Source organism: Salmo trutta, chromosome 12, assembly GCF_901001165.1.
Source record: "Salmo trutta chromosome 12, fSalTru1.1, whole genome shotgun sequence".
Taxonomy (NCBI): Eukaryota; Metazoa; Chordata; class Actinopteri; order Salmoniformes; family Salmonidae; genus Salmo; species Salmo trutta.
This window is the reverse complement of record NC_042968.1, coordinates 86,817,054-86,878,001: the sequence shown is the minus strand read 5'-3', so window position 1 is coordinate 86,878,001 and position 60,948 is coordinate 86,817,054. Positions and strand designations below refer to the sequence as shown.

Below are 60,948 nucleotides of genomic sequence, written 5' to 3'. Positions count from 1 at the left end.
TAACCTGAAAGGCCACTCAGCAAGGAAGAAGCCACTGCTCCAAAACCGCCATAAAGAAGCCAGACTACAGTTTGCAACTGTACATGGGGACAAAAATGTTATTTTCTGGAGAAATGTCCTCTGGTCTGATGAAACAAAAATAGAACTGTTTGGCCATAATGACCATCGTTATGTTTGGAGGAAAAAGGGGGACGCTTGCAAGCCGAAGAACACCATCCCAACCGTGAAGCACAGGGGTGGCAGCATCATGTTGTGAGGGTGCTTTGCTGCAGGAGGGACTGGTGTACTTCACAAAATAAATAGCATTATGAGGCAGGAAAATTATGTGGATATATTGAAGCAACATCTCAAGACATCAGTCAGGAAGTTAAAGCTAGGTCGCAAATGGGTCTTCCAAATGGACAATGACCCCAAGCATACTTCCAAAGTTGTGGCAAAATGGCTTAAGGACAACAAAGTCAGTGGCCATCACAAAGCCCTGACCTCAATCCTATAGAACATTTGTGGGCAGAATTGAAAAAGTGTGTGCAAGCAAGGAGGCCTACAAACCTGACTCAGTTACACCAGCTCTGTCAGGAGGAATGGGCCAAAATTCACCCCACTTATTGTGGGAAGATTGTGGAAGGCTACCCAAAACGTTTGACCCAAGTTAAACAATTTAAAGGCAATGCTACCAAATACTAATTGAGTGTATGTAAACTTATGACCCACTGGGAATGCGATGAGAGAAATAAAAGCTGAAATAAATACTTTTTTACTAGGATTAAATGTCAGGAATTGTGAAAAACGGAGTTTAAATGTATTTGGCTAAGGTGTATGTAAACTTCCGACTTCAACTGTAACTGTGGAGAGCAAGGAAGGAATGAAGCAACACAGGAGGTAATATGCACGTCGCACAACATTAGGGGAAATATTATGAAAGGCATGCTAATAACATTAGGGGAAATATTATGAAAGGCATGCTAATAACATTAGGGGAAATATTATGAAAGGCATGCTAATAACATTAGGGGAAATATTATGAAAGGCATGCTAATAACATTAGGGGAAATATTATGAAAGGCATGCTAATAACATTAGGGGAAATATTATGAAAGATAGGCTAATGCATCAGCCTACTAATTATAAAAATGTAAAATATGCCCTATTATATATATTTTTTTATATCAAATTGTAGGCTGTGTGTCCTGCACCAGCATCACATCTTCTCTCCCAGCTTCATAGTCTGAACGAGGTGCTTAATATTTCCAGTTCATATAATACAGTATAATACAATACTGTAATACAGCTCCCAGCCAAAAATATTACTGGAGCTTGTTTCATTTATTTACCCAAGAGAGAATAATTGTATGTTTTTCTTTGGTGCCGTAGCCTATGATACTGTATGTATTGGATAACGGCACAATCATTTGGGCTTTTTTGGGATTGGGCTCATAAAATGTCTATTTTTTTCCAAAATTCTCAATACTGCCCCCTAGATTAAACAGGTTTTAATGTAGGGCTCATAAAAATGTCTTTAATGTAGGGAGTGATTTATTCTCAGGATGGAACATTTGTAAAACACAGGGAAAACATGACATACAAAATAAAAGCAGCTCCATGACACAAGAAAAGGAAAAGGTTAGTCCAACCAGTTTAAAAAAAAAAGATTGTTTTAATTGATGTCATCACGTGTCCCATGTATAATCACTTACAGAACACACTAAAGTCTTCGTACATTTGATTTTTTTTCACAAATGTGGGTATTTTTTAAAACCTTTTTTCCCCCAAACTTTTTTGCTTTATCGCACTATTTACATTTTGAGAAGGTTGACTGAGATCCACGGATGGTTATTACTGAGGGTTGGTCGGTGATGGAGGGATGGGGACAGTGCGTGTATTTGTGTAGCCTATGATACTGTTTGTATTGGATAACGACACAATCATTTTAGCTTTTTTGGGCTTGGGCTCATAAAATGTCTTTAATGTAGTGTGTGTGTGTGTGTGTGTGTGTGTGTGTGTGTGTGTGTGTGTGTGTGTGTGTGTGTGTGTGTGTGTGTGTGTGTGTGTGTGTGTGTGTGTGTGTGTGTGTGTGTGTGTGTGTGTGTGTGCGATCCAATTTCCAGACGCACCTAGAGAGAGAGATCTTTCGGTAAAACCACAGGAACTCCTTCAACCAGACCTATAGGAATATTTAATACAAACTCACAACTAGGTTTTCAAAATTCCAGTAACTTTCACAAAATGTGAAAGTTTTCCAGAAATCCTACTAACAAGTCACTCTCTCACAACCCGACTCAAACATTATTTTTAACTGACACTCTTTCTCTCTCTAGGTACTGAGCATTGGTTGGGGGAGTGTGTGTGTGTGTGTGTGTGTGTGTGTGTGTGTGTGTGTGTGTGTGTGTGTGTGTGTGTGTGTGTGTGTGTGTGTGTGTGTGTGTGTGTGTGTGTGTGTGTGTGTGTGTGTGTTTGTGAGTACATGTGTGTGTGTGTTTGGGGGGTGGGGGTTATATGTGTTTGAAGTTAGGGGTTATTGGGGTTTCTAGAGTGGAATTTACTCAAAGGCAGGTTGCAGAGCTGCGAACTACACGAACGACAATGCGCCTTTTAAAAGACAATTTCACAGTTGTTCACGGAGATCACATTCATGGTATACACCCGCGGATTTCAGCTCAATCGTAAATTACCTTTAAAAGTCAAGTGCAATGTGCTTGTTGCTAACAGCTTTGATTGAATGTTGGCCTGGCTGTGTATGTAAGGCAGTAAGGCTATTGTGTAGGGGTGTGGCGGTGTATGTGGATAGTGGAATTGTGTGTGTGTGGACTGTTACAGAGTGTTGTCGTGGTGTATGTGTGTGTGTGTGTGAAGGATGTGTGTGTGTGTATTAGGCTGTGCCGTTGGTGTATTTGGAGAGTTTATTCTCCAGGTCACAGATTCTCTTCTCCTGAGACAGAACTGTTGCCTTGAGATTCTGAACTTCTTCCAACAACCGCTCTACCAACTGAGGCTGGAGAGAGGGAAGGAGGGAGAGGTAGGGAGGGAGGGTAAGGGAGGGGCAGAGTGGGGAAAGAGGAAGGCAGGAAGGGAAAGAAGGAAGGGGAGAAAAAGGTAGGAGACGGAAAGGAAGAAAAAAGGAAAAAGATGAAAGATAGGTCAGGGACAGGCAGCTACAGGAGAAAAACTGGAAAACAACAGGCAGCTACAGGAAAAAAACAGGAAAACAACAGGAAAACAACAGGAAAACAACAGGCAGCTAGAAGAAAACAACATGCAGCTAGAGGAAAACAACAGGAAAACAACAGGCAGAGAGAGGAAAACAACAGGAAAACAACAGGCAGCTGTAGGGAAAAAAAACAGGAAACAACAGGCAGCTGTAGGAAAACAACAGGAAAACAACAGGCAGCTACAGGAAAACAACAGGAAAACAACAGGCAATTAAAGGAAAACAACAGGAAAACAACAGGAAAACAACAGGCAGCTACAGGAAAACAACAGGAAAACAACAGGCAATTAAAGGAAAACAACAGGAAAACAACAGGCAGTTATAGGAAAACAACAGTTAGTTACAGGAAAACAACAGGAAAACAACGGGAAAACAACAGGCAGCTACAGGAAAACAACAGGAAAACAGCAGGCAGATACAGGAAAACAACAAGCAATTATATGAAAACAACAGGAAAACAACAGTTAGTTACAGGAAAACAACAGGAAGACAAAAGGCAGCTACAGAAAAACAACAGGAAAATAACAGGCAGTTAAAGAAAAACAACAGGAAAACAACAGGCAGCTAGAGGAAAACAACAGGAAAACAACAGGCAGTTATAGGAAAACAACAGGAAAACAACAGGCAGTTATAGGAAAACAATAGTTAGTTACAGGAAAACAACAGGAAAACAACAGGCAGCTACAGGAAAACAACAGGAAAACAGCAGGCAGCTAGAGGAAAACAACAGGAAAACAGCAGGCAGCTACAGGACAACAACAGGCAATTATAGGAAAACAACAGGAAAACAACAGGCAGTTATAGGAAAACAACAGTTAGTTACAGGAAAACAACAGGAAGACAAAAGGCAGCTACAGGAAAACAACAGGAAAATAACAGGCAGTTAAAGAAAAACAACAGACAGTTAGAGGAAAACAACAGGAAAACAACAGGCAATTATAGGAAAACAACAGGAAAACAACAGGCAGTTATAGGAAAACAACAGTTAGTTACAGGAAAACAACAGGAAGACAAAAGGCAGCTACAGGAAAACAACAGGAAAATAACAGGCAGTTAAAGAAAAACAACAGACAGTTATAGGAAAACAACAGGAAAACAACAGGCAGCTATAGGAAAACAACAGGAAAACAACAGGCAGCTACAGGAAAACAACAGGAAAACAACATGCAGCTAGAGGAAAACAACAGGAAAACAGCAGGCAGCTACAGGAAAACAACAGGCAATTATAGGAAAACAACAGGAAAACAACAGGCAGTTATAGGAAAACAACAGTTAGTTACAGGAAAACAACAGGAAGACAAAAGGCAGCTACAGGAAAACTACAGGCAGCTACAGGAAAACAACAGGCAGCTACAGGAAAACAGGAAAACAACAGGCAGCTACAGGAAAACAACAGGAATCAACAGGCAGTTAGAGGAAAACAACAGTAAAACAACAGGCAGCTACAGGAAAACAACAGGCAGCTACAGGAAAACAACAGGAAAACAACATGCAGCTATTCGAAAACAACAGGCAGCTACAGGAAAACAACAGGAAAACAACATGCAGCTACAGGAAAACAACAGGAAAACAACAGGCAGCTACAGGAAAACAAGAGTAAAACAACAGGTAGCTACAGGAAAACAACAGTAAAACAACAGACAGCAATTGGAAAACAACAGGAAAACAACAGGAAGCTATAGGAAAACAACAGGAAACCAACAGGTAGCTACAGGAAAACAACAGGCAGCTACAGGAAAACAACAGGAAACCAACAGGCAGCTATAGGAAAACAACAGGAAAACAACAGGCAGCTATAGGAAAACAACAGGCAGCTACAGGAAAACAACAGGCAGCTACAGGAAAACAGGAAAACTACAGGCAGCTACAGGAAAACAACAGGAATCAACAGGCAGTTAGAGGAAAACAACAGTAAAACAACAGGCAGCTACAGGAAAACAACAGGCAGCTACAGGAAAACAACAGGAAAACAACATGCAGCTATTCGAAAACAACAGGCAGCTACAGGAAAACAACAGGAAAACAACATGCAGCTACAGGAAAACAACAGGAAAACAACAGGCAGCTACAGGAAAACAAGAGTAAAACAACAGGTAGCTACAGGAAAACAACAGTAAAACAACAGACAGCAATTGGAAAACAACAGGAAAACAACAGGAAGCTATAGGAAAACAACAGGAAACCAACAGGTAGCTACAGGAAAACAACAGGCAGCTACAGGAAAACAACAGGAAACCAACAGGCAGCTATAGGAAAACAACAGGAAACCAACAGGTAGCTACAGGAAAACAACAGGCAGCTACACGAAAACAACAGACAGCTAGAGGAAAACAGGAAAACTACAGGCAGCTACAGGAAAACAACAGGAAAACAACAGTAGTCAGAATTTCTAAAGATCAGAATAAGGCCTAATGATAGAGAGAGAGAGAGAGAGAGAGAGAGAGGAGAAATTAGAGGGAGAGGAGACATTGGAAAATGAGGGTTGATAAAGGGGTGATTATATACATAGTGACTCACAGGCAGGTTGGTGGTTAGGGACAGACAGACAGACAGACAGACAGACAGACAGACAGACAGACAGACAGACAGACAGACAGACAGACAGACAGAGTGTGACTCACAGGCAGGTTGGCTGAGCCGTCGCAGGAGGACATGCTGCGTCTGGTGGTGGGTCTGGAGTCCAGAACGTTCTTCTTGGCCACTTTGAGCTCGCGGCTCTTAGGGGGAACGTAGCCATCTCTCAAGGACTGGAGGATGGGGTCCTCGTCTCGCCCCTCCAGCCACTCCTCTGGCTCCAGAGCCGGGTCTGAACCCGCCGTGTCTGGGTACAGGTCATCCTGAAACAGGTCTGACTGGAGGGAGGAGGAGAGGGTGGAGGGGGAGAGAGAGGGAAGGTAAGGATGGAGGGGGGAGAGAGAGAGGGAGAGCAAGGGAGGAGAGAGGGAAGGGAGAGAGAGGGAGGAGAGAGAGGGGGGTAGGGTTAGGAGTGTGAGAGAGAGAGAGTGATGTGGAGGAGAGGGGGAAGAGAGGAAGGGAAAGTTTTAACAAGCTGTAAATATAGGGAGGGAGAGAGGGAGAGGAGGAGAGGGAACGAGATAGAGGCTTACCTTTCTAGGTACTGTCATGGCGATGGGCTCACACTTCTTGTCATGAAGCTTATATAACCTGGAGAACAGGGTTGGAGTCAGAGAACAGCCACAACAAATACTCTCACATTACCCTGCTCAGCTAAGCCTACGCATTTTGGTATTTGTATATATTATGGATCTCCATTCGTTCTTGCCAAGGCAGCAGCTACTCTTCCTGGGGTCCAGCAAAATTAAGGCAGTTATACAATTAAAAAAACTCATTGTACAGTGTATGAGAATATATCACTATGTTGCCAAAAACGTTCAAGACTGTTATTTGTTCCCTTCAATAAAATGCATTCAAAACTACTTTCTGCACATTTCTGCTACTTTATTAGGCTATACAAGTGCTATCTCTTACTAATTTTTTTTTATGTTTACACCTATGCAGTACTAATAATAATAATAATAATAATAAACCTCTACTTCAGTAAAGAAAATAATTCTGACAGGTGTGTTGTAATAAAAATGAGTGGTGTCCACTGATTAAATGCAGTCTTTCTGCATTGTGAAGAGGGAAAACCCAGATATACACAAAGTTTGTGATGAATGACAGGTTGTTTCTTCATGCAAAATAGATTTGGGGTTTAAAGTTCAATTAAGCTGCTTTATTTTAGGGGTTTAGTGAAGGCGGGTAATTTCTTACCCTTAGGACAAGGGGACTATACAGAACTGCTTGCATCAGTTACTTGATGTGGAATAGTTCCATGTAATTATGGCTCTATGTAGTACTGTGTGCCTCCCATAGTCTGTTCTGGACTTGGGGACTGTGAAGAGACCTCTGGTGGCATGTCTTGTGGGGTATGCATGGGTGTCTGAGATGTGGACCAGTAGTTCAAACAGACAGCTCGGTGCATTCAGCAAGTCAATACTTCTTACAAAAACAAGTAGTGATGAAGTCACTCTCCTCCACTTTGAGCCAGGAGAGATTGACATGCATATTACTAATGTTAGCTCTCTGTGTACATCCAAGGGCCAGCCGTGCTGCCCTGTTCTGAGCCAATTGCAATTTTCCTAAGTCCCTTTTTGTGTGACCACATGAATGAACAGTAGTCCAGGTACAACAAAACTAGTGCCTGTAGGACCTGCCTTGTTAATAGTGTTGTTAAGAATGCAGAGCAGCACTTAATTATAGACAGGCTTCTCCCAATCTTACCTACTGTCGTATCAATATGTTTTGACCATGACAGTTTACAATCCAGGGTTAGTCCAAGCAGTTTAGTCATCTCAACTTGCTCAATTTCCACATTATTTATTACAAGATTTAGTTGAGGTTTAGGGTTTAGTGAATGTTTTGTCCCAAATACAATGCTTTTAGTTTTAGACATTTTTAGGACTTATTCCTTGCCACCCACTCTGAAACTAACTTCAGCTTTTACCTCTACAGGATCGGTGGGACGGTTGAGCTAACGTAGGCTAATGCGATTAGCATGAGGTTGTAAGTAACAAGAACATTTCCCAGGACATAGACATATCTGAAATTGACAGAAAGCTTAAATTCTTGTTCATCTAACTGCACTGTCTAATTTACAGTAGCTATTACAGTGAAAGAATACCATGCTATTGTTTGAGGAGAGTGCACAGTTATGAACTTGAAAATGTATTAATTAACCAATTAGGCACATTTGGGAAGTCTTGATACAATATTTTTTACAGAAATGCATTGGTTCATTGGATCAGTCTAAAAACTTTGCCCATACACTGCTGCCATCTAGTGGCCAAAATCTAAATTGTGCCTGGGCTGGAATAATACATTATGGCCTTTCGCTTGCATTTCAAAACGCATGTTTTTTTCTTTGTATTATCTTTTACCAGATCTAATGTGTTATATTCTCCTACATTCATTTCACATTTCCACAAACTTCAGTGTTTCCTTTCAAATGGTAACAAGAATATGCATATCCTTGCTTCAGGTCCTGAGCTACAGGCAGTTAGATTTGGGTGTCTAATTTTAGGCAAAAATTGAAAAAAAGCGGGTTCGATCCTTAAGAGGTTTTAAGTCTTGCAGTCATTTCAGTCTCTATAGTAGCTGACGTGTATAGTGTTGAGTCATCCACATACATAGACACATTGGCTTTACTCAAAGCTGTGTTCTGTTAGACAAATAACTCTTTATCCACAATATAACAGGGGGTGTAAAGCCATAACACATATGTTTTTCCAGCAGCGGACTATGATGGATAATGTCAAAAGCTGCACTGAAGTCTAACAAAACAGCCCCCACAATCTTTTTTTATCATCAGTATCTCTCAGCCAGTCATCAGTCATTTGTGTAAGTGCTGTGCTTGTTGAATGTCCTTGCTGAAAGTCTGTAAAATAGCATTGTATCTGGTCAAACACCATTTTTTCCAAAAGTTTACTAAGGGTTGGTAACAGGCTGATTGGTTGGCTATTTGAGCCAGTAAAGGGGGCTTTACTATTCTTGGGTAGCGGAATGACTTTAGCTTCCCTCCAGGCCTGAGGGCACATACTTTCTATCAGGCTTAAATTGAAGATGTGGCAAATAGGAGAGGCAATATCGTCCTCTATTATCCTCAGTAGTTTTCCATCCAAGTTGTCAGACCCCGGTGGCTTGTCATTGTTGGTATACAACAAAACATTTTCACCTCTTCCACACTCACTTTACAGAATTTAAAATTACAATGCTTGTCTTTCATAATTTGGTCAGATATACTTGGATGTGTAGTGTCAGCGTTTGTTGCTGGCATTTCATGCCTAATCTTGCCAATGAAAAAATATCAATATCAGTGGGTTTTGTGAGGAATGAGCCATCTGATTAAATGAATGATGGAGCTGAGTTTGACTATTTCCCCAAAATGTCATTGAAGGTGCTCCAAAGCTTTTTACTATCATTCTTTGTTTCATAGTGTAGTTTCTTCTTTTTACTCAGCCACATCATTTCTGAACACATTTGCCAATCAGTTGTGCAGCCAGACTTATTTGCCATTCCTTTTGCCTCATCCCTCTCAAACATACAATTATTCAATTCCTCATCAATCCACTGGGATTTACCTGTTTTTACAGTATTTTTTACCTTTATTTAACTAGGCAAGTCAGTTAAGAACAAATTCTTATTTTCAATGACGGCCTAGGAACAGTGGGTTAACTGCCTTGTTCAGGGGCAGAACGACAGATTTTTACCTTGTCTGCTCGGGGATTCAATCTTGCAACCTTTCGGTTACTAGTCCAACGCTCTAACCACTAGGCTACCTGCCGCCCACAATGGGTGCATGCTTATTAGTAACTTGAATAAGCAATTTCATAAATGTATCAAGTGCAGCGTCTGTTTGCTCCTCATTACACACCACGGACCAGCAAATATTCTTTACATCAACAACATAGTTTTCACTACAAAACTTCTTGTATGACCTCTTATACACAATATTAGGCCTAGTCTGTGGAACTTTGGTTTTCCTAGATGTGGCTACTATATTGTGATCACTACATCCGATGGATCTGGATACTTCTTGCAAGCTAATTTCTGTAGCATTAGTAAAGATGTGATCAGTACATGTTGATCATTTCATTCCTGTGCTGTTTGTAACAACCCTGGTAGGTTGACTGATAACCTGAACCAGGTTGCAGACACTGGTTACAGTTTGAAGCTTTTTCTTTAGTGGGCAGCCAGTCAATATTTAAATCACCCAGAAAATATACCTCTCTGTTGATATCACATACATTATCAAGCATTTCACACATTATCCAGATACTGACTGTTAGCACTTGGTGGTCGAAAGCAGTTTCCCATGAGATCCTCTTTAAGCTTTACAGGAATGTAGTTCTGAATATAAACAGTAACACCTCCACCATTGGCATTTCTGTCTTTTCTGTAAATGTTATAACCTTGTATTGCTACCACTGTATCATCAAAGGTATTATCTAAGTGAGGCTCCGAGATAGAATATGAATGTCACCTAGCAAATGATTGATTTCATGAACCTTGCTTCTTAAGCTACATATGTTAACGTGGGCAATTTTGAGCACTTTTCTTCTGGGTTGCTTGATTGTTTTCATTGCTTTACTGGGAAGCTTATCAGTAGATATTCTCATGATATTTATGTTAGTGCAGGGTGAGCTGCACACAGTGGACTTCCTACTAGGGCACACCACCTCAGTGCTAACAGTATAACTCTGGTTCATTGGCATATGATTACTGTATACATTTACATTACATTTACATTTTAGTAATTTAGCAGACGCTCTTATCCAGAGCGACTTACAGTAGTGAATGCATACATTTCATTTCATACATTTCATACAACCCTGGCGTTGCAAACACCATGCTGGCGTTGCAAACACCATACTCTACCAACTGAGCCACAGGGAAGGCTATATATACAATAGCTGTAGGATCAGCAGAAGCATTCAGGGCAGCAAGAGGGACATGAATTAGGTTACTTACATTGTGTCTACCAGCACCTCTGTGATAATGTACATTTGCTGAAGCATTATGACAACTCAGCAACACAATGGTAGAGATTAACTGAGCTGGGCTTGGGTCATTGATAAGTCATTGTCTCAACACAGCCTTATAATGCTGTGAAAGGATCCAGGAACCCAAATGATTTGGGTGGATCCCATCTTCCTTATAAAACTTGTTTTGTTTTGTTTTGTTTCCAGGTATCGAAATTGCATTGCATATACCTGTGCGTAACGTCCATCCCTGATTGGGAGTGTGTGTGCGTGCGTCCGTGTGTGTCTGTGCAGTTTCCTACCTGGCGATCTCACACTTGCTGACATCCACCCCTCTCTTAGGCATGAAGCCCATCCCCCTCTGAGGCTCCTTGCTGCTGAAGGTACTGAGGTAGTGGACATAGGGAGGCTCCTCTGTTATCTCAAAGTACCGGATACTACTGTCCCCCTGGAGAGGAGGGGAGGAGTGAGTAGAAGAGAGGGGAGGAGAGGGGAGGGAAGAAGAGGAAAGGAGAGGGGAGAAGAAGGGAGGGGAGAGGAGGAAAGGAGAGGGGGAGAGGAGGAAAAGAGAGGGGGGGAGAAGGGAGGGGAGAGGAGGGAAGAGGGGGGGAGAGAGAGGGGAGGAGGGGAGGAGAGGGGGGAGGAGGAAAGGAGAGGGGGAGGGGGAGAAGGGAGGAAAGAAGAGGGTTAGAGGAGGATTTACAGTAGTGGTATCAAGGTAATGGATAATACTGTTACTGTGTGTGTGCGTGCGTGCGTGCGTGCGTGCGTGCGTGTGTGTGTGTGTGTGTTCATACCTTTCCACAGAGGTAAACCATGTTGGTGTCTGGGTCGTAGTATGGTAACAGCACACCGTTACTTGTGTCCAACTCCAGCAGTGCAATAGGCTCCTCAAAACTTGTCTGGTAGGAACAGAGCAAAGAAGGACAACATGAGAGGAGAGGGACGAGAGGAATTCATTGGACCGATGTTCACTGTCCTTCAAGAGGATTGACGAGTGAGGGTGCATGCATGTGTGTCCATATGTGTCGACTGTGTGTGTGTATTTGTGTGTGCTCGTGTGTATTTGTGTGTGTGTGTTACCGGGTCCCACAAGCCCAGCTCTCTCTGGCTCATCCTAGTGAAGCCGGTAGTGAACAGGTTTCCGTCTCTGGTAAAGATAGCCCTCATCGGTCGGATCCCATCGTGTGGAGCCATCCTCTCCTATTGGACAGAACAGACAAGCCAGACATCACTAACAGAGTACAGAGCACCCATCGAGGTAGAAAGAGGGCTCATCATGGCTTCTATGAAAGCACAAGCAGTCCCATTGAGTCTAGGCCTGCACGATTTGGACTAAATATCTACACTGAACAAAAAATATAAACGCAACATGTAAAGTGTTGGTCCCATGTTTCATGAGCTGAAATAAATGATTCCAGAAATGTTCCACATATAAAAAAATGTATTTATCTCAAATTCTGTGCACAAATTTGTTTACATTCCTGTTAGTGAGCATTTCTCCTTTGCCAAGATAATCCATCCACCTGACACTTGTGGCATATCTAGAGGCTGATTTAAAAAGCATGATCATTACACAGGTGTACCTTGTGCTGGGGACAATAAAAGGCCACTTTAAAATATGCAGTCACACAACACAATGCCACAGATGTCTCAAGTTTTGAGGAAGTGTGCAATTGGCATGCTGACTGCAGGAATGTCCACCACAACTGTTGCCAGAGAATGTAATGTTTGTTTCTCTACCATAAGCCGCCTTCAACGACGTTTTAGATCATTTGGCAGTATGTCCAACCGGCCTCACATTGCAGACCACGTGCAAACATGCCAGCCCAGGACCTCCACATCCGGTTTCTTCACCTGTGGGATCATCTGACACCAGCCACCCGGACAGCTAATGTAACTGTGGGTTTGCACAACTGAAAAAGTTCTGCACAAACTGTCAGAAACCATCTCAGGGAAGTTCTTTTGCGTGCTCGTTGTCCTCACCAGGGTCTTGACCTGACTGCAGTTTGGCGTCGTAACCGGCTTCAGTGGGCAAATGCTCACCCTTGATGGCCACTGTCATGCTGGAGAAGTATGGTCTTCATGGATTAACCCCAGTTTCAACTGTACCGGGCAGATGGCAGACAGCGTAGCGTGTATGGCATTGTGTGGGCGAGAAGTTTGCTGATGTCAACGTTGTGAACAGAGTGCCCCACGGTGGCGGTGGGGTTATGGTATGGGCAGGCAGGCATAAGCTATGTACAACGAACACAATTGCATTTTATCGATGGCAATTTGAATGCACAGAGATACCGTGACGAGATCCTGAGGCCCATTGTTGTGCCTTTCATCCACCTTATTCAGCATGATAATGCACAGTCCCATGTCACAAGGGTCTGTACGAAATTCCTGGAAGCTGAAAATGTCCCAGTTATTTCATGGCCTGCATACTCACCAGACATGTCACCCAATGAGCATGTTTGGAATGCTCTGGATTGACGTGTACGACAGAAGAGGAGTGGGACAACATTTTAAAGGCCACAACCAACAGCCTGATAAACTCAATGCGAAGGAGATGTGTCGTGCTGCATGAGGCAAATGGTGGTCACACTAAATGCTTGTGTTCCTAGCTCCAACAATGCAGTAAAATCTAACAATACACAACAATACACACAAATCAACAAGTAAAAGAATGGAATGAAGAAATATAAAAATATTAGATCGAGCAATGGAGTATAAATATTTATATATACACTACATGACCAAAAGTATGTGGACACCTGTTGGTCGGACATCTCATTCCAAAATCATAGGCATTAATATGGAGTTGGTCCCCCCTTTGCTGCTATAACACATCTAGGCTTTCCACTAGATGTTGGAACATTGCAGCGGGAACTTTCTTCCATTCAGCCACAAGAGCTGTCGGGCACTGATGTTTGGCTATTAGGCTTGGCTCGCAGTCAGCATTCCAATTCATCCCAAAGGTGTTCGATGGGGTTGAGGTCAGGGCTTTGTGCAGGCCAGTAAAGTTTTTCCACACTGATCTCGACAAACCATTTCTGTATGGACCTCGCTTTGTACCCGGGGGGATTGGCAAGCTGAAACAGGAAAGAGCCTTCCCCAAACTGTTGCCACAAAGTTGGAAGCACAGAATAATCTAGAATGTATGCTGTAGCATTAACTGACGTTGCTACCAGAGGCAATTTGGAACTTGGTAGTGTGTTGCAACTGAGGACAGATGAATTTTACGAGCTACACGCTTCAGCACTCGGTGGTCCTGTTCTGTGAGCTTGTGTGGCCCACCACTTCGCGGCTGAGCCGTTGTTGCTCCTAGACATTTCCACTTCACAATAACAGGACTTACAGTTGACCGAGGCAGCTACAGCAGGAAACAAAATTGACGAACTGACTGGTAAAGGTGGCATCCTATGACGGTGCCACGTTGAAAGTCACTGAGCTCTTCAGTAAGGCCATTCTACTGCCAATGTTTGTCTATGGAGATTGCATGGCTGTGTGCTCGATTTTATACACCTGTCAGCAACAGGTGTGGCTGAAATAGCCGAATCCACTAATTTGAAGGTGTGTCCACATACTTTTGTATATATAGTGTATATAAATACTGTATATTTGTGTGATGGGATGTATAGACATTATGGACAGTATTTGGATAGAATATGTAGTATATCTGAAGAATACATGGATAGAGTAGTATATATACAGCAATAGTTGACTAAAATATAGTATATACTGTACACATAGTATGAAATGAGTAAAACAGTACGCAAACATTATTAAAGTGACCAGTGCTCCTTGTCTATGTACATGGGCAGCAGCCTCTAAGGTGCAGGGTAGAGTAAGGAGGGCAGGGGGTGTGCTCCCGGTGATGCGTTGGGCTGACCGCACCACCCTCTGGAGAGCCCTGCGGTTGCGGACAGTGCAGTTGTCGTACCAGGCGGGGATACAGCCCAACAGAATGTTTTCAATGGTGCATCTGAATTTCTTCAGTCTCCAGAGGTTATTCACCACACGGTCTGTGTGGGTGGACCATTTCAGATTGTCAGTGATGTGAACGCCAAGGAACTTAATAAAGCTTGCATATGCACATCTGTATTCCCAGTCATGTGAAATCCATAAATTAGGGTCTAATGAATATATTTAAATTGGCTGATTTCCTTATATGAACTGTAACTCAGTAAAATATTTGAAGGTTCTGGCCTTTCTAGGGAGTTTTTCCTAGCCACCGTGCTTCTACACCTGCATTGCTTGCTGTTTGGGGTTTTAGGCTGGGTTTCTGTACAGCACTTTGAGATATCAGCTGATGTAAGAAGGGCTTTATAAATACATTTGATTGATTGATTGATTGAAATTGTTGCATGTTGCATTTATTATTTTGTTCAGTGTAGTTGTCACCCAAAGTCACACGTTTGCATTGCCTAATGTAAGGAAGTATGTTGTTTTACTTCACACAAACATACATGCCTGCACGCACACACACACACACATACATGCCTGCACGCACACACACACACACACACACACACACACACACACACACACACACACACACACACACATGCCTGCACGCACACACACATACATGCCTGCACGCACACACACACACATACATTCCTGCACGCACACACACACACATACATGCCTGCACTCACACACACACACACATACATGCCTGCACGCACACACACATACATGCCTGCACGCACACACACACACACACACATACATTCCTGCACGCACACACACACACATACATGCCTGCACTCACACACACACACACACACACATACATGCCTGCACACACACACACACACATACATGCCTGCACGCTCACACACACACATACATGCCTGCACGCACACACACACACACACACACACACACACACACACACACACACACACACATGCCTGCACGCACACACACGTACATGCCTGCACGCACACACACACACACATTCATTCCTGCACGCACACACACACACATACATGCCTGCACTCACACACACACACACATACATGCCTGCACACACACACACACATACATGCCTGCACGCACACACACACACATACATGCCTGCACGCACACACACACACACACACACACACACACACACACACACACACACACACACACACACACACACACATGCCTGCACGCACACACACACACATACATGCCTGCACACACACACACATACATGCCTGCACGCACACACACACACACACACACACACACACACACATACATGCCTGCACGCACACACAGACACACATACATGCCTGCACGCACACACACACACATACATGCCTGCACGCACACACACACACACACACACACACACACACACACACACACACACACACACACGCCTGCACACACACACACACACAATTCCACTGTTTGTTTGCTGTTGTATATGTGCTGTTGCCAGTGTCTTCTGTCTGTGTTGTCCATTTTGTCCTACATAGTTGTTTTGTTTTGTTATTATCCCCCGTCTCCACTGGAGGCCTTTTGCCATGCTGTCATTGTAAATAAGAATCCCTCACTTTGAGTACAGAGTCTAGGGCTGGGAAACTGTGACCTTTGACCACTCCGCGACCACCTCTCTCTTACCCCGTCATCTTTATTACTTCCCCTCCCAGCTCCCCCATTCACCAACTCACCGCGACCACCTCTCTCTTGCGGGGGTCACATACGCGGAGGCGTCGGTCCTTACAGGTGGTGCAGAACAGGCTGCCGTTACGGTTCCAGCTGACATTGTAGATAAGGTCTGGGTGGTCGTCCATGGAGATGAGCGCCTCGCCAGTTCCCACGTTCCAGATTATTATCAGGTTATCACTGCCTGGGGGTAGGGAGGGAGGAGTAGGGTGAGAGAGTGTGTGAGTGAATGTATGAGTGAGTCTGTCCGTCTGTCTGTCCGTCCGTCCGTCCGTCCGTCCGCCCGCCCGCCCGCCCGCCCGTCCGTCCGTCCGTCCGTCCGTCCGTCCGTGTGTGTGTGTGTGTGTGTACCTGCAGTGAGTAGTATGTTGCGTGCGGTGGGGTGCCAGGTGACAATGCCGACGCGTTTGGAGTGTCCCTCCAGGACCACGATGGGCTCTGATATGGGCCGGGTCCCCATCTGGTCAGGGATCTGCCACACCTGCAGGGGGACACAATATAACTTAACACCTACAGGGGGACACAAAAAAACATTACACCTATAGAAGGACACAAAATAATGTTCCACCTAGAGGGGAAAACAACGTTACACCTATAGGTTGCACCTCCGACACGGTCGCATCATGCCATTGTTATGAACTTTCTCAAGCCGTGTATCCGCCATAGTAGTGTCCAAAAGTCAGGATAAGCCCGGTCATTTTGAACGGAGGCTAACAGAGGCTAACGCAGGCTAACGGAGACTAACGGAGGCTAATGACTGTTTCGCCTGGAAATACAATAACATTGCTAAAGTAGGCAAATATTTAGTAGGAAACAACTTTGCCCTCATTATCATGCCGTCAAATTTATTTCAGACTGATGGCAATGTTGTCATTAGCTAGCAATGTTTGTCAGAAATAGCTAGCTAATGTAAGCATTGCTGGAAGCACGAACATGCGATTGGTCTCTCCTCAATCATAGCTAGCTAGCTAATGTTGTACTGCATAAAGTCAATCTGGCAACATCACAATGACAAAAGGTTTTCCTATAAATATCTGTCTTCTTTAGAAATTGTATTTCCAAGCCACAGTAATGCATTTTTGAGGAAATATTCATCAGTGCCAATTGACAATGCATTGAGTAGAATGCTCAGTCGGGCATCAGTCCTAAAACGAATGTTCCAAACAATATTGTGACGAAACGTGCAATCCATGAATAAGGGGACACAATACAATGTTACACCTACAGGAGGACACAATGGGTGTGTTCGTAAATTCCATCTGGAGCGCTCGGGGCGTTCATAAATTCAATCTGGAGTGCGCTCAGAGTGCACACTGGACGCTCTGGCCGAGGAGTAGCGTTGATCCGAGCATTCTGGCCTCACAGCGGCAGTCAAGCACCCAAGCTAACTGGCTAACGTTGGCTAGCTATTTCCAGATACAAATGAGAGACTCACTCTGACCATTTTACTCATCCTAGCAGAGCCGGTTAGGCTGTCTTCATGTTTTCCAGAGTGTTGGTGACTGTAACTGTGCTGCTGGCAACAATTGAATTACTATTTTTTTGCAGACGTTTACTGGCACCGGCCATATTCAACGGGTGTTGAGCGTTCGTAAATTCATCAGTTATTCTGCGCTCTGGCACAGTTAGAGGAGAGTGCTCTGAAATCGGAGTAGATAGCCAGAGTGAATAAACGAACGCACCCAACAATATAACATTACACGCCTAAAGGATGACACATAATAACGTTACACCCATAGAAATAGAATAACTAGAACGGTCTTGGACCCTCTAAGCCTGGCAATTTGACTGGTAGACTCATGGAGATATGCCATATCTATATTTATGTAAGGGTTGACTCATAGCAGCGAGGAAGAGGCGGAGTGAAGAGGATCCCCTCCCGTCAAAATTTGTCCACGCGGGAATGTAGCGATAAGCAGATCACCCGCCTCCCCGCCTTTGGGACAACGTCTCCCATTGTTAAGGCGGAGACCATCTCTTCATTATATACAGTATCACGGGTACATTCGCAAATGGCTGCTTGGTTTTGTGATGCAAAAATGTAAACGTTAATGTAGAATATTCATTCAAATGATGCTAACTGATGTGGCTCATGCAATGGAATGTATTTTTTGTAATGTCAGTTGAGTTGATTCAACAAATTACAGCACAGATTGACTTCCTGCTTTTACTCTCGGCTGAAGGTAACAAAGGGGAGAATCTCAATTGCATATTCCTCGCATCTTCTCTCCTCCTTTCTCGTCTCCCTCTCAAAACCCATTGGATGAGAGATCTCGTTGTCTTAAACTTAGTCATCTTCAACCATAGAGATAGATAGAGGACTCATTTTTATATCTGTGCCATTATTATTATATATATTTTATTTGTGTCTGTGAGAGCATGGGCCGCGCCATTTAGGCTGTAACCCATAGTAATCCCATCCCAGTTGACTACTTTGACTACTTTAATAATATAATATAATGATATATGCCATGGTGGAAGTCCTCAATGGCACTGCCCATGCTATAATGGTCTTCTGGCCACTAGAGGCCTCTATCATTCTCTATGTCTTCAACCTACTGTAGCTTTTACTTCCTGCTTTACTCCTATGGGTACACCCTAACATGGCCACCAGTCCACCCATTATGCCATCATTAACTTGAATGGAGACACCCATTCTATTGTTACACTTACACATGGACATAATACAATGTTACACCTACAGTCGTGGCCAAAAGTTTTGAGAATGACACAAATATTAATTTTCACAAAGTCTGCTGCCTCAGTTTGTATGATGGCAATTTGCATATACTCCAGAATGTTATGAAGAGTGATTAGATGAATTGAAATTAATTGCAAAGTCCGTCTTTGCCATGCAAATGAACTGAATCCCCAAAAAACATTTCCACTGCATTTCAGCACTGCCATAAAAGGACCAGCTGACATCATGTCAGTGATTCTCTCGTTAACACAGGTGTGAGTGTTGACGAGGACAAGGCTGGAGATCACTCTGTCATGTTGATTAAGTTCGAATAACAGACTGGAAGCTTCAAAAGGAGGGTGGTGCTTGGAATCAATGTTCTTCCTCTGTCATCCATGGTTACCTGCAAGGAAACATGTGCCGTCATCATTCCTTCGCTCAAAAAGGGCTTCACAGGCAAGGATATTGCTGCCAGTAAGATTGCACCTAAATCAACCATTTATCGGATCATCAAGAACTTCAAGGAGAGCGGTTCAATTGTTGCTTCAGGGCGCCCAAGAAAGTCCAGCAAGCGCCAGGACCGTCTCCTAAAGTTGATTCAGCTGCGGGATCGGGGCACCACCAGTACAGAGCTGGCTCAGGAATGGCAGCAGGCAGGTGTGAGTGCATCTGCACGCACAGTGAGGCAAAGACTTTTGGAGGATGGCCTGGTGTCAAGAAGGGCAGCAAAGAAGCCACATCTCTCCAGGAAAAACATCAGGGACAGACTGGTATTCTGCAAAAGGTACAGGGATTGGACTGCTGAGGACTGGGGTAAAGTCATTTTCTCTTTCCGATTGTTTGGGGCATCCGGAAAAATCTTGTCCGGAGAAGACAAGGTGAGCGCTACCATCGTTCCTGTGTCATGCCAACAGTAAAGCATCCTGAGACCTTTCATGTGTGGGGTTGCTTCTCAGCCAAGGGAGTGGGTTCACTCACAATTTTACCTAAGAACACAGCCATGAATAAAGAATGGTACCAACACATCCTCCGAGAGCAACTTCTCCCAACCATCCAGGAACAGTTTGATGACGAATAATGCCTTTTCCAGCATGATGGAACACCTTGCCATAATGCAAAATTGATAACTAAGTGGCTCGGGGAACAAAACATCGATATTTTGGGTCCATGGCCAGGAAACTCCCCAGACCTTAATCCCATTGAGAACTTGTGGTCAATCCTCAAGAGGCGGTAGACAAACAAAAACCCACAAATTCTGACAAACTCCAAGCATTGATTATGCAAGAATGGGCTTCCATCAGTCAGGATGTGGCACAGAAGTTAATTGACAGCATGCCAGGGCGGATTGCAAAGGTCTTGAAAGAGAAGGGTCAACACTGTCCCAGACCTGCTGGGACCTGCTGTCCCAGACCTGCTGGAACCCTGACCTGTTCACAGGACGTGCTACCTGTCCCAGACCTGCTGTTTTCAACTCTCTAGAGACAGCAGGAGCGGTAGAGATACTCTCAAAGATCGGCTATGAAAAAACCATCTGACACTTACTCTTGAGTTGCTGACTTGTTGCACCCTCGACAACTACTATGATTATTATTATTTGACCATGCTGGACCATGCATTTATGAACATTTTAACATCTTGGCCATGTGCTGTTATAATCTCCACCCGGCACAGCCAGAAGAGGAATGGCCACCCCTCATAGCCTGGTTCCTTTCTAGGTTTCTTCCTAGGTTTTGACCTTTCTAGGGAGTTTTTCCTAGCCACCGTGCTTCTACACCTGCATTGCTTGCTGTTTGGGGTTTTAGGCTGGGTTTCTGTACAGCACTTTGAGATATCAGCTGATGTAAGAAGGGCTATATAAATAAATTTGATTTTGACTTGATTTGAACACTGCAAATATTGACTCTTTGCATCAACTTGACACAATACAATGTTACAGCTACAGGGGGACACATAATAATGTTACACCTACATGGTGACACAATACAATGTTACACCTACAGGGGGACACATAATAACGTTACAACTACATGGTGACACAATACAATGTTACAGCTACAGGGGGACACATAATAATGTTACACCTACATGTTGACACAATATAATGTTACACCTACAGGGGGACACATAATAACGTTACAACTACACAGGGACACAGTACAATGTTATACCTACAGGGGGACACATAATAATGTTACACCTACAGGGGGACACATAATAACGTTACAACTACATGGTGACACAATACAATGTTACACCTACAGGGGGACACATAATAATGTTACACCTACATGGTGACACAATACAATGTTACACCTACAGGGGGACACATAATAACGTTACAACTACACAGGGACACAGTACAATGTTATACCTACAGGGGGACACATAATAATGTTACACCTACAGGGGGACACATAATAATGTTACACCTACATGGTGACCCAATACAATGTTACACCTACAGGGGGACACAATACAATGTTACACCTACAGGGGGACACAATACAATGTTACACCTACAGGGAGACACATACAATTCTCAAAATTAAATGTGCTACTCTAACCCCCCCCCACCACCACCAATGTTCTCTGTGTGTGTGTGTGTGTGTGTGTGTGTGTGTGTGTGTGTGTGTGTGTGTGTGTGTGTGTGTGTGTGTGTGTGTGTGTGTGTGTGTGTGTGTGTGTGTTTTCAAACACAAACACACACTCTCTCCCCCCTTCACACACACATAATCACACTCTAATGATAGCCAAGTTAGCTGGCCCAGTAAGCCAAGTCTTTTTGTCTGTGAAATCCAAAGGATGACATTACAGCTAAGGCCTTCTTCTCTGGTCACAATGCCAAGCCTGGACAGCTGCTATCTATCTATATATCCTATCTATCTATATATCCTATATCTATATATCCTATATCTATATATCCTATATCTATCTATCTATCTATCTATCCTATCTATCTATATATCCTATCTATATATCCTATATCTATCTATCTATCTATATATCCTATATCTATCTATCTATCTATCTATCTATCTATCTATCTATCTATCTATCTATCTATCTATCTATCTATCTATCTATCTATCTATCTATCTATCTATATATCCTATATATCCTGTCTGTCTGTCTGTCTGTCTGTCTGTCTGTCTGTCTGTCTGTCTGTCTGTCTGTCTGTCTGTCTGTCTGTCTGTCTGTCTGTCTGTCTGTCTGTCTGTCTGTCTGTCTGTCTGTCTGTCTGTCTGTCTGTCTGTCTGTCACCATGCTCTATCCCATTTCCAGAACACACAAAGGCATCAGTGTAGTAACACGTGGCATCATAAACAGCCAGTACTGTAAATCATTAGTTCACACAAGCAGCCGCTTCAAGACAGAACCTCTGGTTTGAATCTTACTGACTGTATCATCATATGATATCTACTCCTTTAGCTTGATTTCACTATAATATATACTATATGTGTTCTTTATCACAAAATCCCTTGTTTGCATCAACACGTTCCTTATTTGATAAAACCAGAACGCAATAAAACACACACACACACACACACACACACACACACACACACACACACACACACACACACACACACACACACACACACACACACACACACACACACACACACACACACACACACACACACACACACACACACACACACACTTGTCCTTGTGCTGCCCTTGTGATGCAAGGTCTTGGTGGACTGTAGCACTAGGAGGTCTGATAAACCACATTCCTTGCACACACACACACACATAGTACACACACACACACACACAGCTTTGATATCTCATCCCTGCTCATCCTGAGAGGCTCTGTCATCTGATTGGTGGATGAGGCAGAGGGGTATTCAGGGGAGCTGTGTTAACACATGTTTATAAATACCAACCTGCCGTTACCCCAACAACCCAACCCACCCCCCCCCCCCCCACCCACACCCCACCCCTCCGCAGGCAGCACCCCTTCCCTCCACCTAACACGCCGTCCCTGTAACGCCACCCACCTTTCTATTCTCCCATACCCGCCAAGCCTGAGTCCTCAGCGCTTGTTATAAGTGAGGGTTTTAGGCAGGACACCGAGGCTAACATCCCACACTACAGTACTATAGTACTCCTCATGGGATCATTACTGACCACCGAGTCAAGTCCTTTGGTTTAACAGCTCATTAGATGAACAGCAGTCCAGGGCCAGTTCTTAAAAACACTGACAGTTCATACATTATAATGTTTCCCTATGATATAACACACACACACAGGCTGCCAGCCTTACCATGGCTGTGGTGTCCTCTGAGCAGGATGCCAGGATGTTGTCGTTGTGAGGGCACCAGTCGATGTCCAGGACAGGCCCAGTATGGCCAGTCACCAAAGGGTGGTTCTTATCCAGACGACCCATCTACATCACATAGAGCAGGACAGACAGGCAGACAGCATCACATTACACTGCAATATACCCAGTGTACACTCTAGTTAGAAAAACTCTACATTTTAGCAACAGCAATACAAATGTAGAAGTTATGCCCCACATCTTAGAAGATAGCTATATAATAATGATGTGGTTCCTAAGATGTTAAACATCTGATAATCTGCACAGCGGGACTGACAATAAAGACTGAATTCAAACCATAATTACACAATGCATCATACATCATTTCACATACTATACTTCTTTACTTTAGCCATGCCTGAAACACACACCAGGAACATGCGCAGTCCTGACCAATGATGTCACTTCCTGTGCTATTTCACCACTTCCTGTTCCGTTAATGTGAACAACGTGTCTCTCAACCCCGTCACACATATACCCACGCACGTATACACACACACGCACATACATACACACATCCTACCCTCCTGAGGTGTGTATTTATAGCAGTCTGATGAGGTGTTGAAAGGGGAGTTTTTCTTTTGGCTCGAACCCTGTGCAGGATGGATGGAGAGCAGCACAGATATATATAGACGGACTATCCAGCCCTCTAATGTACAGTGGGGTCTGAAATGATTGGCACCCTTGATAAAGATTAGCAAAACAAACTGTATAAAATAATACAGATACTGAGTTATATTGTATCCTCAACAAAATGGGGAAATTATATTATTTTATACCAATACCATTTCCCAGAAAAAAATATTTTGTTTAACAAGTAATCATTTCGACGCCAAACCCACCACTGGTGTGCGTGGCCAAAGGGCTCTATTTTCATGTCATCTGACCAAAGCACCGCTTCCAATCCAAGTGCCAACGCTGTTTAGGAAACTCCAGGCGGTTACGTTTGTTGGATGACATGGAAATAGAGCTCTTTGACCAGTGGTGAGTTTGACGTCGACATGAGAATGCATGAGCAGAAAATAACCTCAAACCTACTGTAAAATATGTTGGTGGATCTTTGATGTTATGGTCAAGGACATCACAAACTTTCCCCAGTACCAGGACATTTTAGCCAAAAACCTGGTGGTCTCTGCCAGGAGGCCACAAGTAGATCTTCCAGCAAAACAATAACCACAAGCACACATCAAAATCTACAAAGAAATGGTTAATTGGACACAAAACCAGCATTTTGTAATGGCCATCTCAGTCTCCGGACTTGAAACCTATTGAAAACCTATGGTTTGAAGTGAAGAGTGCAGAACATAAGTGCAGACGAAGGATATGAAGGATCTGGAAGGATTCTGTATGGAGGAATGGTCTACGATCCCTCCCAATGGGTTTTCCAGCTCATAAAACATTTTATGAAAAAGCTCAGTGCCTTTATCCTCATAAGATGATGTGTTGAAAGGTATTGAAAACAGTGGTGTCAATAATTTTGACACCTACCTTTAAATTAAATTTAAAAATTCTACTTGTTGAACAAAATCTCTTTCTCTGAGCAATTCCATTAGTATAGAATAATATAAGAAAACTTTTTTTAAATAGCATACAATGTAGCTCAGTATTTATATTTATTAAATAGTCATTTTTGCTCATCTTTATTAAGTGTATCAGACTCCACAGTATAACCATCTCTCTCCCTCTCTCCCACTCCTCTTCCCTCTGTCTGTCCAGCCCTGTAATATACAGTATAACCATGTCTCTCTCTCCCTCTCTCTCCCACTCCTCTTCCCTCTCTCTGTCCAGTCCTGTAATATACAGTATAACCATGTCTCTCTCTCCCTCTCTCCCACTCCTCTTCCCTCTCTCTGTCCAGCCCTGTAATATACAGTATAACCATGTCTCTCTCTCTCTCTCCCTCTCCTCTTCCCTCTCTCTGTCCAGTCCTGTAATATACAGTATAACCATGTCTCTCTCTCCCTCTCTCTCCCACTCCTCTTCCCTCTCTCTGTCCAGCCCTGTAATATACAGTATAACCATGTCTCTCTCTCCCTCTCTCCCTCTCCTCTTCCCTCTCTCTGTCCAGCCCTGTAATATACAGTATAACCATGTCTCTCTCTCCCACTCCTCTTCCCTCTGTCTGTCCAGCCCTGTAATATACAGTATAACCATGTCTCTCTCTCCCTCTCTCTCCCACTCCTCTTCCCTCTCTCTGTCCAGTCCTGTAATATACAGTATAACCATGTCTCTCTCTCCCTCTCTCTCCCACTCCTCTTCCCTCTCTCTGTCCAGTCCTGTAATATACAGTATAACCATGTCTCTCTCTCCCTCTCTCTCCCACTCCTCTTCCCTCTCTCTGTCCAGTCCTGTAATATACAGTATAACCATGTCTCTCTCCCTCTCTCTCCCACTCCTCTTCCCTCTGTCTGTCCAGTCCTGTAATATACAGTATAACCATGTCTCTCTCTCCCTCTCTCCCTCTCCTCTTCCCTCTCTCTGTCCAGTCCTGTAATATACAGTATAACCATGTCTCTCTCTCCCTCTCTCCCTCTCCTCTTCCCTCTCTCTGTCCAGTCCTGTAATATACAGTATAACCATGTCTCTCTCTCCCACTCCTCTTCCCTCTGTCTGTCCAGCCCTGTAATATACAGTATAACCATGTCTCTCTCTCCCCTCTCTCCCACTCCTCTTCCCTCTCTCTGTCCAGTCCTGTAATATACAGTATAACCATGTCTCTCTCCCTCTCTCCCACTCCTCTTCCCTCTGTCTGTCCAGTCCTGTAATATACAGTATAACCATGTCTCTCTCCCTCTCTCCCACTCCTCTTCCCTCTCTCTGTCCAGTCCTGTAATATACAGTATAACCATGTCTCTCTCCCTCTCTCCCTCTCCTCTTCCCTCTCTCTGTCCAGCCCTGTAATATACAGTATAACCATGTCTCTCTCCCTCTCTCCCTCTCCTCTTCCCTCTCTCTGTCCAGTCCTGTAATATACAGTATAACCATGTCTCTCTCCCTCTCTCCCACTCCTCTTCCCTCTCTCTGTCCAGCCCTGTAATATACAGTATAACCATGTCTCTCTCCCTCTCTCCCTCTCCTCTTCCCTCTGTCTGTCTCTCCTCTTCCCTCTGTCTCCTCTTCCCTCTCTCTGTCCAGTCCTGTAATATACAGTATAACCATGTCTCTCTCTCCCTCTCTCCCTCTCCTCTTCCCTCTCTCTGTCCAGTCCTGTAATATACAGTATAACCATGTCTCTCTCTCCCTCTCTCCCTCTCCTCTTCCCTCTCTCTGTCCAGTCCTGTAATATACAGTATAACCATGTCTCTCTCCCTCTCTCCCACTCCTCTTCCCTCTCTCTGTCCAGTCCTGTAATATACAGTATAACCATGTCTCTCTCTCCCTCTCTCTCCCTCTCCTCTTCCCTCTGTCTGTCCAGCCCTGTAATATACAGTATAACCATGTCTCTCTCTCCCTCTCTCTCCCACTCCTCTTCCCTCTCTCTGTCCAGCCCTGTAATATACAGTATAACCATGTCTCTCTCCCTCTCTCCCACTCCTCTTCCCTCTCTCTGTCCAGTCCTGTAATATACAGTATAACCATGTCTCTCTCTCCCTCTCTCTCCCACTCCTCTTCCCTCTCTCTGTCCAGTCCTGTAATATACAGTATAACCATGTCTCTCTCTCCCACTCCTCTTCCCTCTGTCTGTCCAGTCCTGTCATATACAGTATAACCATGTCTCTCTCTCCCTCTCTCTCCCTCTCCTCTTCCCTCTCTCTGTCCAGCCCTGTAATATACAGTATAACCATGTCTCTCTCTCCCTCTCTCCCTCTCCTCTTCCCTCTCTCTGTCCAGCCCTGTAATATACAGTATAACCATGTCTCTCTCTCCCACTCCTCTTCCCTCTGTCTGTCCAGCCCTGTAATATACAGTATAACCATGTCTCTCTCTCCCTCTCTCTCCCACTCCTCTTCCCTCTCTCTGTCCAGTCCTGTAATATACAGTATAACCATGTCTCTCTCTCCCTCTCTCTCCCACTCCTCTTCCCTCTCTCTGTCCAGTCCTGTAATATACAGTATAACCATGTCTCTCTCTCCCTCTCTCTCCCTCTCTCTCCCACTCCTCTTCCCTCTCTCTGTCCAGCCCTGTAATATACAGTATAACCATGTCTCTCTCTCCCACTCCTCTTCCCTCTCTCTGTCCAGTCCTGCAGTATATATATATATATAAAACTCTCCTCACTCTGAAGTGAAGAGGATATTCACTAACTTCAGTTCACCCTGGTTGGAGAGAGAGGTAGCGGCAGTGTTCCTTTCCTCTCTTTCTCTCTCTCACTCTCTCTCCCCCTCGCTCTCTTTGTCTGTCTGTTTTTCACTAATAGATAGACAGACAGTTGTTCAGATTTACTGTCAGTTTCAGAGATCAGAATATGTCTGCATCAATGTGATGTTCCCCGGCCCCAAAACCCTGTCCAGTGGTCACTGCTTATTTTATATTTATTTAACCTGTATTTAACTAGGTAAGTCAGATAAGAATAAAATATTATTTACAATGACGGCCTACCCCGGCCAAACCCAGACAACCCTGGGCCAGTTGTGCACCGCCCTATGGGACTCCCAATAACGTCCGGATGTGATGCAGCCTGGATTAAAACACGGGGACTGCAGTGACGCCTCTAGCACTGAGATGCAGTGTCTTAGACCACTGCGCCACTCGGGAGCCCCGGTGGAGTGAACATTTGTGAGAATCTCTAGGTCCAATGGCCCCCAAGGAATCAGGGGTGTCAGTTAGGTATGGCAGGGTATCCCTCTGGGTACGGCAGGGTATCCCTCTGGGTATGGCAGGGTATCCCTCTGGGTATGGCAGGGTATCCCTCTGGGTATGGCAGGGTATCCATCTGGGTATGGCAGGGTATCCCACTGGGTATGGCAGGGTATCCCACTGGGTATGGCAGGGTATCCCTCTGGGTATGGCAGGGTATCCCTCTGGGTATGGCAGGGTATCCCTCTAGGTATGGCAGGGTATCCCACTGGGTATGGCAGGATATCCCTCTGGGTATGGCACTTTATCCCACTGGGTATCCCACTGGGTATGGCAGGGTATCCCTCTGGGTGGCAGGGTATCCCTCTGGGTATGGCAGGGTATCCCTCTGGGTATGGCAGGGTATCCATCTGGGTATGGCAGGGTATCCCACTGGGTATGGCAGGGTATCCCACTGGGTATGGCAGGGTATCCCTCTGGGTATGGCAGGGTATCCCTCTGGGTATGGCAGGGTATCCCTCTGGGTATGGCAGGGTATCCCTCTAGGTATGGCAGGGTATCCCACTGGGTATGGCAGGATATCCCTCTGGGTATGGCAGGTTATCCCACTGGGTATCCCACTGGGTATGGCAGGGTATCCCTCTGGGTGGCAGGGTATCCCTCTGGGTATGGCAGGGTATCCCTCTGGGTATGGCAGGGTATCCCTCTGGGTATGGCAGGGTATCCCACTGGGTATGGCAGGGTATCCCACTGGGTACGTCAGGGTATCCCACTGGGTATGGCAGGGTATCCCATTGGGTATCCCACTGGGTTGGCAGGGTATCCCTCTGGGTATCCCACTGGGTATGGCAGGGTATCCCACTGGGTATCCCACTGGGTATGGCAGGGTATCCCACTGGGTATGGCAGGGTATCCCACTGGGTATAGCAGGGTATCCCACTGGGTATCCAACTGGGTATGGCTGGGTATCCCACTGGGTATGGCAGGGTATCCCACTGGGTACGGCAGGGTATCCCTCTGGGTACGGCAGGGTATCCAACTGGGTATGGCAGGGTATCCCACTGGGTACGGCAGGGTATCCAACTGGGTATGGCAGGGTATCCCACTGGGTATGGCAGGGTATCCCACTGGGTATGGCAGGGTATCCCACCGGGTAAGGCAGGGTATCCCACTGGGTATGGCAGGGTATCCCACTGGGTACGGCAATGTATCCAACTGGGTATGGCAGGGTATCCCTCTGGGTATGGCAGGGTATCCCACTGGGTATCCCACTGGGTATAGCAGGGTATCCCACTGGGTATGGCAGGGTATCCCACTGGGTATCCCACTGGGTACGGCAGGGTATCCCACTGGGTAATGCAGGGTATCCCACTGGGTACGGCAGGGTATCCCACTGGGTATGGCAGGGTATCCCACTGGGTACGGCAGGGTATCCCACTGGGTATGGCAGGGTATCCCACTGGGTTGGCAGGGTATCCCTCTGGGTACGGCAGGGTATCCCACTGGGTATAGCAGGGTATCCCACTGGGTATGGCAGGGTATCCCACTGGGTATCCCACTGGGTTTGCAGGGTATCCCATTGGGTATGGCAGGGTATCCCACTGGGTATGGCAGGATATCCCTCTGGGTACGGCAGGATATCCCTCTGGGTACGGCAGGGTATCCCTCTGGGTATGGCAGGGTATCCCACTGGGTACGTCAGGGTATCCCACTGGGTATGGCAGGGTATCCCATTGGGTATCCCACTGGGTTGGCAGGGTATCCCTCTGGGTATCCCACTGGGTATGGCAGGGTATCCCACTGGGTACGGCAATGTATCCAACTGGGTATGGCAGGGTATCCCTCTGGGTATGGCAGGGTATCCCTCTTGGTAGGCAGGGTATCCCACTGGGTATCCCACTGGGTATAGCAGGGTATCCCACTGGGTTGGCAGGGTATCCCACTGGGTACGGCAGGGTATCCCACTGGGTATCCCACTGGTTATGGCAGGGTATCCCACTGGGTACGGCAGGGTATCCCACTGGGTAATGCAGGGTATCCCACTGGGTACGGCAGGGTATCCCACTGGGTATGGCAGGGTATCCCACTGGGTACGGCAGGGTATCCCACTGGGTACGGCAGGGTATCCCACTGGGTACGGCAGGGTATCCCACTGGGTTGGCAGGGTATCCCTCTGGGTACGGCAGGGTATCCCACTGGGTATAGCAGGGTATCCCACTGGGTATGGCAGGGTATCCCACTGGGTACGGCAGGGTATCCCACTGGGTACGGCAGGGTATCCCACTGGGTTGGCAGGGTATCCCACTGGGTATAGCAGGGTATCCCACTGGGTATGGCTGGGTATCCCACTGGGTTGGCAGGGTATCCCATTGGGTATGGCAGGGTATCCCACTGGGTATGGCAGGATATCCCTCTGGGTACGGCAGGATATCCCTCTGGGTACGGCAGGGTATCCCTCTGGGTATGGCAGGGTATCCCACTGGGTACGTCAGGGTATCCCACTGAGTATGGCAGGGTATCCCATTGGGTATCCCACTGGGTTGGCAGGGTATCCCACTGGGTACGTCAGGGTATCCCACTGGGTATGGCAGGGTATCCCATTGGGTATCCCACTGGGTTGGCAGGGTATCCCTCTGGGTATCCCACTGGGTATGGCAGGGTATCCCACTGGGTATCCCACTGGGTATGGCAGGGTATCCCACTGGGTATAGCAGGGTATCCCACTGGGTATCCAACTAGGTACGGCAGGGTATCCCACTGGGTATGGCAGGGTATCCCACTGGGTATGGCAGGGTATCCCACTGGGTATCCCACTGGGTATGGCAGGGTATCCCACTGGGTATAGCAGGGTATCCCACTGGGTATCCAACTAGGTATGGCAGGGTATCCCACTGGGTATGGCAGGGTATCCCACTGGGTATGGCAGGGTATCCCATTGGGCAAAAACTGGTAGAACCAACGTTGTTTCCAAGTCATTTCAACCAAAACATGAATGTGATAATGTTGAATCAACCTGGAAAACTGATTGGATTTGAAAAAAGTCATCAACGTAAGAGAATTTAGTCTTTTTTTCACCCAACTTTTAACCCAAAATCCAATGACAAGGTGAAATGTTGAAATGTTTTGTTGTTGATTTCACAGTGAATTCACGTTAGTTGACAACCCAACCAAATGTAAATCAAAACCATATGCTGAACTGACGTCTGTGCCCAGTGGCAGTCGCCATACCCTAGCTCAAGACCAAAAATATCAACGTAGGCTACAAAAATGTTGAATAAAATAATTCAAATCTCGATTAAAATGCAATGGCTGATTGGTGTATTGAAAGGCTTTCTTTAGGACCATGGAGAGCATCGCTCGGAGAGACGCTACGAGCCTGCATGCCTTTATCTCAGCAGTGAGCAGACACAGTGCTGTTTTATGCACCGGTTACATTCACCTTGGACAGCATAGGCAGCACATCCTACAGGCTAGGGGATGATAAGCTTCCCCTGAAGTACATTTTATTACATCTGCAAAGATTAGCTATATAATTACTTGTGCATGTGTAGAAATTAATGAATTAATTCAAAATACTACACCAGAGAGCATGATTTGGCCACAGAGGATCATTTGCTTCTTTTAAAGAATTTCTTGTGGATTGCTTTAAACGCGCAATTTGGGCAGCGCGTGATAAATAGCTGATTGTTGAGTTGCAGCAGGCAGTGAAAAGCAGTTCGATATGCCTAGGCCTGTAGCAATATTTCTAAATACAATGGTAGGAAAAACATAGCAAATGGCTTTTGCTGAAAAGAGAAATACTATGTCTACTTATGATAAGGTAAAAGGTTTATGTTTCTGACTCCATATGATATGGTAAATATACGCAATGCAAAAAACATCTACATTTAAATGGTATTAATATTATTTCGCATATAGTTCAGTTAATTCCCATATATTCCCATTAATTCCCACAGAAAGTGTCGACCTCTGAATATTCCCCAAAATGTGAAACCCTAATGACAACAAAGACTTTATTGAAGAATCCCTACTGTTGACCAATCACCGACAATGGGGCGTTGACTTCGGCGCCGAACTTCGTCTTCCTTCAATAAAAAATGTTGTCTGCCCGAAAAGCCGAACAGTTCGTTTTTGACTCACTGAATTCCAAAACAAACAAAAACGTCACAAAATGTGGTCATACTACAGTATATGCACAAACTCTTCTGAACTGTTTTGGCTGGGAAGCATGCGGACGCCTTCAGGCAGGGGGCAGGGAGACCTGCCCTGTCTGAGTGAAGGTTGGGAAACCCTGCTTCAGGTCACACCTTGCTGTGTGTGGATAGACTGCGAAGAGAGCAAGGCCTGTGCAGAACCGACAGTAACACATCGGGAGCTTTATCCTCTAGGGAAACACACGACAACTCAGATAACAACAACTTCAACACCACCTTAGAGTTCCAGCTGAATTCTTCCCCTAGCAAGGACACTCAACGAAGGGCACCAAACGTTCCCTGTTATTAACACAGAATGAAAAACAAGGCAGCTTGCTTGGAACTCTACTGCTGCGATGCAATACATCCATTACTGTAATTAGCTAACTTTTAGACGATAAGCTGCCTTCATCATGAGGCAAACACTAATATAAACATCTAACTAAACCTTGAATGAATGGCAACTATTATCTTACCAGTCTAGAACTTTATAAATCCTCTAAGTATCTGTCTTGTCTTGGCAGGTTTTACTAAACAGGTGGTTAGTTAGTCTGAGCTTTCAGTCGGTGGTAGGAACAATCCCCTCCAGTGTATCCTAAAGAGAGAAGCAGGGTACTTAAAGCCAGACTAAACGTTCAGCAACCGGCACCTGCAAAGTTTCCACCTGTCATTTTGTTTTAGAGGGGAGTGAGAAAAGCATGAAACTGTGTTAATCTATACTTATCTATCTAGATGATTGCCTTGTCTCCTTTTAACATATTTATTTTGTTCTATTGTTTCTGTGTGTTATTTCCCGTGGAAAGAAACTGGTGCACAAAGAAAACACTTGGTGAATCTGGCTCTAGAGAGAAGGGCGAAACGTGAGACTCGGGGGAAAGGGGGGATTCTGAATGTGTCAAATAACATGACATTAACTATAAAATTGCAAATTGTTCTCTATGCCCTATTGCAAAATAAATCCCCAAAAATATTTTGAAAAACAACATATTTTTTGGGGGGGGGGCCTTGCTCGCACCTTGAGGGAGGGTCCTGTGAAACTGCGTTATGCCACTGATTAGAAGTGAACTCTCACACATAAACACAATATTGACTGAATATATAACTTTTGAATTGAGCTCAATCATGCCCACACAATCAATGGTGTTCCCATCAGGCATATCAGCTAGACTAGAGAAAGGTAACACACCACTCTGACATTTTAACAAAACACACTCTGGGACCTAAGACTTAGCTCGGACTGTAGAAGTTCACTGAGATGTATATATCTGACAACAGAGTCCAATTCAACTGCCCAACACAGAAAGCTCATTGTGTTCATAATATTTTGTTAAATCACCTCTAAGGAACTTCAAACCAAGGCTGGTATTCAAACAAACTGACATCGCACTGCACTTGACTTTTAAAGGCCATTTCCCCGACTTTAGCAGAGATCACATTCACTGTAAATGACACAGATATCAGCTGAAGCATAAATCACCTTTAAAGGTCAAGTACAGTGCGATTTGATTTGAACTTGTCCCTGAGTTTTCCCTATCACTTTGGCAGTGGCTATTAAGTTAAGTTAGTACTAGTAGTGGCTTTTGAAACAAATCCGAACCATGGATGACAGACTATTTTCAGGATAAGTTCAAATATACAGGCAAAGGTCAAAAACAGATAAAGCGACAATCAGCAGTTGAAACAATAACAAAAGCCACCACCTTGTCTCTGTTTCTGTAAAAAGCTGAGGGATGGGGCTGGAGAAATGTCACGCTCAAATTCATAGACGGCTATGGATGCATGGACAGACCATCCATGAGATCAAAATTATAGTTTTAACCATGTTTTGAGGCTATATGGTGTGTTTTTTTTTAAATATTTACTTTGTTCACAAACATTGAAGTAAAACAAGCTTATATTTTCGGTTCTGATGGGCTACAACAGTTGAACTAAGGTCATGAGGCATTTATAAGTAATAAGAGTCAATGGGTATATGTAATTAATTTACAAGTTAAAAAAGGGATGTAGCAATTGCAGAATACCCCTATAAGGTTTGACTGACCTCCAGCCCTATCCCTCAGCTGTTTACCAAAAAAAGTGACAGGTTGTCTACTTTGTTGTTGTTTGAATCCCAGATTGCACCTTTAAGGGCTGACTTACCTTAGAGAGGGGCAGGACGAGGAAGGCTCCGCCCCCGCTGGACTCCACAATGACGGCCAGGAACTTTGGGTTGACGGCACAGAACGAGCTGTCCCACGTCACCTTGGAAACGCGTATGTCATCATAGCCCTGCTCCGTCTTCCCCGCCTGTCCGAAGACATGCCGGAACTTACTCTGTCGTACGATGCTGCGACTCATCGCTATGGAGACAAAGAAGGGAGGGGGTAAAGATGGAGAGAGAGATGGAGTGAGGAAGAGTGAGAGAGGGGCGACGAGGAGGGGGGTGTGAGGGGACAGAGAGATGGAGAGAGGAAGAGTGACAGAGGGGCGACGAGGAGGGGGGTGTGAGGGGACAGAGAGATGGAGAGAGGAAGAGTGAGAGAGGGGGGCGACGAGGAGGGGGGTGTGAGGGGACAGAGAGATGGAGAGAGGAAGAGTGACAGAGGGGCGACGAGGAGGGGGGGTGTGAGGGGACAGAGAGATGGAGAGAGGAAGAGTGAGAGAGGGGGCGACGAGGAGGGGGGTGTGAGGGGACAGAGAGATAGAGAGAGGAAGAGTGAGAGTGGGGCGACGAGGAGGGGGGTGTGAGGTGACATAGAGATAGAGAGAGGAAGAGTGAGAGTGGGGCAACGAGGAAGGGGGGTGTGAGGGGACAGAGAGATGGAGAGAGGAAGAGTGATAGAGGGGCGACGAGGAGGGGGGTGTGAGGGGACAGAGAGATGGAGAGAGGAAGAGTGACAGAGGGGCGACGAGGGGGGGGGGGTGAGGGGACAGAGAGATGGAGAGAGGAAGAGTGAGATAGGGGCGACAAGTAGGGGGGTGTGAGGGGACAGAGAGATGGAGAGAGGAAGAGTGATAGAGGGGCGACAAGGAGGAAGGTGTGGGGGGGCAGAGCAATGGAGAGAGGGGGCGACGAGGAGGGGGGTGTGAGGGGACAGAGAGATAGAGAGAGGAAGAGTGAGAGTGGGGCGACGAGGAGGGGGGTGTGGGTGGACAGAGAGATGGAGAGAGGAAGAGTGAGAGAGGGGCGACGAGGAGGGGGGTGTGAGGGGACAGAGAGATGAAGAGAGGAAGAGTGAGAGAGGGGCGATGAGGAGGGGGGTGTGGGTGGACAGAGAGATGGAGTGAGGAAGAGTGAGAGAGGGGAAGATACATATGGGAGAGGTGGGGAGAGGGAAAGGGGAGAGAGAGAAGAAGAGTGAGTGAAGGAGGGAAACATGAGTGAGTGAGGAAGTGACAATTACAGATATGCAATGTCAATCAATCATGCATTTAATCAATCATTCAAGAAATGTTGAAACTCTTATTGACCAAGAGAAGTAATATCAAACCAACTTAAATGATCTGAATCATGGGACTGATCTCACCTCTTCCATTGACAAGCTATGCCTCTTTGCATTCTGCGAAACACACACGATGGTATATTAGGATGGAAGTGTCAAAAGTCAAGTGTAGTTGTTATGTGTCTGTTGCTGATAGTAATATAACACGGTTGAGTTGTTTTGTGTCTGTTGCTGATAGTAATATAACACGGTTGAGTTGTTATGTGTCTGTTGCTGATAGTAATATAACAGGGTTGAGTTGTTATGTGTCTGTTGCTGATAGTAATATAACACGGTTGAGTTGTTATGTGTCTGTTGCTGATAGTAATATAACACGGTTGAGTTGTTATGTGTCTGTTGCTGATAGTAATATAACACGGTTGAGATGTAATGTGTCTGTTGCTGATAGTAATATAACACGGTTGAGTTGTTATGTGTCTGTTACTGATAGTAATATAACGCGGTTGAGTTGTTATGTGTCTGTTGCTGATAGTAATATAACGCGGTTGAGTTGTTATGTGTCTGTTGCTGATAGTAATACAACACGGTTGAGTTGTTAAGTGTCTGTTGCTGATAGTAATATAACACGGTTGAGTTGTTATGTGTCTGTTGCTGATAGTAATATAACACGGTTGAGTTGTTATATGTCTGTTACTGATAGTAATATAACACTGTTGAGTTATGTGTCTGTTGCTGATAGTAATATAACACGGTTGAGTTGTTATGTGTCTGTTGCTGATAGTAATATAGCACGGTTGAGTTGTTATGTGTCTGTTACTGATAGTAATATAACGCGGTTGAGTTGTTATGTGTCTGTTGCTGATAGTAATATAACGCGGTTGAGTTGTTATGTGTCTGTTGCTGATAGTAATATAACACGGTTGAGTTGTTATGTGTCTGTTGCTGATAGTAATATAACACGGTTGAGTTGTTATGTGTCTGTTGCTGATAGTAATATAACGCGGTTGAGTTGTTATGTGTCTGTTGCTGATAGTAATATAACAGGGTTGAGTTGTTATGTGTCTGTTGCTGATAGTAATATAACACGGTTGAGTTGTTATGTGTCTGTTGCTGATAGTAATATAACACGGTTGAGTTGTAATGTGTCTGTTGCTGATAGTAATATAACACGGTTGAGTTGTTATGTGTCTGTTACTGATAGTAATATAACGCGGTTGAGTTGTTATGTGTCTGTTGCTGATAGTAATATAACGCGGTTGAGTTGTTATGTGTCTGTTGCTGATAGTAATATAACACGGTTGAGTTGTTAAGTGTCTGTTGCTGATAGTAATATAACACTGTTGAGTTGTTATGTGTCTGTTGCTGATAGTAATATAACACGGTTGAGTTGTAATGTGTCTGTTGCTGATAGTAATATAACACGGTTGAGTTGTTATGTGTCTGTTGCTGATAGTAATATAACACGGTTGAGTTGTTATGTGTCTGTTGCCGATAGTAATATAACATGGTTGAGTTGTTATGTGTCTGTTGCTGATAGTAATATAACGCGGTTGAGTTGTTATGTGTCTGTTGCTGATAGTAATATAACGCGGTTGAGTTGTTATGTGTCTGTTGCTGATAGTAATATAATGCGGTTGAGTTGTTATGTGTCTGTTGCTGATAGTAATATAACGCAGTTGAGTTGTTATGTGTCTGTTGCTGATAGTAATATAACACGGTTGAGTTGTTATGTGTCTGTTGCTGATAGTAATATAACACGGTTGAGTTATTATGTGTCTGTTGCTGATAGTAATATAACACGGTTGAGTTGTTATGTGTCTGTTGCTGATAGTAATATAACACGGTTGAGTTGTTATGTGTCTGTTGCTGATAGTAATATAACACGGTTGAGTTGTTATGTGTCTGTTGCTGATAGTAATATAACACGGTTGAGTTGTTATGTGTCTGTTGCTGATGTACTGTTGTCATGTTGTTGTCCGGGGCAACGGGCCAGAACAATGTAAGCCGTGAAAACAGAGGAGACACATTCTAGAACTCTGATGATCCATCAGCACAGATATTAATAGTGTGATTGTCCCACACAAACACCCACATGCGCACGCATACACTCACATACACACACACACACAGATACAGACACACACACAAACACCCACATGCGCACACATACACTCACATACACACACACACAGATACAGACACACACACACACAAACACCCACATGCGCACACATACACTCACACACAGATACACACACACACACAAACACCCACATGCGCACGCATACACTCACATACACACACACACACAGATACAGACACACACACAAACACCCACATGCGCGCACATACACTCACATACACACACATAGACACACACACAGACACAGCTGATGAAGATATGGGATCAGACCACAAGATAAATGAGTAAAGCATTAAGTCAAGATATAAACTCAAACTGCAGTAGTCTGTATGTAACGTAATACTATATAGAAGTAAGTACTGTTGGTCAATATGTACATCTGTGATAAACAGAATATTTCCTGTATATAAGGAAATGAAGGGTACGTGGACATGGACACACACATACAGAAGAAAGGCCATAGGCTGGCACTAAAACCCACATCCAAAATTACCCAGCTGCCCCTGCAGACAGGAGCCCAGGAGAATTAGGACCTGAGCAATCTCTCTGAAAGGTGAAATGAAATACTGTAGTAAAACAACTCTCCGTTCAGAGAAGAAAGTCAAGTTAAGCTGTTGGGATTTTTGGAGATGGAAACCTTTTTGGAGACCCAATGAAGACCGAAACGTTGCCAAATAAATAGACATAGCAGCATAGAATGCAGTGTCTCTACTGGACTACTGGAGATGAACAAACCAGTCCTGTCAATCATGAGTCCTTGGTGTTATAATGGTTCTGATATTGACTCAACTAACCTCAGTTTACAGGAACAACTGCCCTTCAATAATGTGTATCTAATACGAGCTCTTACTATCAGATAGATGCCGAAAAAGTAGTCCAAGACTAGAAACTATTGAAACTACCTGTAAATCCACAACTGGCTTAATCTGTTTCCAAGATAACAGCCAAATATGTTCTCACCCAAGTGCTTTATGATTTTGCCACAGCATGTATGTAAGTATGCAGCATTACACGACCCAACATCTGATAGGCCTTAGTTCCTCTTGTTTCTTGGGTGTGTGTTATCAGGGAATTCCAGTCACCACATACAAGGTCTCTGCTGTGTGAGTCCTGATCCCAGCTCTACTCAGCAACATGACACAGTTATCATAAGAAACGTGAACAGAGTGTAATAGAGTGTAACCGAGTGTAACAGAGTGTAACCGAGAGAAAAAGGAGTGTAATAGAGTGTAACAGAGTGTAACCGAGAGTAAATAGAGTGTAACTGAGTGTAACAGAGTGTAATAGAGTGTAACTGAGAGAAAAAGGAGTGTAATAGAGTGTAACAGAGTGTAATAGAGTGTAACTGAGTGTAACATAGTGTAAATAGAGTGTAACTGAGTGTAACTGAGTGTAACAGAGTGTAACAGAGTGGTAAATAGAGTGTAACCGAGTGTAACCGAGTGCAACAGAGTGTAACAGAGTGTAAATAGAGTGTAAATAGAGTGTAATAGAGTGTAACAGAGTGTAATATAGTGTGAGTATAATAGAGTGTAACAGAGTATAATAGAGTGTAATAGAGTGTAACAGAGTGCAACAGAGTGTAACAGAGTGTAAATAGAGTGTAAATAGAGTGTAACAGAGTGTAATAGAGTATAATAGAGTGTAATAGAGTGTAATAAAGTGTAATAGAGTGTAACAGAGTGTAATAAAGTGTAATAGAGTGTAACAGAGTGTAATACAGTGTAACAGAGTGTAATATAGTGTAATAGAGTGTAATAGAGTGTAACAGAGTGTAATAGAGTGTAATAGAGTGTAACAGAGTGTAATAGAGTGTAACAGAGTGTAATACAGTGTAACAGAGTGTAATATAGTGTAATAGAGTGTAATAGAGTGTAACAGAGTGTAATACAGTGTAATAGAGTGTAACAGAGTGTAATAGAGTGTAATAGAGTGTAACAGAGTGTAATACAGTGTAACAGAGTGTAATATAGTGTAATAGAGTGTAACAGAGTGTAATACAGTGTAATAGAGTGTAATAGGGTGTAATAGAGTGTACTAGGGTGTAACAGAGTGTAATATAGTGTGAGTATAACAGAGTGTAATACAGTGTAACAGAGTGTAATAGAGTGCAATAGGGTGTACAGAGTGTAATAGGGTGTAACAGAGTGTAATACAGTGTAATACAGTGTAACAGAGTGTAATAGAGTGTAATAGGGTGTAACAGAGTGTAATATAGTGCAAGTATAATAGAGTGTAATACAGTGTAACAGAGTATAATAGAGTGTAACAGAGTGTAACAGAGTGTAATAGAGTGTAATAGGGTGTAATAGTGCGAGTATAATAGAGTGTAATACAGTGTAACAGAGTATAATAGAGTGTCATAGAGTGTAACAGAGTGTAATAGAGTGTAATAGAGTGTAACAGAGAAAGGGAAATACCTAGTCAGCTAAACAACTGAATGTATTCAACTGAATACATTCCTCCTCATTTAACCCAACTGAATCAGAGAGGTGCGGGGGGCTGCCTTAATCAACATCCACGGCACCCGGGGAACAGTGGGTTAACTGCCTTGCTCAGGGGCTGAACGACAGATTTTTACCTTGTCAGCTTGGGATTCGATCTAGCAACCTTTCGGTTACTGGCCCAACGCTCTAACCACTAGGCTACCTGAGATGAGAGTACTTTATTACGTGTTCTGATGCTGTTATTGCTGTGCTTGTTGTTGGACACATTTCTGAATTAACTGATGCTGGTACACATAATCAGTACAGGAAATGTTAAATCCACAAAGATCCACCCTTAGTTACCCAACTCTATCACAACAAGTTCTCTTTAATAAACAAGCAAAGTTTGGAGTAAGTCTGAAATCAAATCAAGTCTTCTGCATGTTTTACTGCTATCTTTAGGGACATTAGTCTTCTTTATTAAACAGTTTACATCACTGTAATAAGGTAGGCCTACTCTTTAAACAGTTAATAACAGTTTAATAAGGTAGGCCTACTCTTTAAACAGTTTATAACAGTGTAATAAGGTAGGCCTACTCTTTAAACAGTTAATAACAGTACAATAAGGTAGGCCTACTCCTTTAACAGTTTATAACAGTATAGTAAGGTAGGCCTACTCTTTAAACAGTTTATAACAGTATAATAAGGTAGGCCTACTCTTTAAACAGTTAATAACAGTTTAATAAGGTAGGCTTACTCTTTAAACAGTTTATAACAGTATAATAAGGTAGGACTACTCTTTAAACAGTTAATAACAGTGTAATAAGGTAGGTTCTACTCTTTAAACAGTTAATAACAGTGTAATAAGGTAGACCTACTCTTTAAACAGTTTATAACAGTATAATAAGGTAGACCTACTCTTTAAACAGTTTATAACAGTGTAATAAGGTAGGCCTACTCTTTAAACAGTTAATAACAGTACAATAAGGTAGGCCTACTCCTTTAACAGTTTATAACAGTATAGTAAGGTAGGCCTACTCTTTAAACAGTTTATAACAGTATAATAAGGTAGGCCTACTCTTGAAACAGTTAATAACAGTTTAATAAGGTAGGCTTACTCTTTAAACAGTTTATAACAGTATAATAAGGTAGGACTACTCTTTAAACAGTTAATAACAGTGTAATAAGGTAGGTTCTACTCTTTAAACAGTTTATAACAGTACAATAAGGTAGGCCTACTCCTTTAACAGTTTATAACAGTATAGTAAGGTAGGCCTACTCTTTAAACAGTTTATAACAGTTTAATAAGGTAGAACTACTTTTTAAACAGTTTATAACAGTATAATAAGGTAGGCCTACTCCTTTAACAGTTTATAACAGTATAATAAGGTAGGCCTACTCTTTAAACAGTTTATAACAGTATAATAAGGTAGGCCTACTCTTTAAACAGTTTATAACAGTATAATAAGGTAGACCTACTCTTTAAACAGTTTATAACAGTATAATAAGGTAGGCCTACTCTTTAAACAGTTTATAACAGTATAATAAGGTAGGCCTACTCTTTAAACAGTTTATAACAGTATAATAAGTTAGGCCTACTCTTTAAACAGTTTATAACAGTATAATAAGGTAGGCCTACTCTTTACTAAACAGTTTATAACAGTATAATAAGGTAGGGCCTACTCTTTACTAAACAGTTTATAACAGTATAATAAGGTAGGCCTACTCTTTAAACAGTTTATAGCAGTATAATAAGGTAAGCCTACTCTTTACTAAACAGTTTATAACAGTATAATAAGGTAAGCCTACTCTTTACTAAACAGTTTATAACAGTATAATAAGGTAAGCCTACTCTTTACTAAACAGTTTATAACAGTATAATAAGGTAGGCCTACTCTTTAAACAGTTTATAACAGTATAATAAGGTAGCCCTACTCTTTACTAAACAGTTTATAACAGTATAATAAGGTAGGCCTACTCTTTAAACAGTTTATAACAGTATAATAAGGTAGACCTACTCTTTACTAAACAGTTTATAACAGTATAATAAGGTAGACCTACTCTTTACTAAACAGTTTATAACAGTATAATAAGGTAGGCCTACTCTTTACTAAACAGTTTATAACAGTATAATAAGGTAGACCTACTCTTTACTAAACAGTTTATAACAGTATAATAAGGTAAGCCTACTCTTTACTAAACAGTTTATAACAGTATAATAAGGTAGGCCTACTCTTTAAAGAGTTTATAACAGTATAATAAGGTAGACCTACTCTTTACTAAACAGTTTACAACAGTATAATAAGGTAGGCCTACTCTTTAAAGAGTTTATAACAGTATAATAAGGTAGGCCTACTCTTTAAACAGTTTATAACAGTATAATAAGGTAGGCCTACTCTTTAAACAGTTTATAACAGTATAATAAGGTAGGCCTACTCTTTAAACAGTTTATAACAGTATAATAAGGTAGGCCTACTCTTTACTAAACAGTTTATAACAATATAATAAGGTAGGCCTACTCTTTAAAGAGTTTATAACAGTATAATAAGGTAGACCTACTCTTTACTAAACAGTTTATAACAGTATAATAAGGTAGGCCTACTCTTTAAAGAGTTTATAACAGTATAATAAGGTAGGCCTACTCTTTACTAAACAGTTTATAACAGTATAATAAGGTACTCTTTAGAAACAAACCGTTCAGAGCAAAAAGATAGGAATGCATAGATTTCCATTACTGCATGTTTGCTCATATCCCAGAAACCATTCCATTTACATTGTAACCACCTAGGAAACACTCTTATCCAGAGCGACTAACAATCAATGCATTCAACTACCTCCATTAGAGTACAGACCAGTTATGTCTGTCTGTCTGCCTGCCTGCCTGCCTGCCTGCCTGCCTGTCTGTCTGTCTGTCTGTCTGTCTGTCTGTCTGTCTGTCTGTCTGTCTGTCTGTCTGTCTGTCGCTGTGATAGGCCTTAGTTCTTATATTCTCTGCTCTGTTCTGGCATGGCTCTCCAGACAGAGCAAAAGAATGACATGGTCACTTTCCTAATATAGACATGCCAAACTGTCCGTTCCCACCCCCAGCTCTAACCCCAGCCCTACCCTTACCACTGGAGCTCTGGGGAGAGGGCCTAACCATCCCAAATAGGAAAATGAAACAGATCTCCCTGATCTGTCAATAACAAGAATATTGGAGAATACACACAAATACACGCACACACACAATCCTTATGCGCGTACGCGTAAGCACGCACACATCTGGAAACCTACCACAGTAGACTAATAATGTTACCCCTATAAGGAAATAAGGGGGGGGCAACCCCCCCACCCCCTCCACCCTCTGGCCCTGCACAACGTGCTCCATTTGGTTCAGCAGTCACAACTTAAAGCTCGACACTGTCCGTGGATAAAAAGTGCGCAGTCACATTGTCATAAACTATGACTTTCCCAGCATTACGCACACACTGGCAATGCGGTAAAAGAAGCTGTCGCAGCATTCAACTGCGGCGTCGACGGCTATTGACGTTATTAATGATAGTAGAACACGGCTGCTTTAGGTTAATTGAGGCAACTCACTCAGCTCGGTATTTGTTGGGTATCTCCACCGGTCGTTCGCCCTCCGAATTCTCCACTCCCCCTTCCCTTGGTCGTTTTCTGTTGTCGGTAACGCGCCGTGCTTATTGGAGTGTTTTCTCTGGTTCTCTGTGGTCCAGTTTTGTACACTTGGTGCGGACTTGGCGGCGGGCGCGAGGTACAACTATGACGCTGCGAGACGAGCAAGAAGGGAGGGGGTCTGAAAGAGGGACAGAGAGAGAAGGAGAGGAGGGAGGGGATATGGGAAAGGGGTCAAAGGGGTCCCGTCTATTTTCGAAAGGCCCTGTCTGGCTATCTCTCGTATGCCTGGGACAGAGCTATAGGATGAGCTGCGATCGCGCGCAGGAGTCAGGTGGTCACTGGCCAGGCTGTGCCACACAAGCGCGTGAAGAGGTAGAGGGGGTTAGCGGCTTACCTTAAAACGTAGACGGCCGGCCATGTTCGTAAACTATAGTCTACTTATAAACTGTCAGATATGCTATGGCCATGAATAAATTATTTAGACGATTCAAATATATATTTTTCCAAATGTGGGCCAATACACTTTGTTTTCCAAGACTGCTGTCAACATGTGGCAGCCATTTCCTAGACTATCCAGTGTGAGACCTGGTAACAGGCCGACATAAATTCCGTGGGCTACTCGGTCAGTCAGTGGCACAACGGACAACTGTCACTCTGTTACAAACGATCATCTGTCCTCCTCCGTTCGGTTTGACAGCTGCGCGCGGCTCCCAGACCCCTGATGTACTGCATGCACCCAGACGTAATACCGGTAGAGGGCGACAAACTCAGCACTGGCCTAGTGAAGTCTAGTCGGCCTAGTGAAGTCTAGTAGGCCTAGTGAAGTCTAGTAGGCCTGGTGAAGTCTAGTCGGCCTAGTGAAGTCTAGTCGGCCTAGTGAAGTCTAGTCGGCCTGGTGAAGTCTAGTCGGCCTAGTGAAGTCTAGTAGGCCTAGTGAAGTCTAGTCGGCCTAGTGAAGTCTAGTCGGCCTGGTGAAGTCTAGTCGGCCTAGTGAAGTCTAGTAGGCCTAGTGAAGTCTAGTCGGCCTGGTGAAGTCTAGCAGGCCTAGTGAAGTCTAGCAGGCCTAGTGAAGTCTAGTCAGCCTGGTGAAGTCTAGCCGGCCTAGTAAAGTCTAGTCAGCCTGGTGAAGTCTAGCCGGCCTAGTGAAGTCTATGGGCCAATTAAGACTGTAACACACACGATTTGTTCCCTTCTTCAGTTCACTTTATTGGCCTTGGAGGAAATTAAAAAATAAAATTAAGATGCAAGACAACATGAGGTTACACAACAGGTCACACAACAGGACACACAAGTGACAAGAAGAACTAAGCAGAGAACATTAGGAGGTAGTGTCTTATGGATACCTATTAATGCCTGCCTTCATGGCTATAGGCCAATAAGAATGACAGTGTAACGGCTGTCGGGAGAGAGAGTAGACCAAGGCGCAGCGGAGTTAGTGTTCATCGTGATTTAATTCAATAAAGAACACTACACAAAACAAAACGAGAAAACTGACAGCCAAATAGTCCTGTCAGGTGCAAAACACTCAACAGAAACAATTACCCACAAAACCTAAAGGAAAAACATGCTCCTTATGTGTGACTCCCAATCAGCAACAACGAACTTCAGCTGTGCCTGATTGGGAGCCACACACGGCCCAAAACAAAGAAATACAAACCTAGAAAACGAACATAGAACGCCCACCCAATGTAACACCCTGACCTAACCAAAATAAAGAACAAAAAACCCCTCTCTATGGCCAGGGCGTTACAGACAGTGATATCAACATATGAGATAGGGGATCCTGGCGACATTATGGCAAAGGGAAAACCGACCATATCTTCCCTCCATTCTACTGGCCAATATGGTTGACCTGCGATTGCGGATTCTCGAATGCAATATTCTTTGCTTTTCTGAAACATGGCTCTCAGACAAGATACCCCTCATGGCTATCCAACTCGATGGATTCTCCATTCACCGTGCGGACAGGACAGTGGAATCAGGGAAATCGAGAGGGGGGGAAGTGTTTGCCTCTTCATCAACAACAACTGGTGTGCTGACTCAAAGTGTCGACCCATTGTTCACCCATCTAGGAATATCTGCTGGTCAAATGTTGAACCTTCTACTACCCGAGGGAGTTTTCAGATCTTATGGGGAATGTTGTATAATATGGTTACGGTTGAGGACAGGAACAAGTACAAGAAGTCCCACTATGACCTCCACAGTCATCAAACAAGCAAAAGGACAATACATAGATGGGACCGAAGCTTTGAGTTCCTCTGATTACACATCGCTGACGATCTGGGGTGGTCCACCCACGCAGACAGTGTGGTAAGGAGGGCGCAACAGCGCCTCTTTGGTCTCGGGAGGCTGAGAAAATTTGCCTTGGCACCTGGAGCCCTCGCAAACATTTGCAGATGCACAATTGAGAGCATCCTGTCAGGTTGTGTCACCGCCTAGTGCAGCAGTAGCACCGGCCGAAACAGCAGTAGCACCGGCCGAGCAGCAGTAGCACCGGCCGAAACAGCAGGGCTCTCCAGAGGGTGGTGCGGTTCACCCAACGCATCACCGGGGGCAAACTACCTGCCCTCCAGGACACCTACATCACCCGATGTCACAAGAAGGACAAGAAGGTCATCAAGAACAAAAACCACCTAAGCCACTACCTGTTCACCCCGCTATCATCCATTATTAATATTTTAGGTTGTGTGTATTGTGTGTATAGTTGTGAATTGTTAGATATTACTGCACTGTCGGAGCTAGAAACACAAGCATTTCGCTACACCCGCAATAACATCTGCTAAACACGTGTATGTGACAAATACATTTTGATTTGATTTGATTGATATAAATAAGGTGGAATCACATTATACAGGCTCCGATGCCCACCACATGTGGCAGGGGCTACAGTCCACAATGGATTACAATCAGGTCAACACCTGCAAGGCCGCGGGGATCGACGATATTCCAGGGCGCGTTCTCAGAGCATGCGCAGAACAGCTGGCAGGCATATTCACGGTAATTTTCAACCTCTCTTTGTCCCAGTCTGTAATCCCCACATGTTTTAAGATGACAATCATTCCTGTTCCTAAGAACTCTAAGACTTCCTGCCACAATGACTACCGCCCTGTAGCACTCACTTCTGTAATCTTGAAGTCCTTTGAGAGGCTGGTTATGGCACACATCTCCTCCACCATCCCAGACACCCTAGATCCCCTCCAATTTGCATACTGCCCCAACAGATCCACAGACAACGCAACCTCAATTGCGCTCCACACTGCCCTCACCCACCTAGATAACAGGAATACCTATGTGAGAATGCTGTTCAGCGTTCAACACCAATGTCCCCGCCAAGCTCGTCACCAAGCTTAGGACCCTGGTACTGAGCACCTTCCTCTGCAAAAGGATCCTGGACTTCCTGATGGGCCAACCCCAGGTGGAGAGAGAAGGCAGCATCACCTCTGCCACGCTGACCCTTAACACAGGGGCGAGCACGCCCCCATCCACATCGACGTGCTGCAGTGGCGCGGGTTGAGAGCTTCAAGTTGCTCATTGTCCAAATCACTAAGAACTTAAAATGGTTCACACACACACAGACACAGTCACGAAGAAGGTTCTAAAAGTGATTGAAAAGATTTGGCATGGGCCTTCAAATCCTCAAAACATTCTACAGCTGTACCATTGAGAGCATCTTGACTGGCTGTATCACTGATTGGTTTGGCAACAGCACTGCCCTTGATCACATGGCGCTGCAGTACGTTACTGTGACCGAGCTCCCTGCCATCCAAGACCTCTATATCAGCTGGTGTTAAAGGAAAGCCCGGAAAATCATTAAAGACTCCAGGATGACTGCTCTCTCTGCTTCTGCATGACAAGCGGTACCGGTACAGTTCTTATGTGTTTTGTTCTACCTTATGATATTTGTTGTATTACATTATGACTGATTACTGCACTGTTGGATGTATATCTTGCAAGAAATGCATTTCACTGTACTTGTGTACGTGGCATTAAAACTTGAAAACTTAAAAGTAGAGAATTCCTTGGCACTTTGTTACGTTACACTCAGCCAAGTTGACATGAGCTCACGCTTTGGATGAACCCTAAATGGCAAATATTACAATGCCTTCAGAAAGTATTCACACCCCTTGATTTTTTCCACATTCAGGAGTAAAAATTGGCTCAACAGCTCACGTAATAAGTTGCAAGGACTCATACAATTATCTGTAAGGTCCCTAAGCCGAGCAGTGAATTTCGAACCCAGATTCAACCACAAAGACCAGAGAGGTTTACCAATGCCACGCAAAGAAGAGCACCTATTGGTTGATGGGTAAAACAAAGAGCCAGATATCCCTTTGAGCATGATGAAGTTATAAATTACACTTTGGATGGTGTATCAATACACCCAGTCACTATAAAGATACAGATGTCCTTCCTAACTCAGTTACCGGAGAGGAAGGAACCCGCTCAGGGATTTCACCACGAGGCCAATTGTGACTTTAAAACAGATACAGAGTTTAACGGCTGTGATAGGAGAAAACTGAGGATGGACCAACAACATTGTAGTTACTCCACAATACCAACCTAATTGACAGTGTGAAAAGAAGGAAGCCTGTACAGAAAAAATATTCCAAAACATGAATCCTGTTTGCAACAAGCTACTAAAGTAATACTGCAAAAAACGTGGCAAAGCAATTCACTTTTGTCCTGAATACAAAGTGTTATGTTTGGGGCAAATCCAATAAAACCCATTACTGAGTACCACTCTTCATATTTTCAAGCATAGTGGTGGCTGCATCATGTTATGAGTATGCTTGTAATCGTTAGGGACTGGGAAAGTTTTCAGGATAAAAAAAAAAATGGAATGGAGCTAAGCACAGGTAAAATCCTAGAGGAAAAGCTGGTTCAGTCTGCTTTCCACTAGACACTGGGAGATTCATTCTCCTTTCTGCAGGACGTAAAACACAAGGCCAAATCTACACTGGAGTTGCTTACCAAGAGGACAGTGAATGTCACCGGGTTAGAGTTTTGACTTAAATCTATTTGAAAGTCTATGGCAAGACCTGAAAATGGTTGTCTAGCAATGAACAACAACCAATTTGACAGAGCTTGAAGAATTTTGAAAAGAATAATGGGCAAATGTTGCACAATCCAGGTGTGGACAACTCTTGGAGACTTACCTAGAAAGACTCACAGCTGTAACCACTGCCAAAGGTGCTTCTACAAAGTATTGACTCAGGAGTGTGAATACGTATGAAAATTAGATATTCATTATCAATATAATTGCAAACATTTCTAAAAACATGTTTCACTTTGTAATTATTTAATTCATTTTCAATTCAGGCTGTACCACAACAAAATGTGGAAAAAGTCAAAGTGTGTGAATACTTACTGAAGGCTCTGTAATATTTGCCATTTAGCGTTCATCCAAAGCGAGAGCTCATGTCAACTGTGCTGACCGTACCATAACAAAGTGCCAAGTGTCACAACGTCCACAGAAGGTGGCGCCTCTCCCCGGTCGGGTGGTGCTCGGCGGTCGTCGTCGCCGCCGGCCTACTAGCTGCCACCAATCCATGTTTCAGTGTCTGTTAGTTATGTCTGTTTTAGGTTGCACCTGTTTCTTGTTTATCATTAGTGGGGGGGTAATTAGTTTGTCTGTGTTTAGTTAGGATTCGTGCGGGATTGTTTCATGTTACGTGTTGTAGGCGTAGAATTGATGTATGTAGTTTGTTCACTACATTGTTGGATAGGCATTAGGGTTGCCGGGCTGCGCCCCATCTATTTTGGAGAGTGTAGCTCTTCTCCTTCGTTTATTTTGTGCACCCTGCCTTGTCTTTGGATTTTGCCCTTGGCAGTATTAAAACGTTGTGTTCAACGGACCCCAGTCTCCTGCGCCTGACTCATCCCTCCTGCTATTTATCTGCCCGTGACAGAATCCTGCACCAACTATGGAGTCAGCAGGAGCCGAAGCACCATCTATGGCGGAATAAGTCTCCCAACATGCCAGCCTCCTCCACCGGCTGGGCATGGCCATGGATCAGGTGCTGGCCCGTTTGGAGAGCTGGGAGAGAGTCGCTCCCGCACCCCCACCAGTGCCGATTCATCACCCTGCGCCCCTACCGGCACCCACCGAACCCAGTACGAGTGGGATCCGGATCATGGCTCCCAGGGAGTTCGATGGGGCGGCCGCCGGGTGCAAGGGTTTTTTGCTGCAGTTGGATCTGTACCTGGCGACCGTCCGGCCCCCTCCCTCCGATGAAGAGAGGGTGAGCGTCCTCGTCTCATGCCTCACGGGTAGAGCCCTAGAATGGGCCAACGCCATCTGGGAGGGCCCAGACTCGGCTAAGGACGACTACCTGGAGTTCGCCCGCCGCTTCCTGGCGGTATTCGATCATCCCCCGGAGGGCAAGGCGGCGGGTGAGCGATTATTTCACCTGAGGCAGGAGACGAGGAGCGCTCAGGACTTTGCCCTGGATTTCCGGACTCTCGCCGCAGGATCGGGGTGGAATGAGCGGGCCCTGATTGACCACTACAGGTATAGTCTTCGTGAGGACGTCCGCCGGGAGCTGGCTTGCCGGGACCATACAACTACCCTGGACCAGCTTATCGATTTGTCCATCAGGCTGGACAACCTGCTGGCTGCCCGGGGGCATTCCAGTCGGGGCCTGTTTGTTCCACCTCCCAGCCCTCCTGCTCCAACGCCCATGGAGATAGGAGGGGCTGCTGCTAGGAGGACCGGAGGGGGGGGGGCCTCTCCTGCACCCACTGTGGTCGTTGAGGACAGACTGCGGACCGATGCTGGAGAGGTTCCCCCGGGAATTCAGATGGCAGGCAGAGCACCACATCGACCCCCCAGGTGAGTCAGTACCAGCCACACCCAGAGCCCCCTGTAGACCACATGTACACCTCTGTTTGTTTTCCTGTGTTTTCCCCTCACTTCCAGTATAAGGCACTAGTCGATTCAGGCGCAGCTGGGAGTTTTATGGACCGTGGGGTCGCTAATAAGTTAGGGATTCCCCTGGTTCAGCTGGACCAACCCTTCCCCGTGCACGCTTTAGATAGTCGACCACTAGGGTCTGGTCAAGTGAGGGAAATCACAGTGCCACTGGTCATGGTGACGCGGGGGGGTCATGAGGAACGTATCAGCCTGTTCCTTATTGATTCCCCGGCGTTTCCGGTGGTACTGGGAATTCCCTGGCTGGCCACTCACAACCCGAAGATTTCGTGGAGGCAGAGGGCTCTTAAGGGGTGGTCGAGGAAGTGCTCAGGCAGGTGTATAGGAGTTTCCATCGGTGCGACCACAGTGGAAAGTCCAGATCCAGTCTCCACCGTGCACATTCCCTCTGAATATGCCGATTTGGCTATCGCCTTCAGTAAAACGAAGGCGACTCAATTACCCCCCCATCGACAAGGGGATTGTGTGATAAACCTCCAGGCTGGCGCGGCCTTTCCTAGGAGTCACCTGTATCCTCTGTCTCAGGAGGAGACAGCGGCTATGGAGACATACTGTATGTCGCTGAGTCCTTGAGACAGGGATACATTCGGCCGTCTAAGTCACCCGTCTCCTCGAGCTTCTTTTTTGTGAAGAAGAAGGAGGGAGGTCTGCGCCCGTGCATTGATTATAGAGGTCTAAATTCCATCACGGTGGGTTTCAGTTACCCGCTACCTCTCATCGCTACGGCAGTGGAGTCTTTTCACGGGGTGCGCTTCTTCACAAAACTAGATCTCAGGAGCGCGTATAACCTGGTGCGTATCCGAGATGGAGACGAGTGGAAAATCACATTTAGTACCACATCTGGCCATTATGAGTACCTCGTCATGCCGTATGGGTTAAAGAATGCTCCCGCCATCTTCCAATCCTTTGTAGACGAGGTTCTCAGAGACCTGCTCGGTCAGGGTGTGGTGGTATACATCGATGACATTCTGATCTACTCCGCCACATGTGCCGCGCGTGTGTCTCTGGTGCGTAGTGTGCTTGGGCTGCTGCTGGAGCATGACCTGTACGTCAAGGCTGAGAAATGTGAGTTTTCTAAACGAGCCTTCTCTTTTCTGGGATATCGCATTTCCACCAACGGGGTGGTGATGGAATGTGTTTGTGTTACAGCCATGCGTAATTGGCCGACTCCAAGAACGGTGAAGGAGGTGCAGCGGTTCTTGGGGTTTGCTAATTACTACCAGAGGTTTATCCGGGGCTTTGGTCAGGTGGCGGCTCCCATTACCTCACTGATGAAGGGGGGGCCGGTGCGGCTGCAGTGGTCGGCAGAGGCAGACAGAGCCTTTAGTCGTCTGAAGGCTCTGTTTACCGACGCCCCGGTGCTGGCGCATCCGGACCCCTCTTTGCCATTCATAGTGGAGGTGGACGCGTCCGAGGCTGGAGTAGGAGTGGTGCGTTCGCAGCGCTCGGGCGCGCCTCCGAAGCTTCGCCCATGTGCTTTCTTTTCTAAGAAGCTGAGTCCGGCGGAGCGCAACTATGATGTGGGGGACCGGGAGCTGTTAGCCGTGGTCAAGGCCCTGAAGGTGTGGAGACATTGGCTTGAGGGGGCACGACACCCTTTCCTCATCTGGACCGATCACCGTAACCTGGAGTACATCCGGGCAGCGAGGAGACTTAATCCTCGGCAGGCCAGGTGGGTCATGTTTTTTACAAGGTTTCAATTCACCTTATCGTACATTCCAGGTTTCCGGAACCTGAAGGCCGACACACTGTCGCGTCTCCACGACACCGAGGAGCGGACCATCGATCCTACTCCCATTCTCCCTGCTTCCTGTCTGGTGGCACCAGTGATTTGGGAGGTGGATGTGGACATCGAGCGGGCGGGGCAGTCAGAATCCACTCCACCTCAGTGTCCCGCGAGCCGGAAGTACGTCCCGCTCGAGGTTCGCGATTGTTTGATCCGGTGGTCGCACACTCTACCCTTCTCGGGTCATCCTGGTGTTGAACGGACAGTGCGGGGCCTGAAAGGGAAGTACTGATGGCCCACTCTGGTTAAAGATGTCAGGCACTATGTCTCTTCCTGTTCGGTGTGCGCCCAGTGTAAGGCTCCTAGGCACCTGCCGCGTGGGAAACTACAGCCCCTCCCCATTCCACAGTGACCGTGGTCCCACCTGTCGGTGGATTTCCTTACGGATCTCCCGCCTTCTCAGGGGAACACCACGATCCTGGTCATTGTGGATCGGTTCTCTAAGTCCTGTTGTCTGATCCCTTTGCCCGGTCTTCCTACGGCCCTACAGACCGCGGAGGCCCTGTTTACGCATGTCTTCCGGCACTACGGGGTGCCCGAGGACATCGTCTCTGATCGGGGTCCCCAGTTTACGTCTAGGGTGTGGAAGGCGTTTATGGAGAGGCTGGGGTCTCGGTCAGCTTGACTTTGGGTTTCCACCCCGAGAGTAATGGGCAGGTGGAAGGCATCAACCAGGATGTGGGCAGGTTCCTGCGGTCCTATTGCCAGGACCGGCCGGGGGAGTGGGCGAGGTTCGTGCCATGGGCCGAGATGGCACAGAACTCTCTGCGCCACTCCTCTACTAACCTGTCACCCTTCCAGGTGGTGTTAGGGTACCAGCCGGTCCTGGTGCCATGGCATCAGAGCCAGACGGAGGCTCCTGCGGTGGAGGAATGGGTCCAGCGCTCGAAGGAGACCTGGAGTGCCGTACAGGAGTGCCTGAAACGAGCTATAGGGCTGCACAAGGAGAGCGCTGACCGCCGCCGCAGTGAGGCCCCCGTGTTCAAACCAGGGGACAGAGTCTGGCTCTCGACCCGGAACCTGTCCCTCCGCCTGCCCTGCCGGAAGCAGGGTCCGCGATTTGTGGGGCCGTTCAAAGTCCTGAGGAGAATAAACGAGGTGTGTTATAGGTTAAAACTTCCTTCGTATTACCGTATTAACCTCTCGTTTCATGTGTCTCTCCTCAGGCCGGTGGTAGCTGGTCCGCTGCAGGACGTTGAGGTACGGGAGGTCCCTCTGCCCCCCCTGGACATCGGGGGGGGCCCGGCGTACACAGTCCGGTCCATCTTGGACTCCCGACGTCGGGTAGGGGGCCTGCAGTACCTCGTGGACTGGGAGGGGTACGGTCCGGAGGAGAGGTGCTGGGTTCTGGTGGGGGACATTCTGGATCCAGCCCTGCTGAGGAGATTCCACAGCCTCCGCCTGGATTGCCCAGCGCCTCGCCCTCCGGGTTGTCCCCGAGGCCGGCGTCGGCACGCTGCGGGAGCCGCGCGTCGGGGGGGAGGGTACTGTCACAACGGCCACAGAAGGTGGCGCCTCTCCCGGTTGGTCTGTGCTCGGCGGTCGTCGTTAGCTGCCACCAATCCATGTTTCCATGTCTGTTAGTTATGTCTGTTTTAGGTTGCACCTGTTTCTTGTTTATCATTAGTGGGGGGTATTTAGTTTGTCTGTGTTTAGTTAGGATTCGTACGGGATTGTTTCATGTTACGTGTTGTAGGGGTAGAATTGATGTACGTAGTTTGTTCACTACATTGTTGGATAGGCATTAGGGTTGCCGGGCTGCGCCCCATCTATTTTGGAGAGTGGAGCTATTCTCCTTCGTTTATTTTGTGCACCCTGCCTTGTCTTTGGATTTTGCCCTTGGCAGTATTAAAACGTTGTGTTCAACGGACCCCAGTCTCCTGCGCCTGACTCATCCCTCCTGCTATTTATCTGCCCGTGACACCAAGGCAGTCTCTACTTTCAAGTTTTCAAGTTTTAGGGGTATGAATACTTTCTGAAGGCTCTGTATATATTAGAATCTACACAATAATGGAAAGTTACCAGACAGTATAATAACAGAAAAAGGATTGATCATAATTACAAGACCAATAGTCACACCGGTGACACTAGCTATCTAGTGGCTCAAAGTGAGTGTGACAGAGACCAACATGATGAAACAGAGATAGGAGGAGAGGGATAGAGGAGAGCCCCTGCTGGCCGTGGTGGCAACTATAGGTGTAGTCACAGTGATGCTGTTATTAGTAACAGCATTGGGGACAATGGTGACTTGTGGCTGGACTGTGTTATCCACTCTCTGATAGACCTGAAACAGGTTCCCATGTTACCTACGGCATCCACTTCCACCAGCTCTACCTCCAGGGAACAGCAGGAGGCGCTCTAGGCTGCCAGAGTCACGTACCCACCACGCGCCTACCACCTGGGTCCATGGGACAGCAACCTTACCTGTGCCCAGGGGACAGCAACCTTACCTGTGCCCAGGGGACAGCAACCTTATCTGGGCCCAGGGGACAGCAATGTTACCTGGGTCCAGGGCCAGTGCAAGCGGGTTATAGTTATTCAAGGTGACCAAAAGAAATATATATATATATACACAAATTGAAATTACAAAGAGGCATGCCTAAACTAAAGATATTAACCAAAAACATATTCACAATCGCTCATCATTTTCCACACCTGAGTCATTTTCAATGCTTCCTGGCAGAGCACAACCTGACCTGGTTGGTGCTGCCACCTGGGGATGGAGTGTGGAAGTGTAGTGTAGTGAAGTGTAGGGAATCGTGTAGTTATACTCCTAACACTAACCTACTGTAACGAAGTGCGCTGAGAGTCGGGAAGCAAGTTCAGGGAGTGAGTGTTTTAATAAATAAATGAAACATAATAAAAAACAAGACACACGAACAATGCACAGACAGGAAACAGAAACAATGACGCCTGGGGAAGGAACCAAAGGGAGTGACATATATAGGGCAGGTGCGTGTAACGATGGTGACAGGTGTGCGCCATAATGATCAGCCTGGTGACCTAGAGGCCGGAGAGGGAGCACACGTGACAGTACCTCCTCCCCGACATGCGGTTCCAGCCGCAGGACCCCGACCAAAATGACAAACCCGGGGATCAGGAGTGGACCAGTCACCTCTGCTGAAGCGCGGGAAACCTGTCAGTCCAGCTGAGAGGCGGGAGCATGGCATACGTGACGGTACCTTCTCCCCGGCGTGTTTGGTTCCAGCCGCAGGACGCCAACCCAAGGGACGGTCCCGGGGACACCTACCTAAACTATTCCATAACACCTTGTAATGAGAGACTTCAATTTCAGTTCAATTCCTCCTTAGTTCAATATAATGGACAAATGAAAAATCTCTGGATTATCTGTGGAATCTCTGGAATACCTGAGGGTCTAGTGAAATGGGGGAGAGGGAGCTTCCTGTGATGTAGATAGTCAGGTTTCTCATAGACTCATCTACTGTGAAGGAGAAATGATCAGCCCTTCCTGGACTCCTCACAGCCTGCAGAATTGTCACCTGGACGAAAGTACCCGCAAAACACTAGTCTCAACGTCAACAGGGAAGAGGCGACTCCGGGATGCTGGACTTCTAGGCAGAGTTGCAAAGAAAAAGCCATATCTCAGACTGGCCAATAAAAATAAAAGATTAAGATGGGCAAAAGAACACAGACATTGGACAGAGAAACTCTGCCTAGAAGGCCAGCATCCTGGAGTCGCCTCTTCACTGTTGACGTTGAGACTGGTGTTTCAGAAGAAAGTACTTTGTTTCTGGCCATTTTGAGCCTGTAATCGAACCCACAAATGCTGATGATCCAGATACTCAACTAGTCTAAAGAAGGCCAGTTTTATTGCTTCTTTATTCAGAACAACAGTTTTCAGCTGTGCTAACATAATTGCAAAAGGGTTTTCTAATGATCAATTCACCTTTTAAAATGATAAACTTGGATTAGCTAACACAACGTGCCATTGGAACACAGGAGTGATGGTTGCTGATAATGGGCCTCAGTACGCCTGTGTAGATATTCCATAAAAAATCAGACGTTTCCAGCTACAATGGTCATTTACAACATTAACAATGTCTACACTGTATTTCTGATCATTTTGATGTTATTTTAATGGACAAAAAAAATGTGTTTTTCTTTAAAAAACAATGACATTTCTAAGTGACCCCAAACTTTTGAACGGTAGTGTACATATTCTCATTCACCCCTTTATATTTCTGTGTATTAGGTAGTTGTTTGGGAATTGCTAGATTACTTGTTAGATATTACTGCACTGTCGGAACTAGAAGCACAAGCATTTCGCTACACTCACATTAACATCTGCTAACCATGTATATGTGACCAATAAAATTTCATTTCATTGGAGAAAAACAAAATTCGAAAACAAACCCGATTTTCCCATATATACTGGGTGAAATACCACAGTGTGCCATCACAGCAGCAAGATTTGTGACCTGTTGCCACAAGAAAAGGGCAACCAGTGAAGAACAAACACCATTGTAAATACAACCCATATTTATGTTTATTTATGTTCCCTTTTGGACTTTAACCATCTGCACATTGTTACAACACTGTATATAGACATAATATGACATTTGTAATGTCTTTATTTTTTTGGAACTTCTGTGAGTGTAATGTTTACTGTTCATTTATATTGTTTATTTCACTTTGTATATTATCTACTTTACTTGCTTTGGCAATGTTAAGATATATTTTCCATGCCAATAATGCCTTGAATTGAATTGAGATAGAGAGAGCGGGAGAGAGAGAGAAAGAGCAAAAGTAAAGGAATTTTATGTTCTCTACGATGTTGAAGGTCAATAAATACCAAGGTGATGAAAAAGATATGAAAGGAAAAATACAAATACTATCAATTAATGTTGCTCGTTACATATACCAAGGCCCAGCTACTCAAATCAAATTGTATTTGTCACATGCACAGAATACAACAGGTGTAGACCTTATCATGAAATGCTTACTTACAAGCCCTTAACCAACAATAGAGTTCAAGAAAGAGTTAAGAAAATATTTACTATATAAACTAAAGTAAAAACCATAAAATAACAATAACGAGGCTATATACAGTGGGAACCAGTACCGAGTAAATGTGTGGGGGTACAGGTTAGTTGAGGTAATTTGTACAGTGCCTTCGGAAAGTATTCACACCCCATGAGTTTTCCACATTTTGTTATGTTACAGCCTTATTCCAAAATTGATTAAATAAATACAAATTCTCAGCAATCTACACACAACACCCCATAATGACAAAGCGAAAACAGGTTTTTAGAAACAGAAATACCTTATTTGCATAAGTATTCAGACCCTTAGCTATGAGACCTGAAATTGAGCTCAGGTGCATCCTGTTTCTATTGATCATCCTTGAGATCTTTTTACAACTTGATTGGAGTCCACCTGTGGTAAATTCAATTAATTGGACATTATTTGGAAAGGCACACACCTGTCTATATAAGGTCCCACAGTTGACAGTGCATGACAGAGCAAAAACCAAGCCATGATGTCAAAGGAATTGTCCATAGAGGTCCGAGACAGGATTGTGTCGAGGCACAGATCTGAGCAAGGGTACCAAAATAATTCAGCAGCATTGAAGGTCCCAAAGATCACAGTGGCCTCAATTATTCTTACATGGAAGAAGTTTGGAACCATCAAGACTCTTCCTAGAGCTGTCCACCCGGCCAAACTGAACAATCGGGGAGAAGGGCTCATCCTGAGGGGTGCAGCGGTCTAAGGTACTGCATCTCAGTGTTAGAGGCATCACTACAGACACCCTGGTTCGAATCCAGGCTGTATCACAACCGACCGTGAATGGGAGTTCCATAGGGCGGCGCACAATTGGCCCAGTGTCGTCCGGGTTTGGCCGGTGTAGGCCGTCATTGTAAATAAGAATTTCTTATTCACTGACTTGCCTAGTTAAATAAAGGTTCAATTTTAAAAAAGAAAAAAAAGGGCCTTGGTCAGGGAGGTGACCAAGAACCCGATGGTCACTCTGACAGAACTCCAGAGTTCCTCTGTGGAGATAGGAGAACCTTCCAGAAGAACAATCCTCACTGCAGCACTCTTCCAATAAGGGCTTTATGGTCGAGTGGCCAGACGGAAGTCACTCCTCAGTAAAAGGCACATGACAGCACGCTTGGAGTTTGCCAAAAGCCACCTAAAGGACTTTCAGACCATGAGAAACAAGATTCTCTGGTCTGATGAAACCAAGATTGAACTCTTTGGCCTGAATGCCAGGTGTCACGTCTGGAGGAAACCTGGCACCATCCCTACGGTGAAGCATGGTGGGATGTTTTTCAGTGGCAAGGACTGGGAGAGAAGTCTGGATTGAGGGAAAGATGAACGGAGCAAAGTACAGAGAGATCCTTGATGAAAACCTGCTCCAGAAAGCTCAGGACCTCCGACTGGGGCGTAGGTTCACCTTCCAACAGGACAAGAACCCTAAGCACACAACCAAGACAACGCAGGAGTGGCTTCGGGACAAGTCTCTGAATGTCTTTGAGTGGCCCAGCCAAAGCCCGGACTTCAACCCGATCAAACATCTCTGCAGAGACCGGAAAAATAGATGTGCAGCGACGCACCCGTTCCAACCTGACAGAGCTTCAGAGGATCTGCAGAGAAGAATGGGCAAAACTCCCGAAATTGGTACCAAGTCAATGTGCGGGGCACAGATTAGTCGAGGTAATTTGTAGTGTAGATAGGGGTCAAGTGACTATGCATAGATAACAAACAGTGAGTTGCAGCAGTGTAATAACAAACGGGTGGGGGTGTCAATGTAAATAGTCCGGGTGGCAATTTTATTCATTGTCAGCAGTCTTGTGGCTTGGGGGTAGACTTGGCTTTCCATTACCGCTTGCCGTGCGGTAGCAGAGAGAACAGTCTATGACTTGGGTGGAGTCTTTGACAATTTTTTGGGCCTTCCTCTGACACAGCCTAGTATATAAGTCCTGGAAGGCAGGAAGCTTGGCCCCAGTGACGTAGTCTGTAGTGCCTTAAGGTCGGATGCCGAGCAGTTGCCATACCAGGCGGTGATGCAACTAGTCAGGATGGTCTCGATGGTGCAGCTGTAGAAATTTTTAAGGATCTGGGGACCCATGCCAAATCTTTTCAGTCTCCTGATGGGGAAAAGGCATTGTCGTGCCCTCTTCACGACTGTCTTCGTGTGTTTAGACAATGATAGTTTGTTGGTGATGTGGACACCAAGGAACTTGAAACTCTCGACCCGCTCCACTACAGCCTTGTCGATGTGAATGAGGGTGTGTTCGGCCCACCTTTTTCTGTAGTCCATGATCAGGTCCTTTGTCTTGCTCACATTAAGGGAGAGGTTGTTGTCCTGGCACCACACTGCCAGGTCTTTGACCTCGTCCCTATAGGCTGTCTCATCGTTGTCGGCGATCAGGCCTACCACTGTTGTGTCATCAGCAAACTTAATGATGGTGTTGGAGTTGTGCTTGGCCACGCAGTCGTGGGTGAACAGGGAGCACAGGAGGGGACTAAGCACGCACCCCTGAGGGGCCCCCGTGTTGAGGATCAGTGTGGCAGATGGGTTGTTTCCTACCCTTACCACCTGGGGGCGGCCTGTCAGGAATTCCAGGATTCAGTTGTAAAGGTAGATGTTTAGTCCCAGGGTCCTTAGCTTAGTGATGAGCTTTGTGGGCACTATGGTGTTGAATGCTGTGCTGTTGTCAATGAACAGCATTCTCACATACAGTTGAAGTCGGAAGTTTACATACACTTAGGTTGGAGTCATTAAAACTCGATTTTCAAATATTCTTGTTAACAAACTATAATTTTGGAAAGTCGGTTAGGATATCTACTTTGTGCATGACACAAGTAATTTTTCCAATAATTGTTTACAGATAGATTATTTCACTTATAATTCACTGTATCACAATTCCAGTGGGTTAGAAGTTTACATACACTAAGTTGACTGTGCCTTTAAATAGCTTGGAAAATTCCAGAAAATGATGTCATGGGTTTTGAAGCTTCTGATAGGCCAATTGACATCATTTGAGTCAATTGGAGGTGTACCTGTGGATGTATTTCAAGGCCTACCTTCAAACTCAGCGCCTCTTTGCTTGACATCATGGGAAAATCAAAAGAAATCAGCCAACACTGAAGGTACCACGTTCATCTGTACAAACAATAGTATGCAAGTATAAACACCATGGGACCACGCAGCCATCATACCGCTCAGGAAGGAGATGCGTTCTGTCTCCTAGAGATGAACGTACTTTGGTGCGAGAAGTGCAAATCAATCCCAGAACAACAGCAGAGGACCTTGTGA

At 45.1% G+C, this 60,948-nt stretch overlaps 1 protein-coding gene across 1 annotated transcript; it reads right to left on the bottom strand.

Moving 5' to 3' along the window:
- Nucleotides 1-1,631: 1,631 nt before the first annotated feature.
- Nucleotides 1,632-44,155, bottom strand: LOC115204583 (coronin-6). The gene is made up of 11 exons (XM_029770240.1): nucleotides 43,909-44,155; nucleotides 34,478-34,677; nucleotides 23,355-23,477; nucleotides 16,756-16,885; nucleotides 16,410-16,588; nucleotides 11,830-11,949; nucleotides 11,544-11,648; nucleotides 11,049-11,194; nucleotides 6,313-6,370; nucleotides 5,827-6,057; nucleotides 1,632-2,989 (listed from the first exon to the last, which is right to left on the bottom strand). The coding sequence occupies exons 2-11, from the start codon at nucleotides 34,673-34,675 to the stop codon at nucleotides 2,867-2,869; spliced, it is 1,413 nt and encodes a 470-aa protein (XP_029626100.1). The 5' UTR covers nucleotides 34,676-34,677; nucleotides 43,909-44,155; the 3' UTR covers nucleotides 1,632-2,866.
- Between the last annotated feature and the right edge of the window lie 16,793 nt (nucleotides 44,156-60,948).

Coding starts and splice junctions, on each gene's coding strand:
- LOC115204583 (XM_029770240.1), bottom strand. CDS start 34,675: ATGAGTCGCAGCATCGTACGACAGAGTAAGTTCCGGCATGTCTTCGGA. Junction 11,195..11,543: donor TGGTTTACCTCTGTGGAAAG/GTATGAACACAC, acceptor CCTCCTCTCCAG/GGGGACAGTAGTATCCGGTA. Junction 2,990..5,826: donor ACGGCTCAGCCAACCTGCCT/GTGAGTCACACT, acceptor CCCTCTCTCCAG/CCTCAGTTGGTAGAGCGGTT.